The sequence below is a fragment of the Camellia sinensis genome, chromosome 13 (assembly GCF_055761805.1).
Source record: "Camellia sinensis isolate YWXY chromosome 13, ASM5576180v1, whole genome shotgun sequence".
NCBI classification, from domain to species: Eukaryota; Viridiplantae; Streptophyta; class Magnoliopsida; order Ericales; family Theaceae; genus Camellia; species Camellia sinensis.
The window spans coordinates 74,791,405-74,863,493 of record NC_138973.1 but is presented as its reverse complement, the minus strand read 5'-3'; the positions used below and the strand labels follow the sequence as shown (position 1 = coordinate 74,863,493).

General features: G+C 35.8%; 2 protein-coding genes and 1 pseudogene across 3 annotated transcripts; 1 reads left to right on the top strand and 2 right to left on the bottom strand.

The window, feature by feature from the left end:
- Window positions 1-17,962: 17,962 nt before the first annotated feature.
- LOC114281802 (homeobox protein BEL1 homolog) lies at window positions 17,963-22,212 on the bottom strand. Of its 2 annotated transcripts, none has more exons than XM_028224383.2 (5): window positions 21,786-22,212; window positions 20,539-21,643; window positions 19,788-20,170; window positions 19,163-19,223; window positions 17,963-18,991 (listed from the first exon to the last, which is right to left on the bottom strand). In XM_028224383.2, exons 2-5 carry the CDS (start codon window positions 21,538-21,540, stop codon window positions 18,317-18,319), a joined length of 2,121 nt encoding a protein of 706 aa, XP_028080184.1. In that variant the 5' UTR covers window positions 21,541-21,643; window positions 21,786-22,212; the 3' UTR covers window positions 17,963-18,316. The 2 variants fall into 2 exon arrangements, with proteins under 2 accessions (XP_028080184.1, XP_082758666.1); XM_082902540.1 differs by having other exon boundaries at window positions 22,071-22,184.
- Window positions 22,213-30,341: 8,129 nt separating this feature from the next.
- On the top strand, window positions 30,342-53,304 carry LOC114281788 (COP9 signalosome complex subunit 6a-like; annotated as a pseudogene).
- Window positions 53,305-69,991: 16,687 nt separating this feature from the next.
- LOC145805493 (uncharacterized) lies at window positions 69,992-70,498 on the bottom strand. The gene has a single exon (XM_082900636.1). It carries the CDS (start codon window positions 70,496-70,498, stop codon window positions 69,992-69,994), a length of 507 nt encoding a protein of 168 aa, XP_082756762.1.
- Between the last annotated feature and the right edge of the window lie 1,591 nt (window positions 70,499-72,089).

Genomic DNA, 72,089 nt, shown 5'->3' with positions numbered 1-72,089 from the left:
AATTTGTTCTGTTCAAATTCAAATCCACCCGAACAGATTTTAGATCTGTTTAATTTTCAAATTCAAACAGATTCGGTTATCTGTCCAAACAATGCCAACAGATTTTGTATCTGTTTAATTTAAATTGAACAGGTATTGTACCTGTTTAATTCAAAACTAACAGCCACCAAGCCACCACTTCACCTATATAAATAGGCAATCCCTCATTTAGTTTTTTACAACAATTTTCGTATTTCTCATCTGCTAAAATTCTTTGCATTTTGCTGCATATAATTTCTGTGAGAAAGAGTGTAAACACTTAGTGTGTTCGTTGGGCAAACAATTTGTAGTGCTGCTATTATTTGTTGTTGATCATTTCATCATGGGAGATAGACATCCACATTCTGAAAGCATTGTGGAGATGACGAATCTGTCTTAAGGACGTAGTGTCGAACACTAGACTTGATCAAATTATTATTCAAGAATTAATCAAGTAAGCTGTTTATTCATTTTCTGTTTTATTATTATTTAAATCAGATTTTGATTTTGTTTTTTGTAACAAAATAAAATTTGTTTTTATTTATTTATTTTTAGTTTTGGTTTAATTTTTGTAATCAAACATTCACTCTCCTTTCCTATTTTTCTTTTATATTATGTTTGTCGTTTAGTACCCAAACAAAATTAATTAATTTAAATACAATGAAGATTGCCCAACAATCTTAAGACAGATTCTTTTTTTGGTGTCTTTATTGTATTTAATTTTCTGTGTTTTCAAAGTGATATTCTGGTTGGAAAATACAAATCGTATTTATAAACTATTTGGCAGATAGTAGTAATATACTGTCTATTTTCTTTGACAACTAGTAGTAATATACTGGTGTCATTAATTATTGCAGAATATTATTTGGTGTTACAGAAAATTATTGTGGTATTTTATTTTTCTGGTTTTAGTAACAAGAAAAATAAAATTATTTTGTGTTATAATTTATTTTCTGGTTTTAGTAACTAGAAAATTAATTTGTGATTTGTTTTTTCTGATTTTTGTAATCAGATATTATGACTACTACAACTGAATCAGTAACTGGTATTGGTACTTCAACTGTTACACCAATGCCGATCCCTATCCAGAACCATGTTCAAGTACCAATAAATCATGGAGAAAAATCAAAAAAATTTAACGGTACTGAGTTTAAGAGATGGCAACAAAAGATGCTGTTCTATCTTACAACTTTAAATTTGGTATAGTTTCTCCGTGAAGAGGCTCTAGCACTTAAAGAGGGTGAAATTGATTGGCAAGTTGTTGCCGCTGTAGATGTTTAGAAACATTTAGATTTCCTATGCAGAAACTACATCCTCAATGGCCTTGACAACATGCTGTATAATGTTTACAGTCCTCTGAAGTTAGCAAAAGAATTATGGGATTCTTTGGAAAAGAAATACAAGACAGAGGATGCCGGCACGAAGAAATTTGTTGTCGGTAAATTTCTGAACTTTGTTATGGTAGACTCCCAAACGGTAATTTCTCAAGTTCAAAATTTTCAAATAATTTTGCATGATATTCATTCAGAAGATATGTCTCTTAGCGAGTCTTTCCAAGTCGCTGCTTTAGTGGAAAAGTTACCACCAGCTTGGAAAGATTTTAAAAATTATTTAAAACATAAACGCAAGGAGATAACTATGGATGAGTTGATTGTAAGATTGAGAATTGAGGAAGATAACCGAAAGGCTGAAAAGAGGAATGGGAAAAATCCCATTGAGTCCAAGGCTAATGTGGTTGAACAAGTTCACAAACCACATAACAAAAAGAGGAAGTATACTGGAGATGGTCCTAAACAAGGCAACAACAATGGCAACAGGAAGTTCAAAAGAAAATGCTATAATTGTGGCAAGATTGGACATCGAGCTTCTGACTGCCGCTGCCTTTAGAAGGAACGCGGAAGTACAAGCAAGAAGACTACCAATCAGGCTAATATAACTGAGCTAGATTACATCTCTGACGGAGTAAATGACATCAACCTCTCTACTGTGGTGTCTGAGGCTAATTTGGTTGGAAATCCCAAGGAATGATGGGTTGACACTGGGGCAACTCGTCATATTTGTGCGGATAAGAAGGTGTTCACTACTTACAATGAGGCTGCAAATGGTGAACAACTTTTCATGGGAAATTCTTCTACTTCTACTGTGGCTGGACAAGGAAAGGTGATCTTGAAGATGACATCAGGGAAGGAACTGACCCTTAACAACGTACTGCATGTACCTGACATCCGGAAGAATTTAGTTTCTGGCTCTTTGTTAAGTAAAAATAGTTTTAGGCTTGTATTTTGAGGCTGATAAATTTGTATTATCAAAGAGTGGTATGCATGTTGGTAAGGGATACATGAGTGATGGTCTCTTCAAATTAAATGTAATGACAGTTGTACCAAAAGTTGCTATGAATAAGAATAACATATCTTTTGCTTATATTCTTGAGTCGAATTTATGACATGGTAGATTAGGACATGTAAATTTTGATGCTTTGCGCAGATTGATTGATTTAGATTATATATCAAAGTTTGAAATTAATCATAATCATAAATGTGAAATTTGTGTAAAAGCAAAACTAACTAAGGCTTCATTTAAATCGGTTGAAAGGAAAACCGAACCTCTAGAATTAATTCATACAAACGTATGTGATCTTAAATTTGTTCAAACTAGAGGAGACAAAAAGTATTTCATAACATTTATCGATGATTGCACAAAATATTGTTATGTTTATTTACTCAGAAGTAAAGATGAAACCTTAGAAATGTTTAAACTCTACAAAACACAAGTTGAAAATCAACTTGGTAAAACCATTAAAATGGTTAGAAGTGATAGGGGTGGTGAATATGATGCACCATTAAATGAATTTTGTGCACAACATGACATTATTCACCAAACTACAACAACCTATTCTCCTCAGCAAAATGAAATTGTTGAAAGGAAGAATAGAACCCTTAAAGAAATGATGAATGTTATGTTACTAAGTTCAGGCTTACCACAGAACTTGTGGGGGGAAGCAATATTGTCTGCTAATTATGTTCTTAACAGAATACTCCACAAGAAAACCAATAGTACTCCTTATGAATTGTGGAAAGGTCGACCGCCTTCCTATAAATACTTAAAGCTGTGGGGGTGTTTGGCGAAAGTTGAAGTTCCTGTTCCTAAAAAGACTAAGATTGGACCAAAAACAGTAGATTGTGTGTTTATTGGTTATGCTCAGAATAGTAGTGTATATCGGTTTTTGACTTATAAATCAGAAATACCTGATATAAATGTGAACACTATTATAGAATCAAGGAATGCTGTGTTTTTTGAACAAGTTTTTCCTTACAAGAAAGGACAGGAATTAAGGTCACAAAAAAGCACTTATGATTGTACACAAAGTCAAGAGACTAATGACAATCAAACACAAGAGACTAGTAATGGTCTCGACTAACAGGATTTAACTGATGATGAACCAAGACGAAATAAGAGAGCGAGAACATCAAAATTCTTTGGTCCAGATTTTCTAACATACCTGTTAGAAAATAAATCTCAAAGCTTTAAGGAAGCAATAACAGGTCTTGAAGCACCTTTGTGGAAAGAGGTTGTTAATAATAAAATTGAATCCATTATGCAAAATCATACTTGGGAATTAGTGAATCTTCCACCTGGTTCTAAACCTCTTGGATATAAGTGGTTGCATTTCCGTTGTCATCAAATTCTATTCATGTGGGGGATTGTTAGAAATGGTTGGGAAAAATTCTAGAAAATAGAATTTTTTCCTAACTTTGGTCAATTATTTAGGTGGGACCCGTACGCCAAAGTTGGTGGGTCTAAGTGGTAATGCATTCTATGCCGCGTTGTGATTCACGTGGTATATTTGGTTGCTCAAAACTATTATCGAGTGAATGGGAAATTGAAGCCAAAGTGTGCTCCATGGAAATGGAGTTTTGGTGAAAAATCCTTAAATGTTTGAAAAATAGCTTGTCCTACATTGATTTGGTGGGGAGTTTTGAATGGGTTTATAAGGCATAGGATTGGAACTTGGGGTGTGCCCCAAGGGCTACCCAAGTCTTGTAGAAAGAGAGGTTATGGGCAAAATGGGCTAGACCCATTGGACCCAAAAATCCCCACCCGCACGCGCCGCCGCCGCCGCCCGTCTGTCCGGTCGGTCGGGCAAGGCTGGACCTAGGCTTGGGCACGGGTGCGTGATGTGAGGTGTGGGTTGGGCTTGTCCAGCCCAATACTAATCTTTTTGGACTAAAAACATTTGAATTTAGATTTTATTTTTTGAAATAATTTGTCCAAAAATTCATTCCGAATTTCTGTCTAGATTAATTTCAAATTTTTGAATTCAAAATTTTATTTGCACATCTTCAGAAATTTTGTACAGTTTCGGATCTGTCCAAAACCAAATTTGTTCTGTTCAAATTCAAATCCACCCGAACAAATTTCAGATCTGTTTAATTTTCAAATTCAAACAGATTCAGTTATCTGTCCAAACAGTGCCAACAGATTTTATATCTGTTTAATTTAAATTGAACAGGTATTGTACCTGTTTAATTCAAAACTAGCAGCCACTAAGCCACCACTTCATCTATATAAATAGGCAGTTCCCCATTTAGTTTTTTACAACAATTTTCGTATTTCTCATATGCTAAAATTCTCTGCATTTTGCTGCATATAATTTCTGTGAGAAAGAGTGTAAACACTTAGTGTGTTCGTTGGGCAAACAATTTGTAGTGCTGCTATTGTTTGCTGTTGATCATTTCATCATGGGAGATAGACATCCACATTCTGAAAGCACCATGGAGAAGACGAATCTGTCTTAAGGACTGTGAAGCCCCTGAAATATGTATTCACTTTAAAGACCTTAATGTTTGAATTATTTTCTTAAAGCTCCTCGGTTACTTGAATTATTTCAGATCTTGTCGGTTAGCATTTTTTTTTTTTTTAGCAAAACAAGAATTTTTCTAGCCAGATTAGGTTCCCTAACCTAATTTAATTTAATTCTACATGATTAAGGTTCCAACACATGTATTTAACTCCAAGCCCTCACTCTTTATTTAAATTCAAAACTTACCCCAAAAAACTAGTACATTTACCCTTGTACCATATGTATCATCAATCAAGTGAGATATATATATATATATATATATACACCTTGAGGAGTGTGCCCTAGAACCTAAATTAATTAAAAAACAGCCCCTTCACCCTTCCCTAGGGCCGGCCATTCTAGGAGGAAGTGAGGATACAATTTTCTAAGTCTATCATCATGAAAACCTAGAAACTCACAAACCTAGTACCCTAGACTTAGGATGCTAATTCCAAAACTAGTTTCATTACAACCAAATGTTGCCTAAACCTAAGAGTAAGCCTCCCAAATCATCCCTATTCCTTTAAAACTTCAAACAAATCCTAACCTTTCCATCCATTTCCAACAAATGGGCTTCTAGGACATTTTACATCAAAATTGTCTATATATACCAACACCCCCCTAGCTTGACAAGCACAAATAACACACTCACACACACTTTCGGCTAGAGAGAGGGAGGAGAGCAAGAGTGAGAAGTCTAGAGAAGAAAAGGGAGGAAGAAGAGAGCCTTCTTGTGCAAAGCTTAGTAGGTAAGCCACAAACATTTTTTTTTTGTGCAAAGCTAAGGGTTCTAAATAATATTTTCAGATCTTTTATTAATGAGTTCTTATGTTAAAAATGCTAAGGGTTGAGTATTGATTCTATCTCTCTTGTATTTTCCCCATTTTGGCACAAAACCATCTTTTTTATACCAATCTCTCACTTTCCAAGGGCACTCTTTCAAGTAAATTTTCTGAGTTAAATATATGTTAGTTAGCATGTTTTCTTCACATAAGAAACAAAAACTTTCCCTTGGTGGAACCCTTTTCTCATAAAACTTCTTGTTTTGGGCATGGCACCTTAGAATCTGTTTTTGTAGCCCACTTCCAAAAATTCTAGAAAAATGTATAAAATTATTCTAGACCTCTATTTTATGTCAAAACCTTCCTTAAGGTGTTAGTTTTCAACTAGAATTGGTTTCATCGAAAAACATTAAGCGGTTTGCAAAAAAATCAAATTTTCGTAATGGTCGACGGATCTGGACAGAATCTGGACAGCGCTGGAAAGTTTTCTAAATAACTTAAAATCTGGAAAAGCAATCCCATTTCTGAAAAATGTTCTAGAAACTAGATCAAATTCTCTACAAACCATATGAAGGCCGAGTCCGGTGAAGGATCTAAAATAGTCCTTTCTTTTTAATCTTTATGTGATATTAAATCTGGAAATTTTGTTACGAATGGATGTTTTATGCCCCTATATTCATGAAAATGTTTATTAGCTTATGATCATATCCTGGCATGATATTGTATGTGTTATGTTATGTTCTTCATCTTTTTCATCTTATTGAGGCATGCTTGTGTGGATATTATTATATTGTTAAGCTGTCTAACCTTGATGTAAAACATTTAACTCAACGGGAAACCTAATAGGGAGGGTATTGGGTTTTTGAGCACTTGAATAATGAAAAGATGAGAATATGTGATATATGGATTGTTGGGATGCGTTCCCTATTTGAAAGTTAAAGTCTTGCGCAAGTGGTTTTCGGAACCCTTGAACGGAGCGGTTGTATTCGAACCCTAGGTGGTTTGGTGTGAGGAGGATTTGGGCAAGGCCCCATTTTACCGTCTCTTTTGAGGTCCTGCAGTTGGCGCTATGTGGTATATAACCGTTGGTAGGCATCAGAGGTTAGTTCTGCAACAAAGCAGCAAAAGAGGGGGCATACTGAATAATCCGCGTCCGATTCTTGTGGTTGGGAGGACGAAATCTGTTTGGAGGATTTCTAGTTTACTGACATCTAACTCAACCCTTTATTTATTTATTTGAGTATCATGCTTTACTACTTGATGTTATATTGGTGTTTGTGTATTGGACTGGGAAAAAGAGATGGGGTGTGTGTGTGTTTACTGGGCATTCAAAGCTCACGGCGTATCATGCCAGGTGACGAAGAAGAACTCATAGCTACCTGAAACTTTCGAAGACTTTTGGCTATCCTAGAAAAATTAGAAGTTTCTTTTTGGATATTTTGTAAGACTCATGTAAAGATTTAAGCTTCTTTTGGGATGTAATGTAATGGAACCATCTTTTGAATTAAGTATATTTGTGGTTGTTATGTATTTATATTCTATATATGAACCTTATCGTTGCTTATGAGACCTTGTGTCAATACCTTTTAAGATCTGTCAAAAGGGCAGTGCGTTGCCTAAGAAAGCTGGACTTAGAAGGGAGGCTAATTTGACTCTTCCGGCGATCTGGGATCTTACTTGGTTATTGACCTTAGGACTCATTAGTGACTCTCCCTTGACTGCAACCAATAGTGTAGAATCGGGGCGTCACAAGGACACAGTGTCGAATATTGGATTTGATTAAATTATTATTCAAGAATTAATCAAGTAAGTTGTTTATTAATTTTCTATTTATTATTATTTAAATCAGATTTTTATTTTATTTTTTGTAACAAAATAAAATCTGTTTTTATTTATTTATTTTTATTTCTAGTTTGATTTTTGTAATCAAACATTCACTCTCCTTTCCTATTTTTCTTTTATATTCTGTTTGTCGTTTAGTACTCAAACAGAATTAATTAATTTAAATACAGTGAAGAGCTTCAAAAATGTGAGAGAGAGAGAGAGAGAGAGCAACAAGATTTGAGAAATATTGGAGAGAGAATAAAAAAAAAAGATATTTAATCAAGGTAATATGGGCAGTTGAGAAATTATTGGTACATTTGAAAGGTCAACAGGACTTAAGCCTTGTTTGTCATCTACTATATAATCCATCTTTTTATCTTTTTTCCATCACATCACCTCTCTACTTTTCTGCACATCTTTTCGTAAAAAGACAAAAAGTGCACTTTTTTAGTACACCCCAAACCAACCCTTAATAATAATTAAGTCCACTTTATGAGACTAGCCCATAATAAACCCTATGGGTGTGTTTGATTGGACGGACTGAAAAATGGGGGATTAGAATCCATCGGACTTGAGTCCTGGGATTGTGAATCCTCCGGACTATTTGGTCGGATTGGATATGTATCCTATGTTTGTTTTTTCATGGGATTAGATGTCTGGATAGGACTATTTTCAGTGAATCCAATGTTTGGTTGGACGGACTGGATAGGATAAATGAACAAAAGACTATTTTACCCTTTTTCAATTGTTTACTAAGTAATAGCAATATTAAACATATCTTTAATATTTTAATTATTTTTAATTAAATAAATTCATTTTTTTTAAATTAAATAAATAAATAAATAAAATATCAATAAAATTTGTTTTAAATCATTACTGTATAACAAATCATTATTTTTTTACATGCAAAACTTTACTGTGTTTGTTTATTTACACAATTAAATAAATTTATTTTTTTACACAATTAAATAAATAAATAACCACTAAATTTGATTTAATAAAATACTGTATAACCTGTATAAAAAATTTATATTATTTTTTTAATTAAAATTTTAAATAAAACACATATTAAAATTTAAATAATGAAATTAAATAAATTATAAACAAAATTTTAAAATAAAACATCAATAAAATATCTATAAAAAATTATTTTAAAAATTTAAATAAATAAAACATCAATAAAAAGTTAAATAAAATTATTTTATTTTTAAATTGAGACATTTAAATTTTATTGAATTTTATTAAATATAATATATAATTAAATAGTAGAGGGTCAAAATGGTCATTTTCGCATCTAATCCCAACAGTGAATAGTCCCCCACATTCTATCCCACCCCCTCCCTAGGACACAATAGTCCCCCATATGGGGGACATGGAGTCCGGCCGGACTCCATGTCCGGCGGACTAAAAAAAAATCAAATGGCCGATAAGGAACACTATTTGGATTGTAATTCAAATAGTGGATAGTCTCCCCCTCCAATCTCCCCAATCAAACACGCCCTATATTTCTTAATATATAGTGCAAGCCCGTTCTAGCCCAAGGTTTGTTCACCTCTATCTTTAAGGCAGATGTTAAAACAAAAGAAACCTAATTAGAGTTGTAGGACTAAAAGATTTCAAATTGAGTGCACCAAAATGTCAAAATAAAAAAAAAAAAAAAATTGTGTCCTAAATTAATGACACTTCACAGATTGTAAAACACATAAATTTCTATGTTTTCATTTGGAGAACCAATCTAACCAATTTTGAGTTCGTTTGGGAAGTTAGCTATTTTAGGAGTTTTTTGACTTTTTAAAACTATTTTAGCCTAGTTAGAAAAATTGTGTTTGGAAAGATAGTTGATTTTTTTTTATTTTTTTATATAGTTGATTTGATGGTTATGAAAAATTATAATAAAATTATTATGGTTTGAATGTGACATTTTATATTATTGGTTATTTTAACTTATTTTGTCTTTATTAACTATTTTAGACCAAAACATTCTTCCCAAATAGAGCTAAACTAATAGATTTTTTTTTTTTTTGGTTGATTATACAAAGATTGACTATGAGATGAATAGTTCTCATCATGCTTTCATTTTGTTATATTTACGTTACACATTTTGTGAGAATTCAATTTTTTGAATTTTTATTGGAGTTCTCCAAAGAGAACTAATGAGAACTATCTATTTTGTAGCTCTACAATACCGTTTGAGAACTTTAGGAGGAGCTTTTATTAGTCCTAAAAAGCAAAGAGAGGCAGCTAGATTTAATTTGATTGGGTGTAATAAGTTCACAAAATGGAATAGACTACTTTTTTTTTTTTTTTTTTTTTAAAGGGACACTTTTCGGGCCAATTCTATTTATCAGACTTATTTACTTATAAGTCTTATTTTATTTTTTACTTATCAATATCTCTAAAATGCCCTCTCCTTACCTTTTTCATCCCCATTATTTAGATTGCCATGACTGCACCTTCTCCTACTGGATATCACCTTCGGCCATCGTTTCAGACCACCGACAGCCACCTCCGACGATATATTTTTTGTAGTCATTTTTGACCATTTTTTTGGCCATTTATTAAGAAAAATCAACATTCATCTCCACTACGCCACCCTCTCACACCTCATCAGATTTTGTGATAACAAGAGAAATAAAAAAGAAGTAAAAGTATTTATACGGTGATATTTATCACTGTATCAATATTTATTAAGCCAGTTAATCACTTACTTTCTTTTACTATCACACTTACACTTACATACATACACCATTCCTCTCTTATTCATTCAAAGATACACATTTACACACTTCCATATAAAAAATGAGTAAGACTAATAAATTTATCACTGTAATAGTTTTATCTAGATTTATCACTGACACAAATTTCTTCAAACATTAGTTTATATGCAATTGATAGAGAGAAAAAGAGAGAGAGGTGTGATCTGAAAAATCTTTAAATCCAAAACAAAACCCCCCCCCCCCAAAAAAAATGCTAAAAACCAAACCCAAACAAAACCAAATTAAAAAGTAAAAACATCTCTAATCGAGAAGATTTTTCATATTCCGACATGATTGTTGAAGTTTTTCCGGAGGGTCTTTGATGATAAAGTATAAATTGGTGACGATGAAGTGTAGACCGGAGAAGATAAAGTGTAGATCGGAAATATAAAGCGTAGTCAGAGAAGATAGAGTGTAGATCGATGATGATAATGGTAGATCGACGATGGTGGTGGTAGATCAACAATGATAGAGTGTAGATCAGAGATAGTAAAGTGTAGATCTACGATAGTGAAGGCGGTTGGTGACCGGTGGTAGTGGTGGCTGGCCGTGGTAACGGCAACGGCGGTGGAGGGTGGCGGTAGGTGTAGTGGTGATGGCGGTGTGCGTTGGTAGTGTGAGCTTCAAAAATGGTTCAGAGATGGGAGATGAGAGAGAGAGAGCAAAAAAATTTGAGAAAAATTAGATTTTGGGTGGCTATTGTGCAGCCAAATAGGCTCATTTCGATAATCCGAACCGTTCACATTTTAGATTACATTGAGTAAAACATACCTGCAAAAAATAAGTTAATCGGATATTGTTAACCGTTTCATCCACTTATATTTGTATTTATTTTCATATTTTAAATCACAATTGTCTTTTTTATAGATACAAATGTGAGTAGATGAAAGGGTTAACGATATCTGACTAATTTGATTTTTTACAAGTATATTTTACTCGATGTACTCTAAAATGTGAACGATTTGGATAATTAAAATGGACCCATTTGACTGCATAACAATGGCTACTGTACTCCCAACAAAGCAGCTCCAAATCCAAAAATATTAAAGGGAGAAAAGAAGAGAAGATAAAATATTTAATGAGATTAATTTATGCATTTAAAAGGTCAACAAGATTTAATGACAATTAAGGGGTTGTTTGGGGTGTCCTAAATAAGTGCACTTTTTGTCTTTTTGAACTAAAAAATTGAGGAAGAAAATATAGATGCTTGGGTTAACTTTTTAACTTTTTATGAAAAAATGTGTAATAAAAAATTATAAAAATTGATTTGTAAGAGAAAATTAGAATTGGGAGTTGTGCAGCCGTAATTGTTGACTTTTGGTGAATAGTGTTAACTTTTTAACTTTTTGAATAACTTTTTGACTTTTTGACTTATTCTAGACTTGCCAAACTTGGCCTAAGTTTACTTTACGGAACTGACTTGTAAATTTATTTATTTTTTTTAATTAGATTGGTGGAATAGATTACATGGATTTTGAAACCATGAGGATAAACATTGCACCACACTAAACTGTTTTTGACAGGTTCGTTCGATTTGGAGGCCTCTAGATTTGGCCCTATTTTTCAACAACAAAATAAAACTTTGTGCTTAAATTTTAAAATGGATCAAATCTAAAAATAGCTTTGGAGCCTAAACTCAACAATGTAATAAAGCCCATAAATCTATAACAAGCCCATTCAGCAAAATATCAAGCCAATAAAAACAATAATTCACAGCCACCACTTGAGTTTTGAAAAATATAAATTGCAGAACATAAACAAAAGTATAGTGAATATAATCCACCAACACTACCAGTCTTGGAAGAAGACTCAGTTTGGGAATTGCTTTTTTCTGTAAATTTTTGGCTAAAATATGAGGTGAATAAAATTAATATGATTGGAAATGATTTTTTGACTTTCTATAAAAAAAACAGACAAAAAATTAAAAAAATAGAAAATTTTTTTGATTTTTTATTTATTTTATATTATGAGTTCGACTTTTTAACTTTTTGGTTAAAACACTGCAACACATAAGAGTTTTAGAAATCTAGTTTTTTTTTTTTTTTTTTGTCTCTAAAAGTATAAATTTTATTACAAAAAATATTTAGGGACTAATTTCAATTGTTGAGAGGATAGCCGTCCAAAAAGTCAAAAAATGAACTTGTAGGGACAAAATTTTGATAATGTCACTAATAAATGCACTTTTAGGAACAACATAACTTGATCCCAAAAAGGTTTATTTGTTTAGACAAAACTTTTGATCCCAGGTTAGTAAGTTATCACTAAATGTCTAATTTTATAGCTAAAATTAAAATAATAATACTTTTAAGGACAAAAAATTTTATCTGTAAAAAGTAATTTTATCATTAATTTTTTTATTTCTAAAACCTTAATTTCCTATAATAAAATAATCAACATCCAGCACAAAAAAAAAAAAAAAAAACAACAACAACAAAAGTCCAATTAAAAACTGCAGCACCAAAAGCAAATCAACAAACCAATTAAAAACTGCAAATCCAATTAAAAACTGGCATATTTGCTAACCAAACCAGTTGGACCATCCCAATTAATTAAGCATATATATACACTCTCATCATGCATTAATACATGCAGTAGCTAGCTAACACGTAGGAGACAAAAATTCATATCATTGAAACTCAGTACCAAAAAAAAAAAAAAATTGAATGATTTACTAGTTTGTATAATATTTTCCACATTGATAATATATATATTATTCTTCTTGCAATGTGAAGCATATAAGATCAACTGATGCTGAAAACTTCAATGCTTTTTAAGGACATTTCACTTATTTTCGTTAAGCATAACAAGTTTGTTATTATTCATTAATTAAAATTTCCATTACCTGGTTTTGATTATTTACATATACTAGCCCCCACATACATCATACATTAATTATCAAAATAGAATTCTCAAACTTATTTTGTTTATTGCATAATATATATTTTTGATAACTCAATATAATATAACAATACTATGTAATTGAATGTTATTGAGAATTGAGATTCATGTCTGACTCATCAATTTAACGAATCCAAATTCTCTAAAATTAGATTGAACCAACTAATTATAAATTACTATTTTCATTGCTCCATGATTGAATCTACATGATTCATTGATACATTTCCATACTCGACCTTCCTTTCATTTTCTTTGCTTCATTTTTATTTTATTTTATTTTATTTGCCTTCGTTTCTCATTAGCAATTGATCTGCATAATATTTTTTTTTTTTCGAGAGCACACATACACAGACAAAAGAAGAGTGCCACCTTCATCTTCTCACCATTTTTTAATTTAATTTTATTTTATTTTTAAATTTTAAATCAAACACTATAAGCTGAGCATAAAAGTAACTTAAGAAAAGGAAATAAAAAATAAAAAATGGATGAGAGTTCCACATATTAGCAATGCTACGAACCACAAATTTTACTTCTTCTTCTTCTTCTTTTTTTTTTTTTTTTTTTTAATCAGTCCACTAGCTGGTTGATCCTAAGCTTTTCCAGTCGTTCAATGATACATTTGAGATGTTTTCAAGATACACTAGCATTTTTGGGGCCATTTGGGAATATCATAAAAAGTCAAAAGTTAGCTTTTAATTCATTTTAGGTCATATTATCTCTCACATAAAAAAGTTAAAAAAGTAAAACAATTAACTTTTAACCATCTTCCTAAAACATCTCGATTCATATATTTTGGTGTAACCCAACAAAGCTAGCTTGACATACAAGGAACTTATCTTCAAATATAAACTTAAGAAGTATGAACAACATCTATAACATTAATCAATAAGTCACAAAATTGTATATTCCTCAATATATTGTAGGCCACCCATGTTGAAAAATAAAATCATTATATAACAATTAATTGCATAGCTTAATGTTAGAGAATCTAGACACTCAATGGTAGGACACATAGACTTTCTGGAAAAAAAAAAATGGTGAGTATAGATAAGCGCCGACACTTCATAAGAATAAATACAGTGTTGTAAGCATTACATTTTGTACATTTTTTTGTAAAAGATTCCATGTTTGAAGTATTACTCATACCATTGCGTAGTTGACAGATTAAAAAGCGAGCGATCGATTCTTTCAAGCACAAAATATCAACTAGTGGAGGATTAGGGACCACAACTATGAAATGATCACTGATATTTTGTAATTTGTGAATGAACAGTCTTAATCTACAAAAATGAGGACCCTAACAGAATATGCAGCTTAATTTAATTGTCTTGAGAAAAAAACAAGAAAGAAAAAAAAAAAAAAAAAAAAAAAGGCAAACTTCACTTTAATCCCTTATGGTTTAGGCCATGTGTGGATTACCTCTGACTTTCAAATATCACCACATAATCCCTTTATAGTTGATGGACTAAAACGCACACTAACTTCCGTTAACAAAAGTTGTAAATTGACAATTATACCATCATCTTCATTTTGTTCTTCTCTCTCTCCAAACCCAGTTCTCTCTCTCTCCATCTTCATCTTCTTCTTTTCTCTCTCTCCATTTCAAACTTTATACAAGCTCATCTCATCTTCATATTTTAGCCATTATACAAATATATATATATATATATATATATGTATATGTATGAGAGGAATTTTAATTCTCTTCAATCAATTTTTTTTTTTTTTTTAAATGGGTTTGGATTTGTATATGTATACAAATATATATATATATATATGTATGTATATGTATGGGAGGAATTTCAATTCTCTTCAATCAAAAAAAAAAAAATTATTAAAATGGGTTTGGATTTGTATATGTATATGTACATGATCAAGAAAAATATATATATGTATATATATGTATATATATATGTACACATGATGGAGTTCTGGTCCAGATTGTCTTCGCAGAGAAGGCCGGTGTTGAGGTCGATTGTGTGTGGATTGATGCTATTTGCGTTGGGTTTGATTTCGTTGTTCACTGGTCCAGATTGATGCTATTTGCATTGGGGTTGATTTCATCGTCCTTTTTATTTGATTTAGTTGTTCAAAGGCAAAAAGGAGATATATTGCTGTAAATAAAAAGGAAATATATTGGATCTCAAATAAAAAGAAGATAACACAAAAAAATAAAAAAAAAGATATATTGCTAGATCCAAATTTGAATTTGCAAATTTTTGTTCTGAATTGGAGCTGTGAGAGAGGAGGAGAAGGAAGAATGGCAAGTCTTTGTAAATGTAAAGATGTGTAGGGGGTATTTTGATCATAAAACATAACCTACTCTCTTCATGGGCGTGTGAATCTCACCGCCTGTTAATTTGGATGGAAAAGTTAACTGTGCGTTTTAGTCCATCAATTACAAGGAATTATGTTAATTGGGATGGAAAAGCTAACGGTGCGTTTTAGTCCATCAACAACAAGGATTATGTGATAATATTTAAAAGTCAGATGAAAATAATCCACACATGACCTAAACCATAGGAGATAAAGTGAATTTGGCTCAAAAAAAAAATCTCCCTGTGCCCCATGAAAATTGGAACTATGATTTTAAACTAGAGCCACAAATGATCCTATCAGTTAGCTTATGCTACCAAAAGGTTTATCGCTTTCACAAATAAACAAACAGTCTTCCCTAAAGAATTGAGAGGCTTCTCTCTAGCTTTCAAAGGAGACTAGATCGTGTAGTCTTGATATGTGGGTTCATTATTGGTTTAATGCATTGATTCATTTGTTTTTTAAAATTTTGGATAGAATAATCAAATCAATTTAATAATTATAAGAATAATACTTGGGACTCCTTTTTGGGGGTCACCCCTCACCCCCCTTTGTCACGTGGCAGGAGGTGATTGGTGGAGCAGAAAAAAAAAAAAAGAAAAAAAAAAGGTAACCAATGAGAGAGAAGGGGTGAAAGGGATGGGGAAAAAGGGATGAATCGTTACTCTAATTATAATCATATAATTTTTATTAAATTACTTTAAACAAATAGACAGTTGTCATAGTGAACCCGTAGACTCATAGTCTCGAATTAGACTAGGCCAAACTACACGGTGACCTAGAAATAACCCCAACTCAACTCCCCAAATAACTACTATCATAATATATATATATATATATATATATAATTATTACCTTTTAAATTCCAAACCTAGCCAAAAGAGGAAACAAATATTTGCATATATTGGAGTAAATATTAAGATACTATTTCGTATTTTTTATATTAACATATTTTTTTTATCTGTTTATTTTTTTAAGCCATATTATCTTTTTATTATTTTTATATATATTTTCATAAAAAATTTAAAAATATATTTATTTAGATTATTCTAAACACCTTCTACATGCAATAGTGCTACTATTCTGCATGGTGTGATTGACCAAATCCTTCAATCGGCTTTGATAGTACCCCATGAGTTATCATACAATCTCATTTAACAACTATTTAAGGAAATTTGGCTATAAACCCCCCTTATCTTTCTTTTATTATTAAAAAGACTAAGAAAAAAATTATACTTTTAAAACTCCTCATAATTATAAAGTCTTATATAAAGGACAAAATTTATTATTTAAATATTTTATCAGACTATTATACCCTCAATTAAATCTTTCCTAATCACAATCTCAATCTCTCAAGCTTCGTCTGATACAACTATTGCATATACATAGATGATGACTCCATGACTAGGGTTTCAAAGGAGATCTGGTCAGAGTGACCAGATCTGGTAACAAATGCCTCCATAGAAACAATAAGAAGATCAAAATAGCAAAAGTTCATCCTCAATCAATGGCTTTGTTGTTTGCACCTAAGGAATAAGCTCTTTGTCTCAAGATTTGAATAAGCTCTTTGGAGATTTGAAAGCTAGGGTTTCGGAGCAGATGGGGAAGATTCAGAGTGTGGTGGAGATGGCTCAATTGGAAACGGAGAAGAAACATGATGAGGTTGTTGATGAGATGCTTGCGATGTTGAATGCGAAGGCTGAAGCTTCGAGATTGAAAGAAGTTGAACAGGAGGTTGGGAATGATGTGGATGAGGAACAGTAGAATATATGTATATATATATATATATATATATTTATGTGTATGAGTGTTGTTGAACACATGTATTATTTCCATTGAGATTTGTGATTGTTGATGGAGTTTTAGAAATGTTTCTTCTCAATTAGATATGTTGATTTGTTGATTAATTTATTTTGTTTTTGTTTGTTTTTTTTTTTTATTTATTTTTGTTGTTTTTGATCTAATTTCATTTTGCTCTGTTTTTTTCATTTGATAGAACCAGAGTAAAATTTTACTATGAAAGTAAAATTTTACTCTGTATGAAAGTAAAATTTTACACTCTGAAACTAAAGTAAAATTTTACTCTGTATGAAAGTAAAATTTTACACTCTAAAACTAAAGTAAAATTTTACTCTGTATGAAAGTAAAATTTTACTCTGAAACTAAAGTAAAATTTTACTCTGTATCAAAGTAAAATTTTACTCTGAAATACATAATGAAGATGACTTAATAGAAGAGCTGATAGATATGAGGGTAATATAGTAAAATAAACAAGTTTTAAAATATCAGAAAGTTTTGAAAGTACTTATATAATTCTTGTCCTTTTGAAAGACAAATTAGATAGTGAGGGGGCTATCACTAAATCCCCCAACTATTTACCAATAAGTGATAATACTATATATAATAATGTAAAATAATATCGCTGTTATGTTATATCCCATATCAACTCTCTATAATCCTGCATCAATAACCGGCAAATCAATTTCAACCTAAAGGTAATCAAAATATTCTTCCAATCAACAAAAGCATGGGAAACTAGCAACTTTCATTGTATGTATATATCTTAATAATTACTTACTATAGATCTATATGTATGTATCAAGTTTTCTATCCATACCCAATTTGATTATCTACCATCACCAATTCACCATCCTTCGCCTAGAACTCCAGCAGCCATCACTGATACTCTCGGTCCATAAACAGTAATGCCAAAAAACCAAGAATTTAAACATAGAAATTGCTACAAAATAAAAAAAAAAAAAAAATTAATATGCTGTCTGAACTGCGTATTAATTTTTTTTGGTTCTTTTCTGTGACTGAGTTCTTGGTTTCTAGTATTACTGATCGATAAATCATTTCATGAATCCCAAATAATTTTCTGTCTATCCAGCCAAGTCATGAAGCAATTGTGCACCCATCAAGTTCCTATAAGGCAAATTCTGTCCTTCACCATCCAATAGCGAGTACTGAACCGGCTGACAATCTTCAATATGATCTCTTGCATAGAAGAGAGTACTCTGTGATGCCGGGGAGAATGCTAAGCTCACCCCACTCCCACCATGCTGTTGTAATCCCAGTGTCAAAGACACACCACCACCACCGCCGCTATTGCCACCACCAAAACTCTGGTGGGCATTCTCATTCGCATAAGAAACACCACCAACCGCATGATGATTGTATGTCGAAAAGTCCAATTCCACCGCCCCAAACGTCTCCGCCACTCTACCAAAGCTATGCTGCTCCTGATGCTGGTGGTGGTGGTGGTGGTGGTGGAGCAAATTGTGGGGTGGTTGGTGATTTTGAGGGCTTTTAGTGCCATGTTTGGGGTCATTTTTTTCTGGGTTGTTGTTGATGATGGAAGAGAGACACTCTGAATCGATCCTCACGAGTTGGTCTTGTGTTGGCTTCTGATCTTCGGGGCGTGCCTGAGGGTTTTGATCATCTGAGGTGGAAGCCATAACCATGTGGTTATCTTGTTCCTTTGTTTCTTCTACGTACATCTCTTCAACCATTGGCTTCCATAGCCTTACTCTTGCATTGATGAACCAATTTGATACCTGAACAATATAAACAAACATAAAACCAATGCATTAACAAATTACATATAGATAATATATTACATGAATAAATATAAATTATATGTTATTTTAAATTTTAAGATATGGGTCAATTAAATTAATGGAATAATAATAGGGGGGAGAGAGAGAGAGAGAGAGATGTGGACATGCCTGGCTTCTTGAGAGACCTGTTTGGCGGGCTAAGATGTGCTTATCTACATCAGTTGGGTACCTGAGCAGAGTTTCATGAAAAAAACAGTACAGTTTTTACAAGTTCAACATTTGTTGTACTTTTAGTAGTAGTTAGAACATTGAAAAACTTGAGTGGATGAGAGACAAAAGAGATGGGTCCTATATATGTAAGTTGCCACAGAATCCAATCCAAGCCACACAAATGAAAACACAATGGCCTAAACAAAAATTCACAAAGCAAAATATATGTATATACATATATGATTGAAAACAATATGTCAAGTGCCAATATTGGAATCTTATGGGAAACTACCCAAATATTGGGTTGTTCTTTGCAACCTCAGTACTACTAGAACTACAAGTGGAGTTATTTTTTTGTTCTCTTTATAAATCTAGACTGTGGCTCTTATATATATATATATATACAGACTGTTTTAAATACTGTCTAATATATATTGAGATTTTGAATTTTTGATATTAATATTCAGTGATTATTTGATATGACTAAATATATGCCTTTTTCACTATACCCGTTATTTAAAACTTATATGCTATGATTTGATGAGTGTATAATATATGACAAAGAAGGGTAAGAGAAATTTACGGGTGTAGGAAATGCTCGAATAGCCAAGCTCGAAGCACCGACACAGATCGCTCGGGTAGGCCACGTTGGGGTCGCCACGGATGACTCTCCATCATGTTCATCTGTTGAAAGGCCCTTTGTTGCCTCAGAGTTTGATCAAGAAGCCTAAGTCTTGGCGTCTCTCCCCGTGTTGTACCCGGTGCAGCTGTATCCTTCTCTCCCATGGCTTTCTTGGTATCATTAATCTGATCCACAATCCCATCTCTTAGGCATCTAAAATGCCTGGACATAGCCTTCGAAGCCAACGCCGAGTAAACAGTTGCCGCTCCATTCCCTGCCACTGCTTCAAACGATGAAACCACGGCTTTCATTTGATCACAGTAGCGCCTGTATCTTCTATCCACCTACTCCCACACAAACAAAGATAAAGACAAAGAGAAAAGAAAATTAGTCCTGCTATGAACACAGAAAGTGTAGAAACAAAACAAATTAAAAGAGTTAATAAAAATGAATATTGAAAGAAACCCACAAGAAAAATGAAGAGGAATAGAGGTTTCTGAAATTAAAATGGAACTGCCATGAATTGTCACCATGTGGGCATTAATGGAAAGGCCCTCTCAGCCGCTTAATTAGTTCAAGATATCATCTTCCCAAATATTGATTGTTGAGCAATAAAAGATTGGGGTGGAAAGTGGGGAAAAAAAATTAAAAATTAAAAAAAGATTTTGAAATCAAATTAAAAAATCAGAGACTATGTATAGTAGTAGTATACCTCTTCAAGCATTGAAAGCAGTTTTGTTTTTCGTTTCTGCAACTCCAGGAGTTCAAGGTTGTACAAAGATTGCTTTTTTGAAGAATTGTTTGTTGTATTCTCATCCTGCCACTGACTGTTCTTGCTGTTGTGGGGCTGCTTTAACTTTGTTTTTGGGTCAGTTTGCTTTGTTCCAAGGTTACAGAACTCATTCAGAAGCTCCTGAGCAGGTCCCAGATACTTTGAGTTCCTGATCTGAAGAAACTGTCCATGGCGATTATGATGTTGAGTATGATTTGCAGCTTTTCCCAAAAACACATCTTGAATCATATGTTGCTGAACATTATTCATTGATTTTCCAAAGAACCCATCTGATCTAGAACTTGAGGAAACAAATCTAATATCATCTTCTTGTTGTTGTTGTTGTTGCCTGAGCTCAAAGGACTGTAACCCAATAGTAGAAGGGTTGCTTGAGCTGAGTGAGAGTGAGAGTCCTTGACTTGGCCTTTCATTTCCTTCACAAGGAAACACACACCTCAGAGATGAATCATCAACCATCAATCTGTTCTGATCATGCCAACCACTTGTTGAGTCTGGTGGTTGCGGTGGTGCAACCATCAGGGTTTCACTTGTTTCACTTGTTGCAAGGGCTATGAATTCAGAAGCCTTGTTGTTGAACTGTTCTTGCTGATAAAACTCACTCGCTGCAGACTCATTCATCGTCTTCGAAGACGAAGCACCGCCACTTCCACCACCGCCGCCACCACCAGTTTTGCCGGCGAAGAAGCCTTTCCAGATAGCAGAGTTGGTGTCAGCGTCACTCTTTGGTGGAAACCCTATCATCTCCATGCCTGTGGTCAAGTTGTAGATCTCTGGGTTGGACTCAAAGCTTTGTAACTGATGATTCACCAGATCATGAGATTGGATGTTTGGGTTTCCAGATGAGACATCAGAGTAGCAATAGCCTGTTGATGAGGCCATGTTGTTGTTGTGTTTCTCTTCTTCACCACCTTGATGAGCCATACATGGCAGAGCACGAAATCTTATTCTTCACTTGTGCTGTGTTGTTTTTCTTCTATTTTTCCCCGCCTCTAGATTCTTGTATTATTTGAAGATTTTCAGGACCCTGCAAGAACAAATCCATCAAGATCCAAATACACTAAAGAACCCAAGAAAACAAAAAAACCCAACATTACTAAGCAAGTAAAGGAAGACCCATAAAAACAAAAAGATCAAAAATCTAAACTTTGCATAACCCAATTAATTACCTTTTTGTCAAAAAGCTCTTTTTTTCCCACACACAAACTAGAGAGAGAGAGAGAGAGGGGTTGCTGATATGTGAAGGTGGTGGGTGTTTGGTGGTGACAGCGGTGGCGGTGGCGGGGGCGGTGGTGGTGGTGGTGGAGGTGGAGGTGGTGGAGGAGGAGGGAGGAGGAGAGAATGAGGCTTACTGTTTTTTTTTTTTTTTTTTTCTCTGAAGATTCGTCCTCTTTCTTAATAACCAAACAAGGCCATGAAAGCCAAACCTAGGAAGGAAGATCGGATATATCTACCTCAGAAATAGAAGATCATCAGATAGCTAGGGGTCTTAATGTCCTCCATGCCATGATCATCATTTTGATGTATCATATATGCTCTTTCCCTCCCCTTCCTTTCTCCCTCTTGGCAAATTATTCAATATTCGCGGAGTATCACGTGTTTATATTTCTTAACCAATCATTATTCAATATGTTCACTTATATTTTTCAATTACCTAATACAATACTCTACGTGTATACTTTTTTTATCAATTATAATATTATAAAATATAACGCATCTATATTATGAAATTATTAAATATTTACCCCCTCTCTCTCATATCAAGTGGGGGTCAATGCACCATGATATAAATACATCCAAAATAGACTTCCTAGAAATCAAACCTTCCCTCAATTATTCCATGCCCTCCATCAATTAAAAAAACCAACAATTGTAAATTATTCCTTAAAAAATACTTTAAATTTCAAACACAATAATATATATTTATGTATATTATATTAATATTAATATAATATTTGAAATGAAACTCTGTGCTTTGCTCTACGAAGTACTACTCATACAGTCTCCCAAAAGAAAAAAAAAGAAAAAAAAAATTATAATCCCATATAGGTGTCGTTTGGGAAGAGCTCATTTGGGCTCTTTTGGCTCTTTGAGTCACAAAAGACAGAATAGGCTATTTGAGCCACAACAGACAAAACATCACATCCAACCCATAATCATTATACTCTTCTCTCACAAAAAAAAGTCAAAAAGCCAAAATGTCCTTCTCAAACCAAGCTTTTGAGCCTAGGCTCAAATAGCCAAAAAAGTCAAAAAGCCAACCCACTTCTCAAACGGAGGCATAGTATTAGAAAAATAATTACAGAATCATTAAAAAATTTATAATTTTAATTATTAATGTTGATAAATTTTTTTATTGATTTATAATTATTTTTACAAAAATACACTGATATATAATATCCAAGAAAAAAAGAAATTACTAGCCATATACAGGACTATGAAAGTGATCCTGGCCCTTTGCCTTGGTACATAGACGGCAATAGCCGCCACATGATATGACTTGTGCACATAAATTCTAAGACCTACAATGGTTAAACCATTACCACATATTGATACATGTTTTCCATACAAAATTTTTAAATTCAAACAATCTTAATTATAATATTTTTAGGGTAAATTAGATTTTTCTCACTATGTACCTTAAAAGAAATCTTCCAGTCTCCTAAATTGTATAACTTTTTGCATTTTTGAGGGACAATTTTGGCAATTCAAAAGAAAAGTTTTGATGCAAAATCCAAACTCAAATACAACCTGATTTGGCTCAATCCTTACCTGAATGGACCTCCTTTGTCACGATCCTATTCCGCCCCTAGTAGAATGGTGCTATGGTGGCCAGTAATCCGAGATTACCAAAAGCCAACTTACAAGGATTCACACAGTCAGAGTATACATATGAGACTTATATGTGCGGAAGCAATAAATTTAAATTTAATTAATCCATGAGAGCAATGCATAGATCAAATAAAATAGCATACATCTTATCATGATTTTACAACTTGGATACAAAATAAAACGCATCTTGATCAAAAGGCTTCTCAAGCCGACATACAAAAGAAATGAGCTACAAAACTAAGAAGCATAATCTTCAAGATGATACAAAACATGAATCCAAAACATCTTTCAAACAAGGCTTAGGCAGCAGCGCCCTCTTGCTCATCACCTACATATATAAGGAGATGGTGAGTTTGGATACTCAGTAAATGATATTAGTAATAAAGGTTTAAATGAATGATATCCGAGATCTTTATCAAAACAATACATATCATAGCTTGTACAAAATTAAGGGATGAACCAAGTTCATCTATCAAATCTTTCAAAGTTTCAAGGGATGCTTACTAGCATCAATATAATACAAGGGATGACATTTCTAACAAAACAAGTGAATAATCGACCCGGAATCGATTAAACAAACCCACCTGTACAAGACCATCGGTGGCAAGGGAGATATCTCAAACAAGGGTACTAGTTGCATTATAGTCCCATAGCACTAAGGACTTTCCAAGAATGTCATCAAAACAAGATAATACTTAATACAAAACTAGAGATAATCATTCATACTTAAACAAATACTTTTCCAAAACGAAACAAAGCAAAGCTTTTATCAAACACTATAACATAGCTTTATTAAAAATACCACTCACATAGCTTTTCGGGTGTAGGGCTTAAGGGAAGAATCCAAGACCTACAAATACATGGCAAAGTCCACTGAATGTATTTCAAGAAGACAAGAAGTAATGCTCAAAGATGGTTGTGCAATGCATCCTTAAGACAAGCTCTACATGAACGTAAATGATCCCGGTATTTTTTTTCTAAAAATCAAGTCAAGACAAGGTAAAACATGTGCTGGGAGTTAAAACACTGTTTTTTTATCTCGGGAAAAACATGCTGGGTACCAACCAAGTCTTGGCCGAAGTCCCACACCCCTTGGACGAGGTGTGGTCCCGGTGCCCACATTCGGGGAAATGAAGTCTGGAAAATCTGGGTTTCCTTTTGAAGAATATGAACATGAAGAACATGAATGCTAAAATCATAACTTCTTTATTCAAAATCTGAGATTTCATGATATGAGTTCAAAAACATGGACCTGGGTACCATACTTGAAGATTCCATAAAAACAAACACAAAAACATAGATCTTGATACAAACTTTCGGATCAAAACGTGGGTTTTTCTTTAAGAACACAAGAACATCATTTTCTCTTTCTAAAACCAAACTTCAAATCAATGCATGGCTCGTGAATCATGCTAGATCATGCAATGTGATCAGATCAATATAAAGAACAACAAGAGTATATCAAGACTCTAACCTCAAAACACGAATCCAACGGTTCAAACTCTAAGAATCAAGCTTGGAAATCTATTCTCACTCTAAGAACTCCTTCTTTCTCTCTTTCTAGAGCTTCTTTCTCTTCTAAGACAAAGATATAGCAAATGATATGTTTTCTCTACTGCCGGCTGACTTAACCCTCTGCTGGAACACGTGGCACTACCGGATTGGATTTTCTCAAAAAGGTGCCTGAGTGAAAAAACAAGGATATGACAAAGTGTGTATGACAAGTAAGGTGACAAGGTCATTCTGGCAAGGCAAGGATCTCGATCAAGACATAGGCTTCGGCAAGTAAGGTCTCAATGATCTCGGCTAGGAAGGATAACACTTGACCTAGCTATGCCACACCTCGGCCTAGATGTGCCACACCTCGGTCTAGGTCATACCAGTCTAGGAATAAGATCACTAGGTGCAAGGATCAAAGATATAGGACGTCTAGATGATAACACCTCGGCCCAGATGATACACATCTTGGCCTAGGTGATGCACACCTCGGCCTAGATGATGACATCTCGGCCAATGTGCCAGGGTAAAGGTGGAGGTCAACCAAAGTGGATTCTAAGATGGTCCTAAGTGTAAGAGGTTCAAGGATGTGACCTAGGCTTAACGCACCAAGCAAGGAACAAAGCATATAAGCAATACATAAGTAAGTCACACAAACACAAAATAAGACAGAGACCTTTACTTAGGCAAAACAATTCAAAATCTACAAATGCAAGCTCATCAAGACAAAATCATGCAGATGTACATGAACGTGACCAAGACAAGAATGAGGGTCATTACATCCTTCACCCGTCATACGAATGAATTTCCCCTTTCTCACTCTCATCTAAGGTTCTTGTTTTCTCTTCTATCCTTATTCCTACAAAACCCTATCCAATGCCACCATTTGCCACCACTTGACCTCCTAGCCATCCTTTATACCACCACTAAAATCCCATCCTCAACCCAATCCCTACCCCTTCCTTCACCCCAAGTGACGCTAAATCCACCACCTTCACTTTTTTCTACGTCATTGACCATATTTCTGTTTAGAGAGAGTAATTGTGATTTTTTGAAGATATGTCATACTTTATATTGAAGATACTGCTTCAATGGATTCTGGTACAACTACTGCTGCAACAGATTCTGGTACAACTACTGCTGCAAGAAATAACTGCTCTAACTAATTCTGTTATTCCAGCTGTGGAAAGAAGCTTCTCGAAGTTACTTCCACCTCATCCATATAGTTGTAACTATCACTCCATTGTAACAAACTAGTGCTTACTTACAAGTTTATAAATACAGCATTGTAATTCATTCTCTGTATTCTTCTGAAAAATTAATAAAGAAGTTCTTAGTTTCTTCACTTTACAACGATGATGATAAATCCAGGCCTTAGGGCAAGAATGATGGCAATTACAGTTTTGTGGCTCTTAGAGTTGGTAGATTGGATCATGGTGAATGTAATTTTGTATTTTAATAAATAAATTTATTTTTATTTTTCATTATTCAATATTCAATTATAATTATTTTAATGACACCTTTAGTTATATGTGCAATAATTTATTATAGTCAGTTTATGCAGATTTTTGTCTAGGTTTCAATTGAGATCTTTGTAAGTTGCCAATAGAATTGATTTTCTAAATTAATCGGTTTAATAAGCTAAATTTTGAATTATAAAAACACAAAATATAAGAAAAAATCAACATAAATGCATATTCCATCTATTTTAAAATATTAGTCTTTTATTTTATTTTTTATTATCCTAAAATATTAGTCTATTTTAAAAAATTGAGGATTAAAATAATATGAATTTTTTTATTTTACCCTTCTTTTAAATTCATTAATAATACAAAAAGTACAATTATGACAATTGATATTTCTAAAAAAAAAATGTAATATCAAAAAATAATTTGAAAAAATTAAGGTAGTGTTTGGTAGAGTTTTAGAATTATGATTTGAGAATAGAATTATATTTTGAGTTTTTGAGTTTTGAAATTTTGATTTGAAAAGAAGAAATTCGTTTTGTTATGGGTTTTGAAAAGAGTTTTGAATTGAATTTTAAATTTTTGATATGACATATGAAATGAAAAAACTTGTTTGGTCATGAGTTTTGAAAAGAATTTTCGAAACTTAATTGAAAAACTTATAACTCATAACTAAACACATAATTCAAAACTCTATTGAAAATTCTATTCAAATTTCATAACCAAACTCTTTTTAAAATTCAATTCAAAAAAATAATTAGTCATTTTGGTTTAAAAAAATAATTTCTATATTTAAAAAATGGAAAATTTACCCATAAGTCCTAGTTTTTGAAACGTTGAACCATTTAGTCCTAAAAGTTTTCTTATGCTCCATTTAGTCCCATTTTTACATCAACATGATGTGAATGATGTAAATGATCTGATGTTTCATTCTATAATTTCAAAATTTATTGAAATCTGATGAATATTAGATGTTTTTCATCCTATATTTTCAAACATTATTGAAATTTGATGAACATTAGATGTTTGAAATCCAATGTTTGTAACATGACTCTGATGTTATTAACATTGTATCTGATGTTATTAACATTGTAATGGGACCTTTCAGTCTATAAGAAAACTTTTAGGACTAAACAGTGCATAAGTTATTAATTTGGGATTTATTGGTGCATCCCCCTTAAAAAATATCAAAAGAAAAATATAATTTTTTTTTTCAAATAACAGGTGACGATTGCTAATTGTAAAAAAAAAAAAAAAGTATTGCTGCGGTAAACTGCCTGATACGACCAAATAGACTAAAAATTTAAAAATTATCTGCTTTATCAAATATGTTTTCAAATGTATACTGAAATTATTTGCAATTATAATGTAAAAACTCAAACCAAAATACTCCATTCGTTCTAAAATATTAGTCCCTTATTCTATTTTTTATTGTCCCAAAATATTAGTCCATCTTCAAAAATCAAGTACAAAAATAATATAAATTTCTTATTTTGTCCTTTTTTAAATTAATAAATAATATAAAAAGTACAATTATGACATTGATATTTTCAAAAAATATACTATCAAAAGGATAATTTTGAAAAATCAACATTTTTCAAATGCAATAATTGTATTATGAAAAAAAGTTGAATTCTCTAAAAGGGACCATTATTTTGGGACGAAAGGAGTAACATTTGAATGTAAAAGTATAATTAATTTTTAAAAACTTTACCAAACATAAATCTTTTTTAAAAATTTTACCAAACATAAATCGTTTTTAATGAGATGAATCATTATTGACGAATTAAATTGTTCAAAACGAACTACTATTTTGAGATAGGAGGGGTATACGTATACGTTTCATTAAGACAGGCATGTATGTGTGTGTAGATCATAAGACTCGAATCCCTATAACTGAAGAAGAGAGCCTAAGGCAGAGAGTTGGTCCCAGGCTTTTTCAGTACTAGTATGAAGAGAGGAGAAGGGGGGTACTGATATATATATAGTTTGTAGTCGTACGGGTTTCTGAAATTCTGATTCAAAATTCAATACAACTCACAGTCCTGTCTGTTCTCTCTGTCTATGTGTGTGTATGTATGTGTGAAAAACAAAATGAAAAAGTTCAAATAAAAATGAGAATAGATGCCCAGACCCTAGGTATGCAGTGTAAAATTGTTCCCAAAATAAGACCCCTGAAAAGGTCATGAGATGAGGTGGTCCATTTTTCCAACTAATTCCAATTAAAACACCCCCCTCTCCCCATTAAAGCATCCCCACCATCTCTCTCCTCTTTCTTTTTCTCCCTGTCTCTCTCTCTCTCTCTCTCTAAACACGGGACCGCATCTTCCCTCTTTTTTTCTTTTGTTTCTGGAAATAGTGCCAAACTCCAAAAAACCCACCACCACCACTTCCATAAAGTCTGTGTGGTACACCTTTTTAGCTATAATAGTGTGGAGTAAAAATTTTAGTGTAACGATAATATTCTTAATATAAGGAGTTGGCTTTTTTTTTAAGAAAAATGTATGGGAGAATTAATTAGTACTCCCACTAATTAGGTGGTAGTGGGTCTCGCCATTAATGATGTGATATTTTGGTCTTGGAGTTTTTTTTTTTTTTTTTTTAACTTTTTTAATGCATTAGTGTTATTAGTGGTGATGTTTTTAGTGGGATGAATCATTGCTGTTTTTTTTTAAGTTATTGGAGTGGAGAGTTTGGTATTAGTAGATTTTAATTTAGATTTATGTCGATAATTTAAGTTGTTTAATATATAGAATTTGTTAAATGTTATAAAAAAATATATTAATGAGATATTAATAATTACGTGATTAGATCGTATTTATGTCGTAATTTATTTCAAAAATTATATTTGAAATTTAGTTTGAAAATGTGATCTAATTAAGTAATTATCGATATTCAATCAACGTGATTTTTTACAGAAATAATATACGCAATAAATTTTTTATATTGAATGATTTAAATTACCGACATGTACCTAGATAAAAAGTATCAATGCCGAATTCTCCTTTCTAGTGGAGAGAAGCCAAGCACGTAATATAATATTACAAATACACAATAAAATCATATCATGTGAAAGGTAAATTACAATTTTTAAGTACAACAATCATAGAAATCACTAATTTTGAAACTCTAAAAACAACACTAATGACATGATATTCAATAAAAAAAGAAAAAAAATACAATACCAAAGTCAAAATATCAAATCATTCCTGGTGAGGTTCGCTACCACATCATTAGTGATAGCACTAATTAGTGCTCCCACTCATTTTCTTTTTAAGTATCTATATATACTGAGAATAAAAAATAAAAGATTATTAAACGATGATGTCATTGATATGGTTTCAAGTCCTTTCTTTTTTTATTTTCAGAGTGTGGGCGTGTATTTCACGAAGCTAGGGAGAACGTGGGGGTTTAGACAAAGGTCACATTATAACTTTATTTTTTGTCTGTTAAAACAAAATGAAAAAAGGTGGTAGGTGGTCCTATAAACCATGCTTTCTCCGCCGCTTGACACACTCTCTCTCCCCGTGTCTTGTATATGCATCACCTACAAATGCTTTATATTTAAAAATAATAATAATAATTCGAAAAATATTTAGAATTCAAATAATGTATTGCTGTAAATTAAAATTTGAGATAGTATATAAGAAATATTTAATCCTTACCTTTTAAATTTTGAATCCTTTTTAATATTTTTTTTAAGAAAAATTAGTCTAAGGTTCTTCTCTCATTTTTAGTAATGGAAGAAATCCACAATATTATTTTTTGATATCTAAGGTCCCTCAACTCACACCCATCTATTATAGAGAAATTTGATATTAAGAAAGTATTTTTCAATTTCTATATATTGGGAATCAATCAACCATAAAAAAGCAGAGTGAAGTCAGTCGGTCTGATCTGATCTGATCATCGGAGGTAGGAGAGAGAAGAATGACATCATCATCGAGCAATGAACTAACATTCCAGCTCCGCCCACTCGTAATCCTCAACATCTCCGATCACTACACTCGTCTTAAGTCCCAATCACAACCACTTCACGTCGCCGTCAACGAAGCAACCACTTCGCCTTTCCCGCCGTGGGTCTTTGGCTACGTCATTGGCGTCCAGAGGGGACGCACGGTCGAGATCTTCAACAGCTTCGAGCTCTTCTCCGATCCATTCACTCCTTCTCTCGATCAACCCTTCCTTGAGAAAAAGCAAGGACTTTATAAGAAAGTATTTCCCAATTTCTATATATTGGGATGGTATTCAATTAAAAGTGAAGCCCTAGAAGCAAATATGCAGATACACAAAGCTTTGATGGATATTAATAAAAGCCGCATGTATGTTCTTCTCAACCCTTCAATCAATCATACATAGAAGGTGTTACGACCCAAACCCGTTCCTATGGGTTTAGCACCGTAACCGGCCAGTAATCAGTGATTATTGAAGGCTTGCTTAACAGTAAAGATAGCAATTCAGAGTACAGGGGCTGGCGGAAGCCAAAACAGTAATAAAAGATGTCCAATGAGCTGTGACAGTTTATATGCAAAAAGACTTTTCCGAACATAATCACATTCGCAACCAAAACACATTTACATATCAGATATACGTACGTACAAGTTAGGGATTCAATCCCTGTGCCATAACTGTACAGTAGAAGTCTATAACATCTATTACAAAACAAAGACATTAAGGGTGAGTCTGGAACACACCCAAAACAACCATGGCTTGGATAGACATGGAACCTCACAGCGAGGCACAACGGTTGGCTTGACAAAACGAGAGCTAACCCGACGCTCCTAGCATTGATCCGGTGCCTGGACACCTACATATAAATATAAACAGTGAGCTAAAGCCTAGTGAATAACAACTGTGTAAAGAGGTTAAGAATGAATGTCCTTTCAGTCATTAAACAGTCATATCAGTCATTTAGAAATCATGGTAGTTATATGTGGTACATCCAATAGCAAAACAGTGCAGTAGGTTTTAACAGACCGAACAGTCAGTTGATGGCCATCACAACAGTAAACAGTAATGGCTCCAAACATGGGAACCGACAGAGATCTCTGTAACAGTAGCAGTAATAGTACAGTAACAGTAGATTGCTATGGATGCCACGAATTCAGTGCACAAATAGGACAAACATTCATTCAGTAAGAAATATCATTTCAGAAAGCAGTACAATAGATCATTCAGAAAATATTCATGATTGAACATATCTTTACAACATTGTTACTCACAGAGCACTGGGCTATAGGCAGCTAATGAGCGTCCTCGGATGCCAACCCTACACAGTTACAGAATGAACACACACTAAGTTACACACTTGGGTTTAATAATTTAACCCCTATCTTGTCTTGGTGTGGTTCTACATCAATATCCTCATTAAGATGCCTTAAACTAGGTCTAGGAATGCCTATGATGGAATGAGGATGCAAAGATGCACTTTAAAACACTTTTCAGAATTTTTCAAAAAACAGGGGTCTCCTTGAGCGTGGCTTTCTACGCTCGAGCGGACATGCAGACAAAGGAGCTCCGCTCGAGCGTGACTTTTCCCGCTCGAGCGGACTACAAACTCTAACAAAAACACTGGATGCACAAAAATCACGCTCGATGGGCGCTCGATCCACGCTCGAGCGTGAGACTCAGGTCCTCGTTCGAGCGTGAACTCTCTCGCTCGAGCGGACTGCAAAACAAATGAACTTCTAGGTACACGCATTTCATGCTCGAGCGTGACTTTCTACGCTCGAGCGGAAGTGCAAGACTCAGAGTGTACGCTCGAGTGTAAAGTCCTACGCTCGAGCGTGGGTCCAAAATCTGGAATTTCCAGATTGAACCTCCAAGCACAAACTCCACTTTTCAAACATCAAATCCGATCCTTTTGGGCTAATTTTCTGGAAAACACTTTAAAACCCATAATATGACATGTTTCAAAGATCAATTTTGGAAAATCAAGCCCAAAGGTAAGTCAATTAAACACAAACTTCAACTCAAAATTCAAGAACATGAAGAACAATGCAAAACTCATACATGCATGAGTTTCCATGAACTCTTATGCTCTAAGACATGATAAAATGCAAGTTTGACCTCAAGAATATGATTAATTTATGGATCAAAACCAAAATAGAAACATGCATGTGGGAATTTCATGAAAATGACTTTAAAATGCTATGGTATAGACATGCATGCATGAATTCACTCTCAAATTCAACTCTTTAAACCAATTCTTGAATCTAAACACTAATTTACCATGGACCATGCAAGATACAACTAGAATTCACAATCAAGAAGATGATTTCCTACCTTAGGTCTTGAATATCAAGATATGGAAGCTCAATATGCAATTATCCTCCAAATCTTCTAAGTCTCCAAGTCAAGTTCTTGATAAACTAAATTTCCTCTTACTCTCCCTCTTTTGCTCACGATTTTGGCCTCAAGAAGATGAACAAATTGACATATAATCAAGTCTCAAGATGGTTTATGAAAGTGGCCCACTAATGGCATTTTGGTAATTAACTTGAACTAATGTGATTTACATTATTTAATCCAATTTAATCATTCCCAATCAAATTTAAATTAAACCTACCATAAAATCACATAAATTCTAACTAACATATAATACAAATCAATTTCAGATTGGATCGCCGATAAGGCCTTCAATTTGCAGTTCGAACTTAAAACATGAACAGATCAATTAATAGTCAAACAGATAGAAAATGCAATCAAGTAACATACTCATGTGTTTAGTTCAGAATTTCAGTCTGTTCAATTACTTATCATGCTTAATCATGGACTAGCACTAAGTAGAGGTGAGGGTTGTCACAGAAAGATTTTCCAGTGATTATATATGAAAGTGAGCTGCACGTCATAGATGGGATTCCGCAGCTTATTTTTGTCCTTTGAAGCTACACTATTGAGACAGTGGAAGCAGAACGAATCTCAGTTGACTATGTTGCCTACCTTAAACCAAATTTCTCTGATTTGGAGAGAATTTCAATGTGAAGTCCAGTGAAAATTTGACCAGAGAAATTCTCTGTGAACCAAAGTTTATTTGATCCAGAATTTCTCCGTGAAGTCTAAAGAAAATTCGACCAGAGAAATTCTTTGTGAACCCGAATTTCTCTATGAGTGATGTTCGATTGCTTGGATTGATGTTCATGGTAAGTAATTTTCCCCAAGACCTTTGTTAATGGAAGTGGAGTATTTGCAAACATTTTCAGAGATCCGAAGATTGAAGTCAAGAATGAGTCTTCTTTGAATCTGAATATTGAAATTTCAAATGTCATTGAGGACTTGGCCTAACAAACTTTCTGGCTCTGAAGCTTATGGAATTGGTAACTATTTGTCTCTATTTTTAGTGTTTGAGTAATTCAATTTTCTCTGGTTGTTCAATTTTCTTTAGATTGAACTTTTCTCTGGTTGTTCAATTTTCGCTGGATTAAACTTTTCTCTGGTTGTTCAATTTTCTCTGAATTGAAATGTTCAATCCATGTTTATGCGCGCCAAGTGTTTAACTATTTCTCTTCAATCCCTCTCTCCTCATCTCCACCAAATTTTTTTGGTTTAAACCAGAGAAATTCTCTGGTATAGATTGAATTTCTTTGGTTTGTGTTTGAGAGATGTGTTTTAGAGATAAAAAGTACGAAAAGTTGTTTGGTTTGATTTTTTTCAAAAGATGTTTTGGAAAATTATTTTGAGAGAGAGTTTTGGAAAAAGTGATTGATTTGATGTGTGTGAGAGAGAGATTTGTTTGGAAAACTTGTTTGGTTTACAAGTTTTGAGAAATTTTTTTAGGAAAATTTGTTTGGTTTGATTACTTTAAAAACTTATTTGTAGAGAAAATTTCCCAAAATTTTTTCAGAAATACAAACCAAACGAACCCTATAATTTGCTTATGTATATTTCTTGGTTTCAATGCTCACCAACCATGATGCGCAATGGTTTGGTTTTGAATAAATTTTAAGATCATCATGAGATTACAAATGTTTGGGGTTTGAAGGATTCTGACTTGTTTGCAATATATGTTAAAAGAGTTTGAATCCAGTGAAATTTCAATTTTTTCTGCCCTGTTTGGAATTTTCTCTGTGATATGTCCAGAGAAATTTAAAATTTTCTCTGTGATATGTTTAGAGAAATTTTGAATTTTCTCTGCAATGTGTCCAGAGAAATTTTCTGGATTGATGTTGAGGGACCTTAGACATTATGAAAATAATGAGTGTCATTTATGTTATAAAATCTTAATATTAGGGACCTAAAAAAAAATCCCCTTTTTTTTTAAGGAATATAACATTCCAATAGGTGAGAAGTATTAAACATTATCTATTTTGATGTTCTAATCCTTGATTTTCTAGTTTTTTATATATAAGATAGTAGAAAAAAAATTAGATTGATTCAATAAATATAATTATATAATTTTATTGCATTTGTTTTTAATAAAGTGTAGAGTATCTTTTAAAATCATTAAAAAAAACTCTTAAAATCATATTTATTGTTCATTTTTTAAAAATAAATTACAATTATCTGATTGATCTAATTTTTTCTGTTGACAATTTACATATAACTAAAAAATGATCAAATTGGATCATCAAAGCGACAATAAATCACCATCCAATACTTCTCTCTTGGTTCCTATCTATATATCATGTAAGTATTTAATAATTTTAGATTATCATTTGACAATACTTTTAGTGTTTCAAACTAATCATATGGTAAAAAATTTTACAAGGTACATTGACTTAGGATTGTTAAGTAATTAGTGAGTAATTAAAGGATGACCAGTTAATGTTTGTTACTACTTATCACTAGTCAAAATTACCACGTGAATAATACCACTGGATAATCCATTAATAATTTTTCTTACCTATCTCATGTATCGCTGATGTCAGCCTCCCATATTTTTGGCTTTCATTGGTTGGTGTTTCATGAGGAACAATGTGCACCACTGCTCAACTTTTTTGTATTGGTCATTTTTGGGCGGCAAATGAATTAAGTTGAGCTAAATTTTGCTGAATTCGAATTCAGTTCGTTTATTTATTGAATTTGTTTATTGAATTTGAATTTGGCTCGATATGAAATTTAGCTTGAGCTCTGCTCGGCTCATTAACATTAATAAAATTTGAATTCGGCTCGACCCAACCCGACTCAAAAAAAATAAATTATTATTTATATATTATTTAATATATAAATAATATATTTATTATATAATTTAAATAAAGAACTTATGTGAACCCAAGTTCGGCTCATTTACTAAATCAGCCTAATATTCGAGCTCGAACTTGCCTCGTTTATTAAACAAACCAAGCCGAACCGAGCTTATTCATGAACAGTTCTATTTATTTGCCGCCATAATCGTACTGATGGAATCCTACACCTTGCTAAATTATATTCCAATTTCTAATACAATTATTTTATACTACAAATTATATTAGAAATATTTTTTCATGGGAAATGATATTTTCTTTTACTTAAATTTTATTTTCGTGAATACTTTATTTTTTAAGTAAAAAATTATAATTAATTATATTATTTATATATATATATATATATATATGTAAGATTTATACAAGGTTGCTGCAACAAATATATGGAGTAGAAAAAAAAATTGCAATACAAATAATTTTTTTTTTTTTTTGTACAACTTTGATACACTTGAAGAATTTCACCAAGCACATTATTAAATTTATACCATGCACGAAAGTATAATTTTTTTTCTCACTACTCTACTGAAATGCAACTGTGAGTGTTGATTTCTGATCTCACAACCAAAAAAGGAATTTAGCTGGAGAGTACGCGGTAGAATAGATTAAACCAAACACCTGCCAACAAGAAGATAAGTATATCACGGTGGCTCGTCTACCTTGGGTCACTCCGATGATCAAGTTAGTCAATTTATCTCTCAAAGATATCAAACAAGTAACACAACTCTCAATTAAAGCGTACCTTAGACCAATGGAGGTGTCTTACTTTTATAGCTAACAGTGTCCTCGTCTCCTAGAAGTCTCACTTTATAGGACTCAAGCTCAACACTTATCTCGAACTCTTAGTAAGATATGGATGAACTCCTCAAGAGCCTCATCCTTATCCGAACTAAGCGCATCACTTATCTAGGACTCTTGTCCTCTATCCAAATATCTCAGATTTCAATATTATCACACCATATCTCGGCAATACCACAATCAACTCGGCAATCTAGCTTGTCCACGTGGCCCCTCGCCCAACACCTCGGCCACATGGCACGACTCTAAAAGTACATCCCCACAACTGTCCCTAGGTTCTATTATCTCGGCAACTTGAGGTGATGGAACCTAAATCGTTTGATCTTCTAACATGTCAGTTAAACAACGTACTAGAGATACTCCTCTAACCGATATCATGACTCATCGGCGTCAAGAAACAAAGACTCAAATGTCCACTCATCAAAAATCAAGGACAACCGCGTTCTTTTATCCAAGACCAACATCTTAATCGAGATCATACTACTAGTTGAGATCATGACTCACTAATTCAAGAATATCAACAATCCCAACTACTTATGAGCTGTCTTACATAATTATCTCAACTGTTTCAACCACGTGTCATTACCAGATTGGAGCGTACTTGTCACGTGTCAGACGCGCGCTTCGTCCCTGAACCACACCGCCTAATGTCAATATGGACATATCTCCCTAGGCTTTTGAAATGATTCATTGCCACCTTTTTATTTTTCATCAAAACTGTCTCCCTCTTTTTCTATCTTTTTACTTTTGCATTCATCATTCTTTCTCTAAACTTCCATTACCAAACCTTGAAACTTCTTTGCAACCACCACTGTTCATCTTTTTCGGTGACCAAATCATCATTCCGTTCCGGTCAAACGCAACATCTGACTCTAGCGAACACAGTTTCGATGTCCCTTCCTCCAATTACACTTTGTAAGTTTTCCATTCTTCTTAATTTCAGTTCCATTACGTTTTCGAATTTCTTCATGTTCTTGAACATGCCTTCATGTTTTCTATGTCTATATAATGCCTTTTGCGCATCATTTTTTTATGGTTTTTGCACACTGGCACCAGATTATCCTAAATCATCCTCTTCTAGTTCTTACACTTGAATCTATTGATGTCTTGAATATGTCCTTTCTTTTTCTATGTTCTTGTATTTTAGTCTCTGTTTCAGATTTTGAATCCATTTTTCCTATTCCTTTTTTTGTTTCCAGATTCCTCTATCCGATTCTTGCTCATTTTTTTTGTTCTTGCATAAACATAGACTTGGATTGGGTTTTGCTAGAACATCATACACTAGGGAAATTAAAACAAATTGTGCCCCAAAATCCTCCCTAGATTTCTAGAATATTCACCCCAGTACTTATTGGGGTTTCGCTGAGGTTCGTAGAACATTCCTTAATATAAATCAATACCAAAACCATTAAGTCGAGGTCATAGATATGCATAGGTGAAGGGTAGACAACACTGGTAAGATAAAGAACTTTCACCGAGAATACAATATCCCAGCTAATGTCCATATCAGACTCACTGGTGAAAATGAATCCATCATGCTGGGTGATACCTACATACCCTTCCCCGTAGTGTCAATCCTAGAGGGCGGAATTAGATTCCCTCTTAACATCCTATTTAGGAAAATGCTCCACTTTTACAAATTGAACCCCATTCAATTAGCCATCAACACCTTTCATGTAATCAATGGTATAGCCGAACTCAATCGCCAACATAGAGCCCAGCTAAACATTCAGGATGTCTAATACTGTTACACAATGTGCACCCTTCAATCCAAAAATAGCATAACCTACTACCTGAAACCGAGGTACATAGCCTACAAGATGATCGCCGACCTCTTTGATTCTAACAAGGGTGCGAGAGATGATTATCTTACTGTCTCGGACAACTGGGAGTTTGCTCAAGACGATGATTTCCATCTCTTTCCACTTTCCAGAAGCATCTTAGGAGACCATAAAAGTAAGTCATCCTTGGAACACACACCTGTTGTCCATTATCTGCTTAAGTATTTTACTTCATCATGTTGCTGACCAGTTAACATCTTTTTTGTTTAGGTCTCCCTAAGCCCGACAAGCCCCCTTTCTCCTGGACTACACTGCAACATATAGATTCCCACTTTTCGACATCTCATAGAAAAGCAAGACCTCACCTTCCGCATCAACGCCAATTGCCTCTTCAAGAACATATCAAGGTTTAAACTCATACCCAGCCGACAAGCCGTCAACTTTGACTTTATCCCAACACGTTCCACCAGCTTAACGTCGGCGTCACCGCTGATCTACCAACGCTCCTACTGGGAGGACGTGTAGTAAGAAGCGCCAAGGTGTCGACACTCCAGCATACGATCCTGCCAACCCACCTCCTACTCTTTCTCACGACCCAACCCCGGGTGCCTAGGGCTAGAATCGCAACTTACAAATAAATTCTCATTTTAACAAACTAAGTGGCGCAGGTGGAGGCGAAATGAAAGTAAGGAAATAATTAAACTAATAATTAACTTCATTAATTATCTCACTACTTTAATAAAAAGAAATATAACCATTGGGCTTTTATGAATTTATTATTCGGTGACAGAAAATTATTATATATATAAATAAAAAAAATGTTGGCATCAAGTTTTGTGTTGGTTCCACTACATGGGGTTACAATCCTTCCTTACATTTTCTCACCTAAAAGGGGTAACAGCTATAAGCACATAGCAGAGTGAAAGATATTATACCAAGAGCATAGGGGGCACAAAATAATCATGGATAATTATTTAAACTAAAACATTAAACAAATCTTAATTTGAATAAACAAATGATTTAAGTGACAATCAGAACAAAGGTCAACAGATCCATGACAAATAGGGCCACAAAGTAACCAATCAAAAGCCAACGGTTTATTTAAATCCCCCAAGACATGGGACCCCCGTGGTGGTACTCACAAAATACATATTTACATAATCATTGTCAAATCATATCCGTGAGTTTTAATTAAAGCAAAATGGGTTCATAAAATAATTAACATAATTGAAACATTAGTATATTTTATAAATATGAGTTACATAAAATAAACAATGGTTACTCAAAATATATGTAAAGCAATTTAGGATAACCCAAGCTATAATATAACTCACTTTTATATTAATTCCTTACTTTTACTTCTCCATTCACCGAAGCACCCTCTTTACTGACTGACTACCTTTTATGTTTGGTTTCTCCTCCTTGCCTACGCCCTATTTATAGGGGGGCTGGTGCAACACCCTTAGGCCAAGCTGACCACGTAGTGAAACCACGTGGCAATTTTTTTAATCCAAGCTTATCAGCTTATCATTTTTTTTTAGCTTATCCACATTGAGCTTATCTACAACAAACTATTTGCTTAATTCTACATTGACCTTGGTTAATAGAATTATTGCACAATAATTCCTAATTTTAAATTAAAATACATTTTATCATATACCTCTATAAAATTAAAGATTTTCGTTTACTTATCATTCTATTAATTCAACAGTTGAAGTGTCACATTTCTCTCCTCCTAAATAGAAGCGATGTGGGTATTTGGCCCGCATTTGATTTTCAGTTTCCCATGTTGCTTCTTCGACGCGATGACTTCTCTACAAGGCTTTCATAAGAAAGATCGAAAATCTGCACTGGTTGTTCTTCACAAGAAAGATCTCCTTGAACTTTCAGGTTCTCATAATTGATAACATGCTCTGAATCTTGAAGATACCATCGAAGTATCGAAACGTGAAACACATTGCGGACATTGGATAGTTCAGGTGGTAGTGTAAGGCGATATGCCACAGGGCCAATCCTTTCTAGTATTTCGAATGGTCCGATATAACGTGGGTTTAATTTTTCTCACTTTCCAAATCGGATGACCCCTCTTGTTGGTGAGATCTTTAGGAAAACATGATCTCCTTTTTGGAATTCCAAACCTCGTCTTTGTGTGTCTACATAACTTTTCTGGCAGCTCTGAGCCATGCAAATTTGCTATTAGATAAGTTGAATTTTATCACTTGTTATTTGCATGATTTCAGGGCCCAATAACTTTCTGTCTCCAACTTCCATCCAGCACAAGGGTGAGTGACACGTCCTTCCATATAGTGCTTCGTATGGGGCCATTCCAATGCTTGCTTGGTAACTGTTGTTATAGGCAAATTCTACTAAAGGTAAGTGCTTATCCCAATTACCTTTGAGGTCTAGCACACAGACACGTAACATATCTTCCAAAGTCTGGATTGTTCTTTCAGATTGTCCATCAATTTACAGGTGATAAGTAGTGCTAAACTTCAGTGTTGTTCCCAAAGCTTCTTACAATTTGTTCAAGAAGTAAGATACGAAGGGTGGATCTCAGTTAGACACGATTGAAACTGGTGTACCATGCAATCGAATGATTTTCTTGATGTATAAAGTGGCAAACTTATTAAGGGAGTACGTGATATTGATTGGTAGGAAATGCGCTGACTTCGTCAATCAGTCTACTATAACCCATATTGCATCATTCTTCAAGATGGACTATGGTGACCACGAAGTCTAAAGTAATGTGCTCCCATTTCTATTCAGGAATATGGAGTGGTTGCAACATTCCTGTAGGTCTCTGATGTTTTGCTTTAACACGTTGAGAATGCAGGCATTTGGAGACGTGGGTTGTTATGTCTCTTTTCATTTCTATCCACCAGTAGTGTTCCCTCAGATCGTGATACATCTTTGTATTGCCAGGGTGGACTGCAAACCTCAAGTTATGAGCTTCTACCAATATTTTCTTTTTAAGCGCTGGAATATCGGGTACGCAAATTCGATTTCAAAATTTTAGCATCCCATTGCTTATAGTGAAGTCAGGATCGGGCGTACTTCTCTGCTCCTCGTACTTTTTCTTCAAAAGTTTATCTTTACATTGGTGTGCTATAATTTCTTCAGTCAACGTGGGTTCCACGATTATGTTGGCGAGCAGTCCATTAATCTCTCAATGGACGAGGGTACATGCCAAAACTTCTGTTAGTCTTTCGATTCAATGTGTATGCTACCACATAAGCTTTTCTTGTATGGTGATGGATCTCTACATCGTAGTCCTTCATAAATTCTAGCCATCGTTGTTGCCTCATATTCAGTTTTTTCTGTGTAAACAAATATTTAAGACTCTTGTGATAGTGTAAATTTCACTGGTTAGTCCGTGATATAATGACGCCAGATCTTGAGAGCAAAGATCACCGTAGCTAATTCTAGATCGTAGGCTGGGCAGTTCGTCTCGTGAGTTTTTAGTTGACGTGAGGCATATGCAAAGACTTTTCCATTTTGCATAAAAACGCAACCCAAACCATTGTATAAGGCATCTCTACAAGTCTGCTTTTTAACTCTTGAAAGCAACGTTTCTGTTTGTCAGTCCATTCAAAGGGTGTGTTCTTTTGAGTTAGCTGGGCCAAGGGTGATACTATTTTCAAGAAATCTTGAATGAAGCATCGGTAATAGCTGGCTAGACCAAAAAAGCTTCGAATTTCAGACACTTTAGTAGGTCGTGACCAATCCACGATTGCTGCAACTTTTTGGGGGTCAATCGAGATGCCATTTTTGTTAATGACGTGATCGAGGAAGTGTACACTAGTGATCCAAAATTTATATTTCTTCAACTTGGCATAAAGTTTGTAACCACATAGTGTTTGTAAAACTCTTCACAAGTGGTGTTCATGATCTTCTGGTGATTTGGAGTATATGAGAATGCCGTCAATGTTGACAATGATGAACTCGTCAAGATAGGGTTTGAACACCCAATTCATGAGGTCCATAAAGACTGCTGGAGCATTTGTGATGCCCAATGACATGACAAGGATAGTGTAGTGCTCGTAACGTGTTCTGAAGGCATTTTTCTCGATGCTTTCCGGTTTAACTTTTAGTTGATGATAGTTGGAACGCAAATCGATTTTCGAGAATGCTTAGGGGCCTTGAAGTTGATCGAACAAGTCATCGATTCATGGCAGGGGGTACCGATTCTTGATGGTAACCTTGTTCAATTCTCGATAATCGATACACAATCTCATAGTACTATCTTTTTTCTTTACGAACAGTACTAAAGCTCCCCAGGGCAAGGTACTTGGTCGAATGAAGCCTTTGTGCAGTAGTTCCTGGACTTGGGCCTTCAGTTCTTTCAATTCTGTCATTCAAATACGGTAAGGAGTTTTTGATATTAGTTGTGTATCAGCTTGATTTTCAATGGTGAACCCGATTTCTCGGTCAACCGGGATACCAGGTAGGTCTTCAGAATAAATATCTGGGAATTTTCGAACCACAGGGATTGCATCAAGTGTGGGGGCCTCTTGTTAAGTATTGATCACATAACAGATATAACTACAATAACCCTTCCTTAGAAGTCATTGGGCTGTTATAGAGGATATAACACATGGAGGGGTGGAAACTCTAGTTCTATCAAAAACAAGCTCGAGTTGGTTTGGTAACCGAAGGGAGACCTTTTTGGCTTTGCAATCGATAAAGGCATGAATGGCAGCCAACCAATCCATTCCTAAGATCACATTAAAGTTACCAATACGAAGGGAAATCAAGTCTATATATAAGGTTTCGCCCTTTAATGATATTGCACATTGTACACCTTAGTACCAAAAGCAGAATTATAATAAAGGAAAGACACAGACGGTATATATTCTAAGGGTTCGGGTGTCGATGCTAACTTGGAAGAAAAGTGTGGTGCAACAAAAGAATTAGTTAAACCAGAGTCAATGAGAATGTGAGTTAAATGACCATAGACAGAAAGTATACTTGACACAACGTTCTCGGTAACCTCTGAGTTTCCAGGCGCTAAGACAAAAGCACTTCCTTGACATTTTTGGTTCTTTCTCACTCCTTTAGGTACTATGGGTTTTGGGGTTGGTTCATAGGGGTCTGCTATAGGATTGGTAAACTTTGGACAATCTCGCAGCAAGTGGCCAACTAGACTGCATCTAAAGCATGCTCCCGTGCTTCGATGGTATCGTCCCCAATGAGCCTTCCCACAAGTAAGGCAATTTGGAATGGTGCCATATCTGGGGTTAGTAGGACCTTGATTGCCTGGACTAGTTAATAGGGATGACAATATGAACTCGGCCAAATGGGGACTCGGACCACCCCGTCCCGATAAATAGGGTTTTTCCCAAAAATTATTCCCCACAGGGCCGGGGCTGGTATTGAAAAATACATCCTTGATGATTTCAAGCCGGGGACGGTGATAGGTTCTCTCGGCCCCAGCCCCATCCTGGCTCGCCCCGAAATTTCCCCGAACCATCCCTGCCTATCTATATATGTAGTTAGTTGTATTATATATATATATATATATATATCACTCTCTCACTCTGTGACTCTCTCAACTCTTGAAATTTTTTTAAAACCCAATTCGAATTTTTTTTAAAAGAAACACTCACTTTACTTTTTCAAGATTGAGAAAAGAAACAGAATTGGATATGGTTAACTAGTTTGAAGAATGAGATTTTACTGTTGGAGAGGAATGCAATCAAAGATTGAAAATGGAACAAAAAACCCATTTTGGGATTTACTTAAAGGAACACACACTTTACTTTTCATGATTGAAAAATGAGTTGTTTTAGATTGGTAAAGTTTGGAGAATCCAAAAAGAGATCTAAAAAATGGAATTAGGAAACTGAAAGGATTATGGTGTGAGATTTAGAGCATCTCACAAAAAGGGCATTTTAAGAGTGAAACCAAACAATTAAACACAAGAGAGAGAGAGAGAGAGAGAGAGAGAGAGAGAGATGGAAATGGGAAGATGAAGAAAACACAGATGTTAAGCCTTGAACAAGTGGAAAATGAGAAAAAAGATAGAGGAAAGAGGCTAGAGATGATAATAACTGTATTTTGGCGATGATAGAAACCCACTTTAGATATGCAAAAATGGGATTGTTTGCTGAGAGAGAGAGAGAGTGTTTGGTCATCGGCGAGATCTCTCACACTCTGACTCTCTCAACTCTCTCATTCTCTCGTTCTTCTCTCTCTCAACTCTCTCACTCTCTAACTCTCTCAACTCTTTCACTCTCACAATCACCGACATTGCGACACCACCACCTCTCTCTGTCTCTCACACTTCATTTGCTCTCTTATCTCTCATCTTCAGTCGCTGAATACACACCATAGTCACCGACAGCACCACCACCGCTAGTCCAGACTACGATCTACAGATGACAACATCGACTCAAATGGACAAAAACCTTGCATCTCATTTTTTCTATCGTCGATCTAAGTCTCTATATCACTGATCTCATTTTCTCAGTCCATAATTCCAGGTTTGTTGTTTGAATCTGTTATGTTGTTGATGATGATGATGATGATGCTGATGATAGACAGATCTGTTAATGATGATATTGATAATGCCAGGGAATTTTCAGGGTCGGGGAAACCCGATCCCTGTTAGACGGTAGGGGCACGGATAGTGATAGGTTTATCGTTGGGGAATGGGGCCAGGGAAATTTTCACCATCGGGGATCGAGGATGGGAAGTGTGATCCCCGGCCCCACCCCGGCCCATTGCCATCCCTACTAGTTAAGCACGTATTTACCTTTTTGGAAGGCGCAATACTAAATCTTCTGTTGCCTTTTTCCCAAAATCGTTTCTTTTGACTTGCTTCTCTGGAGCACGAGGCTTTAATTCCTTTTTCGACGATGTATCCTTGATCCACCACTTCTGCATATGTGTAGACACCCTATTTTTGACTACCCTTAAGACTTGAGCGTCGCACTTTGAACACTTAATGATGAATTAATACGCTATACAAACCATTCAATTTCTTCAGCAAGAAGCTTCGGTTTTGAGTTTTAAAGCCTAAAACCTTACACCCCCTTTGGACTAAAAACTAATTTTTTTTCCAGCCTGACCACTCAGAGGCTTGTTGGCCAATAAGTGGCCGGCAGGCCAATTTTTAGTGGTCGCCGTCCCTCTACATGGCCGACCAGCCATGTTTCTTGGCTGGTAGATCTTTTGTTGCCAGTTGTCCCCCCACGTGCATGCACTGCATCAACTGGCCCAATATATATATTTCTGACAGAGGCACCTGTTTTTCTATATATATAAGCCCACCCTTCTTGATTTGAGGTTAGAAAAATTTTCAAAGAGCCCAAATCTTGCTAAGCACTCTCTCTCTTTATCTTGCAATATATATACACTTCCTAAACCAATATTTTAAGGCTTCTTGCTGAGGTTGTTGAGCTGAAATTTCAATCCTTAAGAGTGAACATCTTGTGGTTTGTAAACAAAAAAGTGTTTTCTCTTCAAAGGTATAACTCTTGCCACCTTTTGCCTACTCTTCTCTTACCTTTTTCTTGTTGTTTTTACTCTGTTTTGGACTGTTTTTGGTGGGCTGAAACTTGTGATTTAAAGCTGTCAAAGATGGAAGGGTTAACCACCTCTTCTTTGAACCTTATTCCATAAGCTTTTATCCTTATGTTTCTCACTTGTTTCCTAACTTTTAGCTACCGATTTTCAAAGGTTTCAGAGGCTAGAACATATGATTTTAAGGTCCAAAAAGTGGAGGGATTAGCCACCCGTCCTTTGGATTGCTTACTAGTTTTGTTTTCCTCTTCTTTTGCTTACTTTTTCTAGCTTTTCAAACTAATTTTCCAGCACTATTTTGTGAGTTTTGGGACTATTTTGATGTGTTTATTTAGTTTGTTCTTTGAATATCATACTTGTATTGTTATAAGTCCTCATAAATTTGGTGGTTTAGGCTTTAGACACCAATCTATTTGAGTTAATAGCTTTTATTTTATAGTTTTCATATATATATATATATACTCACACTTGTAATAATCATCTGTGCAACGTCCACCTTTCTTGTTTTTTTTTTAATTTCAAACAATTGATTGTTGTTTAAGGCATGAGAAAGAGACCTACCATGCTTAATAGTTTAATCTCTTTAGAGGTTCATTACCAAGGTATTACATCTCTCTCATGCTAAAGATAATTTCTTGTTTGACACTTCTCTTCATTTGGTGGACATAACTCTCACTTTCGGACAAAATGAATCAGGTAATGGAAAGGTAATGTTAAAAGAGGCTTATAAAATTGGTAAAAGAGGTAAAACAAGATAATAAAATCAAGTCGGGTCCAATCGGACGTTAATTGAACCTATTGAGTCTTGAATCATTACATACTTTTAGTGATGTTAATGATTCAAGGAGCAATGTCCACCCATTTCCTTGAGGTGACTCCATGATAGGAAAGAGGTGTTGTTGGTCTTTCATTTCATTTCATGGATCTTTTTGACCTATTGGTTCATATATCATCATGCAATAACCTTACAATGAATGATGGTTTGTGGACCAATTCTACTTCTCCCTTGATCAGTTCCATGATAGGGAGAGGTAGAGGGGACAAACATCCTTTGAAAACACTTTGTTTTTGCTCTGTTTCCATTCTGTTACAGTAGGGCAGAGCCCAAAAATAGTGGCCAACCGGCCACCCTTCCATCCAGTCGACCACTTTTCAAGGCTGGCCGGCCATTCTTTTGGCACAACTAGTGTCATTTTCATGACCGAACAGAGCCGAAGTTGAGGCAAAAGCATAATTATTTTCTAGCTGCAAACAGAACAAAATCTGGCAACAAAACAGAGGAGTTTTCGAGAGGATGTTCTCAGTTGCACGTGTGGTTCTTCGACTCCCATTCGAACTCATTAGCTTGTAGCTCTTAGATTAATTAGTGTAATGTAAATAGTTAATTCAATTTATTCGAATTTGTAATAGCTAGTTAATTTAGCTTATTTATTCATTTGGTGTTTGTAATATTTAGCTAATTAGGACATTTATTCGGACCGTCTTGCATGAGGGCAAATTTTTAATATTGTATATATCTTCTAACCCCATGTCTTTCTCCTTTTTATTTACTCGCTTAAGATGGTTGAATCCATATTTTGGTTTCATATCATTCCCATGTGTAAATACCCATTTTTGCATGCATTAGGTTCGGTTCATCATTCTAACCATATTGTCATTTCTTACTTACCCTGCCATGTTAATAAACCGAGCCTATTAGTTACATTTTGTATGTGTTGCATTAGTCATTTACATATTGGAGTATATATTTTTCTAACTATTTCTTCTATTTTGGCTTGCCTCAATTGAGTACTAGGTGAGCGTTTCTTACTTTAACATATTGCACGTGTGTTGGTGTTTCCATATCAAACATTTTTACCATGAGGCTAAATGCTTAGTTGATATACATCTTGAATGCTGATGGAAGAATGCTTTTTCAATTAAGTTGGGATGATTTGATTAATGTACATATGAGATCACTTTTTCAAGTGAGACATATTCATAACACTTTTCAAAACAAACATGAAATCAAAACGTTCCAAATTGGGTGAACTACTCTATACTTGTGTGTATCACATAGTAAAGATATCATAATAATCGGAACAAGAGCATATACTGTACATAAGAATCATATCATGATTAGTAGAGACCGATCTTTGATCGGGTGAGTGGAGTGCTCAATTCATGACCTTCCCCTCTCATACCTAAGTTCCCGAGCTCAGACACTTTGGTTATGACGGACAAGTGGCCTTTGGCATGAATCATGGGTTTCCTAAATTTTTCAAAAATATTTAGGTTGCGACTCTAAAATCTGGCAATGCGGTCCATTTTTGACATTTTTAATTAAAAATTAATTTTTCAAAGATTTGCCGAATTTGGACTCTTGTGTTTTTCTGTTTCACATTGCACTTGTAAAACCAGATTCAAAACCACGAGAGTACGAACTGTAAGGCTATCATATCTGAGGAGACTAAACCCCTCCGAAGAGCAACGAAAAGCCAGCTACAATATGTTGGCATCTTCAGAACTTCAATCTTGTTTCTGATGTCATCATCTAAGCTGGCTTTGAACTTCCTAGCTTTTTGGGCTTCGGTAGGAATGGCATATGTTGCGAATTGGGCTAGTTAAGTGTCACGACCCAAACCTGCTCCTAAAAGTTTGGACATGACCGGCCTAACCTTAGCCTCAATTTTATTTCCTTAAAGTTCACTCAATATCGGGGCCTGAACAGAAGCAAAATAATAGAAAAATAAAACATTCATCGAGCTGTGTCTAAATGCCAGGATCACATTGCAGTACCACCCATATATAACATTCCATGCACCATTCACATTACTGAATGTAAAAGGGAAACAACCCAAAAACTAAGCGTTAATAACATATATATACATATCTATTTCCCCAGAATTATGACAAAACACGTTATCATAAGGACTTCCCATAATAAAACAAAAGAGTCACTTCAGGTGACTCAACAAAACAGGTTCAGCAAAGGGCTTCTGGGCTGACCTAAGGTTGTCCCGCCAATTGATTACCTACAAAACATCCATAAAAATAGAGTGGGCAAGTCTCAGTGAATGATAGTCATACAAATAGATTAAGAATGTAACATAAGTAAACAACGCTTATTCAAAGATGACAGGTTGGCCTTAGCCTTGTTTCCTTTTCTGAATGGCCTCGGGCCCACTTAGAGCAGAACGGCCTTAGGCCCAATGTAACACAAAATGGCATTAAGCCCACTCTAATAACAAAACGGCCTCAGGCCAAACAGAATACAAAATGGTCTTGGGCCCAATGAAATACAAAACGGCCTTAGGCCCATAGTTCATAAGTTAATGTTTAGTCATTTTAAATGCTCCATTAAACACAACGCATATACATAAATTATTCACAAGAGGTGGATTAAATACGAAATAATATATTTGAATACCATACGTGAATAAAGGATGTTGTTATACTACTATCACTCACAGTGGTACGGATGAGCATTGGTTCCCTCCTGCACGTGCCCTACACAAGCATATAACTTGTAAGTACCTCAAGTATATTATCTTTCCTTAATTTCTTTTGATTCCCCAAACGTTCAGTTCGTTATGTTCTATGTAATTAAATGCATTATTGAAACATCAAATGGACATTTTAACACATTCCGAGGGTCGAATGGGACAAAAGAAGGTTAGAGAATTTTTCAACTTGGGTCGCACGTGCGGAAGTCCCCACCGCACGTGCGGGTCGCACGTGCCTTTTTAGCAGTGTAGTCCTACTCTTCACCCCTGTTTTCTGCATGTGCGGCTGTGAGTCCCGTACGTGCAGTCGTGTCTCCCACACGTGCGGCCAGGGGCCCTGCACGTGCGGTCGTTTACCTTGTTTTTCTGTCCGAAACTTCAAAAATCCTAAGTTCACAAGGGGTAGCCACATAGCCAAAATCAAGGTAGATTTACACTAAAAACATAGCATATAAACATATAAACATGTAATTCTAGCTCCTTGGCCCTTACACCTCAAAATTTCCATGATTCCCCCACTCTCACTATGTAGATATACATGTACAAATGCCTCACTATTCATTTATATGAATTCAAACATACAAAAGAGTGAGATTAGGCAAAACATAGAGAGATCAAGTGATTAAGTTTCCCATTATACACATTCAAGAGGTACATGGTCATTTATGAGATTCAATTATTCACAATCATAACCCTAGCTGTCATGGAGGGAGGATACTTCAATTCAAAGCTTAATTCAAACCAATTGAAGGGGAATTGAGAGTTTACTAATGACCTATACTCACTTTAAGTTGGATTCTTCAATTTCTCCTAACAAGTTCTTTAATCTCCAAATTTGTTGCCTTCCCTCTTCTTCCTTTCTTTTTCTCTTCTTTCTCTCCCTCTTAGGTGCTTTCTAGAATTTTCACTCAATATATATAAAGAGATGAGTGTTTTTAACTTCTAGACTTGCCAAACGAGCCTTAGCGAATCAGACAAAGTAAATTTTTAATTAAATTTCCCAAATGGCTATGAAAATTCCCACTACCATGTTCACATACTCAATTTCAGTTTATCGCACTTCTACGGCTTTAAATTTCCAAGTTAACATCTTAATTTTGACAGATGTGTTCCAATAATCAACAGATAGAAAAACATGATCAAATAATTCACACATGTAAGCATAACTCTACATGGAATTTCACATTGAATAAGTAAGTATTCAGGTAACTAAAAACAATGTAACGCATATAAGAGGGCCGGGTTATGACATTAATTGAATGTGCTTTCATATTTGGCCACCGACATCGTTCCTTACTTTAGATGTGCAAATTCCGACGCCTTTTGTTCTCGCAATGAATCAAGAAAGTATTTTTCATAAAATACTTCCAAGAATCTTGCCCAAGTCATGATTTCCTCTTTATCTAGGGTAAGAAGCCACCATTCTTGCATATCATCTTTGAAGTGAAAGTGGCAAACGTTACCTTTTTCCTTTTTGTGCAAGGCAGCGCGTGAAAAATCTTCTCCATGTCCCTGAGCTAGGCTTCTACTATCAGTGGATTTGAGCTATCGGTCAATGTGGTGGGCTTTAGATCCTGGAATTGTTTTATCGTAACTGGCTTTTCTCGTCATCTTGGCATTCTATTGTTTATGTTGGTTTGCAAGGTCTACAAAAAGCTGGTCACTGTTTTTTCCATAATTCTTTCCATTGACTCTATTCAACTGATTAATGACCCAGTTTTGTTACCATCATTGACCATTACTACAAAGTAAGATTTTTAGTAATTTAAGAAGCATGGCATCCCATAAAACATCATATATATATATAAACACCACTTCTAATATTTTTACACATATGGCGTTAGTACTACATCTTTATTCTGCATAAGAAGCTTGAATTCCCATCTTAGCTACATCACTCTGAAACAAACTTATGTTGTCTGAACTATATAAACGGGGACAGACTGTAGGTATTCCAAAAATGCTCAGTCGACGATCCACCCAGGTGTCTCGACATATGTTAATTCATTACTAAAATCAACATTCTAGACATTAATTATGTCCACGGAGTTGGGGACGATGGTGAGTATGTAGTTACCAGGGAAAACATTTCCCCTTTTTTCCACATAACTTGGAGGCAAAGGGCCAACTATGTAGTGAGGGCAGTCTAGTCCTAGAGCAAGGCCGACCATGTAGGTAAGTCCAAGATACTATCCTCGAGTACAGGTACGGCTCTGTCTCCATGATAGGTGTGTCAAATCATTAGGATCGGCCTGCAGATATACTTGTCGACCCATCAGCTAGTTGAGGCCCAGGTGTAGTTGTCTAACTATGTTCTCATAGTGTCCCAATCCCTCTAGCGAGGCGGGGGTATAGTGTGCTCCTAAGATTCCCTCCAAACTCCGGGTCTCGAGCTCATTCCAAAATGTCTCACAGAGAATTGGCTCGCACATCCCTACATCACATAACAATTAACTATGGTGCATAGAAAAAGGTCTCTAATGTCAACATATTCTAGAAATATTAATGTCTAGATATATAATTTTTCTCTGATACCACCTTTGTCACGACCCAACCCCATGTGCTTAAGGCTAGAATCACAACTTACAAATAAATTCTCATTTTAACAAATTAAGTGGCGCAGGTGGAGGCAAAATGAAAGTAAGAAAATAATTAACTTTATTAATTATCCCACTACTTTAATAAAAGGAAATACAACCATCGGGCTCTTATAATTTTATTATTCAGTGACAGACAATTATTATATATAAATAAATAAAATGTCGGCATCAAGTTTCGTGCTGGTTCCACTACATGGGGTTACAATCATTTCTTACATTTCATCACATGAAATGGCTAACAGCTATAAACACATAGTAGAGTGAGAGATATTATGCCAAGAGCATAGGGGTTACAAAATAGTCATGGATAGTTATTTAAACTAAAACATTAAACATAACTTAATTTGAATAAACAAATTATTTAAGTGGCGAAAACTAAAATCCAAAAATTATGTTGCTAAATAACCATAACCACGGTACAGAACAGAACAGAGGTCACTGGAGTGACAATCAGAACAAAGGTCAACGGATCCATGACAAATAGGGCCACAGAGTGACCAATCAGAAGCCAACGGTTTATTTAAGTCTCCCAAGGCATAAGACCCCCGTGGTGGTACTCATAATATAAATATTTACATAATCATTGTCAAATCATATCCGTTAGTTTTAATTTAAGCAAATGGGGTTCATAAAATTATTAACATAACTAAAACATTAGCATAGTTTATAAATATTGCATAAAATATACCATGGTAACTCAAAATATATGTAAAACATTTTATGATAATCCAATGTATAATATAACTCACATTTATATTAATTCCTTATTTTTATTTCTCCGTTCACCGAAACACCCTCCTTTACTAACTAACTACCTTTTTTGTTTGGTCCCTCCTCTTTACCCAAACCCTACTTATAGAGGGCTGGTGTATCACCCTTGGACCAAACTGACCACGTGGTGATACCACGTGGCAGTTTCTTCAATCCAAGCTTATTAGCTTATCTTCTATCTTTTTTTTTTTTTTTTTTTTTTTGGAGCTTATCCACATTGAGCTTATTTACAACAAACTATTTGCTTAATTCTACATTGACCCTAGTTAATAGAATAATTGCACAATAATTCCTAATTTTAAATTAAAATACATTTTATCATATACCTCTATAAAATTAAATATTTTCGTTTACTTATCATTCTATTAATTCAACAGCTAAGTTGTCACACTCTTTCTGCATTCAAACTTGTCACCAGAGTGACCATCGCTGCCACTTTAGAGAAGATGGGTCATAAACTAGCAGTCACCGAGGACTTCCCCGCCAAATTGCTTGATGTTGTCACAGTCCAATCTACTCATTCCTCTCAGTCTGTTCAAAAACCAAAGAAGGTGAAGAAGGCCAAGACAAAGGCTAAAGTCACAGCCATCTCTTTTAATGAAGAAAAGGATCTTAAAGACTTTGTGCCGATCTCCAAGCTGGCCGAGACCGAGAAAAGGCCTACCTCAAATGAATCCAATGATACCTCACTTACAAAGAAGCCAAGGTCTGTCGGCCTTAGGAAAAAGAGAGACTTCCTTCTTGAGGAAGAATAGCTCCCCAAGATCTGAGTGGGTAAAAGAATTTTGAAAGTCGGCAATAGCGCCATCAAAGACGTTGAAGTCGGAGCTGCACTGTCACGACCCAAACCCGCCCCTATGGGTTTAGCACCGTAACCAGCCAGTAATTTATGATTACCGAAGGCCTACTTAACAATATTACAAAGTAAAGGGGCTGGCGGAAGCCAAAACAGTAAATAAAAGATGTCCAATGAGCTGTGACAGTCTGAATACAAAAAGACTTTATGCATAAGTCACGTTGATAAACAAAATATATATACATGCGACATATCCACAAACATCTATGTCATGGACCAAATCCCAAACTATAACTGTACAGTTAAGTCTTAAACATTTATTACATATCAGAAACAAAAGGGTGAAACTGAGACACCCCAAAATAGTCTTAGCTTAAACAGACTCGGAACCTCGAGGTGAGGCACGGTGATTGGCTTGACAAAACAGGAGCTTAACTTGACGCTCCTAGCATCGGTCCGGTGCCTGGACACCTACATATAAATATAAACAGTGAGCTAAAACCCAGTGAATAACGAATGCGTAAAGGGGTTAAGAATGAATGTCCTTTCATTAATTAAAACAGTCATTTAGAATTCATAACAGTTATACGTGACACGTCCAATAGCAAAACAGTACAGTAGGTCTTAACAAACCAAACAGTCAGTTGATGGCCATCATAACGGTAAATAGTAGTAGTTCTAACATGGGAACTGACAGAGATCTCTGTAACAATAGCAGTAACAGTAACGGTAACAGTAGGTTGCTGTGGATGCTACGAGTACAGTTTACAAATAGGACAAACATTCATTCATTAAACAATAGCATTTCAATAAGCACTACAGTTGATCATTCAGAAAATAATCATAATTGAACATGTCTTTACAACATTGTTACTCACAGAGTACTGGGCTACAAACAGCTTATGAGCGTCCTCGAATGCCAACCCTACAGTTGCAGAATGAACACACACTTGGGATTAATGACTTAGCTCCTAATCTTGACTCGGTGTGGTTCTATAACATTATCCTCATTAAGATGTCTTAAACTTGGCCTAGGAATGCCTATGATAGAATGAAGATGCAAAAGTTACACTTTAAAACACTTTTCAAAATTTGCTGAAACAGGGGTCTCGCTCGAGCGTGGCTTTCTATGCTCGAGCGGACATACAGACAAAGGAGCTCCGCTCGAGCGTGACTTCCCTCGCTCGAGTGGACTGTAAACTCATGAAAAAAGTACTGGATGCACGATTTTCACGCTCGACGGACGCTCGACCTTCGCTCGAGCGTAAGACTCAGATCCTCGCTCGAGCGTGAATTCTCTTGCTCGAGCAGACTGCAAAACATATGAACTTCTGGGCATATGCATTTCACGCTCGAGGGTGATTTTCTACGCTCGAGCGGAAGTGCATGTACTCAGAGTGTACGCTCGAGTGTGGATCCAAAATCTGGAATTTCCAGATTGATCCTCAAGCACGAAGTTCAACTTCTAAAGCTTCAAACTTGATTCTTTTGGGCTAAATTCCTAGAAAACACTTGAAGACTCATAGTACAACATGTTTCAAAGATCAATTTATGAGATCAAGCCCAAAAGTGAGCCAATTGAACACAAAGTTAAGTGTAAATACGAATAATAGTGCAAAATCATACATGCATGAGTTTTCAAGAGCTCTAGTGTTCCAAAACAAGATTGAATGCAATGTTGAGCTCAAAATCATGGTGAATTCATGGACCTCTACCAAAATATGAACATGCATGAGGAAATTCTCGTAAAACAACCTCAAAATTCAAGAATATGTACATGTATGCATGAATTAGCTCACAATTCAACTTCTTCAAATTAATTCTTGACTTTAAACTCCAAATCTCCATGAACCATGCAAGAAACAACTTAATTTCATAATGAAGAAGGTGAATTCCTACCTTAGGTCTTGAATTCTAGATGTGGAAGCCTAATCTTCAAGTTTCCTTCAATTTTTTCTAAGCTTCAAACTAAACTTTGTTGAACTAATTCTTCTCTTCCAATTCTCTCACTCTCACACATTTTGCTTCAGAAAATGGGTGAAGAAATGATGTCTCAAATGTATAAATTAAGTCGTCAAACAATGACCTAAGGTGGCCCACTCAATGGCATAATGGTATTAAATGCAAACTAATGTAATTTAACTTTATTTAATCTAATTTAATCATTCCAAATTGAATTTTAATTAAACCTACCATAAAATCACATAAATTTTAATTAGCATAAAACACTAATCAATTTCTGGTTCGGTCACCGATAACACCTTCAATCCGCAGTTCAAAGTTAAAACATGAACAGATTCATTCAGAAATCAAACAGATAGAAATACATTCAAAACAATACACTCATACAATCAGTTCAGAATTTCGTTTTTATCATGCTAAATCATAGAAGCACTAATTAGAGGTGAGGGTTATCACATGCACTAACCATGAGCCTCCTCCTCCCCACCAACATGGAGCATATCAACGACTGTAACCAGTACGAGAATTTTTCCTTAATGATGAGGCACTCTATTTTGGTAACTTTCCCGACTTTTCCCTTTAAATTTGGTCTTCCATACTTAGTAAAATATTATTAATTCGTTTCTTTCCTTGCAGGCCATTCAACACGCCCACTCCCATATAGTCAAGGCCAAGTTGATAAAGAATAACTTGACTAGAAAGATGCAAGAGGTTGCGAACTTCTTCTTTTCACTCAACAAGGTCGAAGCCAGGATCAAAAGTCTGACGGATAAGGTCAGTGCAACCAAGACTGCCTAACACAAAGTCGAGGTCGCTGCCAAAGGCGCTGAGGTTGTTACCAAGGCCACTGAAGAGAGGGCTACCGAAGCCAAGAGAAAACTGATGGAGGTTCTCAACACAAAAGAGATCGAGATCAAGGCCGCCGACGAAAAGAGGTAAGAAAAGGGGTAGACTGACGTGCGAGATCAATACATGAAGCAAGTCAACCTAGCCTACAACAAAGGTTACTACCTTGGCTGGGTTACTGTCCTAAATAAACTTTCTGTCCCCGAGGACTCACCCTATCGGCACATCAGCCAACTTAACGTGCCCTTCCCCTATTTCCTGACCAATCCGAGGAGGAGGAACATGAGCAAGGGAAATAAGAAGAGGCCGATGCTGAAGAAGACGTTGCTGTTGCTGGGTCTAAATCCTCAACTCTGAATGATCAAGTCCTAGATCTGGGTAGCGAGGACGAAACTGAAGTCTCCAAGAGCACTAATCTGAAGAAGGCCACCGATTCTGAAGCTGAGGTCGTTGTTGCTAGGAAAAGCCTGAAAAACACTCTAAAAAATATTGAAGATGAAATAACAGCTGACGCCAAGGTTGAGAAGGCTGTTGCTCTGTCCATCCTGGCCAACACACTGTCAAATGTAGAGGTGGAACATACCGAGAACACTGCCCCCAACAACTTAGGATTTTTCTTTTCTTTTTTTAGTTGTAATTTTTCTTTCTGATGTACTGAAACAAGTTCTTCCTTTGAATGCGTGTCAGTTTTTGACTAAATGTTGAATGCTTGTTGCTTTTCATATTGTTTTGTCTTTATGCTCTACCTCTTCTCAAAATCTTCTAAACATAACATCTTGGATGGTTATCTCAGATTGAAACATCTCAGATAGAGCTGTTATCAAACATCTCGGATAACATTGACTTATAACAATTTTTTTTGAATATTTTAACAAGTGTCACCTTCGCTTGGCTTATTTATGCTCTCTGTCCCCTAATTTGAATCTAAGTATCACTTAGGTTCACATTAAAGATACATCATCTGAATCTTGCCTAAGTCTGACTTAGACGTTTATGACCGAAGTCATCGTGTTTAGCTCGCCTAAACAAAACACTTTAGGCTTAACCTTAGTGCACCAAGAGTACTATATACCTCGACTTTTCGTACAAACTAGCCAGATCATAACTGGTTTCACCTTGTGTCTCTGTGAAACATCTCTTTAACTTAGTTCAACTCTGTCATCCTAGCAAGTATAAGTTACTTGTCTTGTTCATTTTTGGAACATCGGCTTAAGACTTTCTGTCTTATCTAGTAGTTATGAATTTCAACAACATTTAATCAATACTTCGACGAAACATCGTCTAGATTACATATCAAAACTTGAAAAAATTAATGATAAAAGAACTTAGATTGTTAGTATTCCATGGTCTTGGCAGTTCCTTGACATCACTGTTTTCTAGCCGATACGCCATTGCTGGCAACCGAGATGATTTTGTACGATCCTTTCCAGTTTGGGCCAAGCTTACCCTTTGTGGGTTCTTTTTTGTTGCTGACAACCTTCCTTAGGACGAGGTCCCCAATTTGAAACTCCATGGGGTTTACTTTTTTGTTGTATGTTCTGGCAAGTCTCTGCTAGTATGGCCCCAACCGAATTGTTACTCTCTTTCTCATTTCTTCAATCAAGTCCAAATCTCAGGCTAAGAATGCCTCATTCATTCCGTTCTCTACTCCTTGAAGTTTAACTCTAGGAATACCGATCTCAAGTGGTATAACAGCCTCAGGGCCATAGGCCATGGAAAAGAGTGATTCCCTAGTAGATCTTCTCGGCGTAGTGCGATATGCCCATACAATATTAGGCAGCTCCTTCACCTACTTTCCTTTGGCAGGTTCCAATCTATTCTTTATTCCATCCAAGATGGTCTTATTAGACGCCTCGGCTTGGCCATTGCTTTGTGGAAAGTTGGAAGTTGAGTAGTAATTCTTGATCTTGTACTTCGTGCAGACGTTCTCGATCACCTTGTTGTCAAATTGGATGCCATTGTCTGCCACAATGGCTCTTAGGATCCCAAATCTAGTAATGATGTTCTTCTAGATGAAATTCTTCACGTCCATATCTCAAATTTTAGCCAGAGGTTTAGCTTTCACCCACTTCGTAAAGTAGTCCGTGACTACTAACAGGTATTTTGTCTATTCAGTTGCCTTGGGCAATTGCCCAATAAGATCCATGCCCCACTGGGAAAACGGCTAAAGACTGGATACTAGATTTAGATCTCCAGCAGGTTGGTGTATCTATGCCCCACTAGACATAGGCTTCTACATCTTTTTGCATATAGGGCCACCAGTACCCTTGTGAAATGGCCCTGTGGGTAAGAGATCTGCCCCTTACATAGCTTTCACATACTTCTTTGTGGATCTCGTACAAGAAGTTTTCTACTTGGGAATGGTGCACACATCGCAATAGAGGTCCAGTAAAGGACCTTCTATATAGGTGGCCTTCTGACAATAAGCAGAATCTGGCCAAATTTACCTTGATCTTGTGTGCCTTCTTTTTGTCTTCTGACAGCTAGCCATCTCTAATGAACTTAACCAAGGTATCTATCCAACTTAGGCCCACCTTTACGCACATTACCTCGTATGCTGTTATCAAGGGTTCCACGCTTGGGCTCGATAAGTAGTCTACCATAATTGTTCTCGGCGTATCCGAATTTATTGCACTAGCAAGATTGGCCAACGCGTCCGCATGGATGTTGTCTTCTCAATAAACTTGTTGTAGCTCACAACTCTATAATTGTACTAATAACTTGATGACCTCTTTTACATAGGTCACCATCCTCTCATCTCGGGCTGCATATTCTCTAGTCGCTTGGTTCACGATGAGTTGGGAGTCACAATAGACTACCACCTCATTGACGTTGACTGCTGTTGCTAGCTTTAATCCAGCCATCAATGCCTCGTACTCTACTTCATTATTTAAGGCCTTGAACCCCAATCAGATTGATTGTTCTACCATTTGGCCATCTGGTAAACTTAGCACCACTCCTGCTCCCGTTCCCCATGGTTTGAGTTACTATTAACAAAAAGGCAAAAGGACTCGCCGATATAAATATCACAAGGCTTCAGTTTCTCTTGCTTCTACTTCTGTTCTATTGGCTTGGGGTTCTCTGTTTCCAGTTGTGTTTCTTCTAGCCCTTCTGCGCACCCTAGACCAAGGTTCGGGCTTACGCTTGGTGTAAACTCAGTAACAAAATCGACCAAAACCTAACATTTGATAGCTTTCCTTGATCTGTATTCTATGTCGTATAGACCTAGAACTATAACCCGTCGTGCTATTCTACTTGATAAGTCTCCATATTGCAGTAGAGACTTTAGTGGATGCTCCATGAGTACCATAATTTTGTGAACTTAGAAATAATGGTTTAGTTTCTTTGATGCCATTACCATTGCAGGTGTCTGTTTTTCCGGAGATAGGTACCTCGTCTCTGCGTTTGTTAGGGTTTTTCTCACATAATACACTGCCTTTTGTTCCCCTTTTTCTTCTTGGACAACCACGGCACTAACAGCGTGGTCCAAGACTACCAAATACAAAAATAGTTCCTTTTCTAGAACTAGATTTGACAACACTGGTAGGGTTGTTAGATACCTCTTCAAGTAGGCCAGGGCCAACATCGTATGCATCCGTCTATAGAAAATCTGTGGCCTTTTTCAACAGTTAGAAGAATGGTCTACACTTGTCTGAACTCCAGTTGATGAATTTGTTTAGCACGGCTGCCTTATCGGTCAAAACTTGGACTTTATTTGCCATTTCAGATCAAGGATGGCCTTAATTTGATCAGCGCTTCAATTCCTCTCCTGGTCACCAGATACCCCGAGAACTTTTTGTCATAACCCAAACCCGCCCCTATGGGTTTAGCACCGTAACCGGCCAGTAATCCATGGATTACCAAAGGCTTCTGAATAGATTAACAAATAATAAGGGGCTACTGAAGTAATAATACAAAATAGACATGGTCCAATGAGCTGTGATGACGTATATGGGACAGAACATTTCAAAACTTACTTATGGATATATAAACATGCCAGTCCAGATACACAATATTTACAGAAGTGAACTTTCCAAGATCTGACTTTACAAACAGTTATAGAGACTAGCATGAAAATAAAAACAGCCTTGGCATTAAACTTCGATCGGAACCTCCTCGGGAGGCACAAAGGTTGGCTGACAAAACAGTACAAGAGGCGGTCAACTCTGGCCCTGGTCGTGTGCCAACTTACCTACATACATAATATAAACTGTGAGCGAAAGCCCAGTGAATAATAACAGAGTAAAGGGGTTATATGAATGATGTCTATCACAAGTTAGAATCCAGTATTTAAATCAGAACATAATCAGACTTCAAAACAGAAACAAATTCATATACATTTTCATATTTAGATTTTTCATAAGGTCATACGCGGTACACCCATTAGCTATCAGAATACATTGGTCCAAAGACCCACATACATAGTTGGTACCAACGACCACAAAGGTCCATAACTTGCGCACAAGTAGCCATGGTATTGTTACCCCCAGGCAAGGGCCACGTGCAGATTGGCCGCGGTATTGTTACCCCCGGGCGAGGGCCACATGCAGATTGGCTGCGGTATTGTTACCCTCGGGCGAGGGCCACGTGAACTAAGGGTGCCACAAATACTTTTCAAAAAATTGGACATTCATTCATCATTCGTAAGCTAGCATTTCAGAAAACAGATTATACCGTACCAGTCAGAAAATATATAGGTTAAACATAACTTTACAGAGTTATTACTCACAGTGGGCCTTGAGTCAGACAGACGGCGTAAACTTGGTTAAACAGTACATGGCACGTGACCTACACAACACATAACAGATGCACACTTGAAACACACGTTCTAATTGTACAAAACTTATTTCATTGGCTCTTAGTGTGTTTATAATCTCTTACCCTCACTGTAGAGTCTTAAACATGGCCTAGGGATGCCTAGAATGGAATGAGGATGCAAAGATGCACTATAAGACACTTTTCAAAATTTTGCTGAAATAGGGGTCCCGTTCGAGCGTGGCCTTCTACGCTCGAGCGGATATGCAGACAAAAGGAATCCACTCGAGCGTGGATTACTCCGCTCGAGCCGACTGCAAGCTACAGTAAAAGTACTGGATGCATGAAATTCACGCTCAATGGGCGCTCGATACCCGCTCGAGCGTGAGACACAAGTCCTCGCTCGAGCGTGCATTACCCCGCTCGAGCGGACTGTAAACACAGGCAAAGTACTGGATACACAAAATTCCCACTCGAGCGTTATTTTACCAGCTCGAGCGTACTGCATGAACTCAGTATATACGCTCGAGTGTGGAGTTTCCCGCTTGAGAGTGAATCCAAAATCTGGAATTTTCATATTTGAACCTCAAGCTCAAAACTCAACTACAATGCATCAAATTCGATCCTTTTGGGCTAATTTTCTGGAAAACTTTTGTAAACTCATAATATGACATGTTTTGAAGATGAATTTTGTAAAATCAAGCCCAAAGGTAAGTCAATTGAACACAATCTCAACAATACTTTCAAGAACATGATGTACATGCAACAAGCATGAGCTTAAATGAATTTAAAGCTCCAAACACAAGATCAAATGGGCCAATCCTTTCAAAAACATGAGGAAATCATGAACTAGAACCATAATATGAACATGCATGTGGAAGTTTTCATGAAAACAACTCAAAACTCAACAATGTACACATGCATGCAAGAATTCCTACTCTACTCAATATTTAGAACCAAAACTTGACTCTAAACTCTAGTTCACCATGAACCATGCAAGAAGTAACTCAAAATCACAATGGAGTAGATGAATTCTCTACCTTATGTCTTCAATTTCAAGTGTGAGAGCTTAAACATGCAATCCTCCTTCAATTCTCCTAAGTTCTCCAAGCTAATCTCTAGATGAATTCAATTCCTCCCTCACTTCCTCTCTCTCACGGTTTTGTCTTCAAAGTGGCTGAGGAAATGTTGTATGATCAAGTGTAATAAGGCTTCAGCATAGTCTTAGGTAGTGGCCCACACAAGGGCAATTTCATAAATAATTGGACTAATGTAGTTTAACGTTATTTATCTAATTTCATCGCTCCGAACCGAATTTTAATTAAACCTACCAGAAAATTCTATAAATCCTAACTAGCACATAAATCAAGTCAATTTCTGATTCGGATACCGATAAGGCTTTCAATTCGCAATTTAAAGTCAAAGACATAAACAGATCATTTTATGGCAAACAGATAGAAACACATAAATAATGCAATACACATGCAAATAAATCCCAAATCCTTCCTAAATTACTATTAAGCATAATTAATCATGAATTAGCATTAATCGAAGGTCGGGGTCATTACACTTTTCTGACCCTACTCTGAAAGCACACTTGGAGGCATTCAGACAAAGTCGAGATGCCTTCAAGATATTAAAAAACCTTTTTTAGATCAGCTAGATGATCTAAGGGTTTTTTACTCTTCACGACCATGTCGTCGATGTAAACTTCCACGATCTTTCCAATCAAATGCTTGAACATCTTAATCACTAGCCTCTGATATGTTGCCCATACATTCTTCAATCTGAAGGGCATCACTCTATAGCAATAAAGTGCCTTTAGAATGATGAATGACGTCTTCTCTTCATCTGGTGCATACATGGCCATCTGTTAATATCCTTTGTATGTATTAAGGAAGCTTATCCTCCTATGTCTCGACATGGCATCCACAAGCTGGTCTATCTTTGGCAAAGGGAAACAATCTTTCAGATAAGCCTTATTTAGGCTTGGGAAGTCCACGCAAACCCTCCACTTGTCATTCTTTTTCTTAACTACCACCGTGTTGGATAGCCAAGTGGGGTAGTTCACTTCTCGGATTGCCTGTGTCACTCGCAGCTTCTCTATTTCTTCTTTAACTAGTTGTACATGGACCAAGGTTGGTCGCTTAGCTCTCTGGATCACTAATTTGGCCGACATGTCCATATTAAGCTTGTGGTAGGTGATCTCGGGGCTGATCCCCGGTATCTTGTATGGCGTCCAAGCGAACATCTCTATGTTTTCTCTCAAGAATGCTTCTAATTTTCTTTTTTCTTCCTCACCTAAGCCCAAGCCGAGAAGGAAGAATCATTCTTTGTCCCCTAATTGTACCAAAACCTTTTCAAAGGCTTCTAGCCCTTGTCGGCGGGTTCTTCGCTGACATCATCTAAGATCTTTTGGCCATCGTCTTTTACGTTTGTCATCTCCGCTTATCTAACACTGTAAGTGTACTTCATTATTGCCATAGAGCAATTTTTTGCCTGCACTTGGTCTCTTCTCAGCTCTTCAATCCAAAACTTAGTTAGGAATCGTAACAGCTGGTACAAGGTTGAGGGAGTAACCCTCATAGCATGCAACCAAGGCCTTCCTCAGATGATGTTGTATAGAGAAGGGGTGTCTATCACGGTGAACTCCATAGGTATTGTCTTTGTTCATGCCTAAATCTCTAGGTTCGTGGTTCACAGCGGCCACATCGGGGTCCCATTACATCCAACCATGGGGCTGTTGGATTGCTCTAAGTCGTCCAGGTGCTACTTTGATCAATTAATATACACTTTACCTGGCAATCTCTAATCTTCAGCGTTACCACTAGTGTATCATTTTGCAAATGCAGCACCATGTCTAGGTTCTCGTTTGTAAAAGATATCATCGGCCCCTGATGTGTCAGGACCCAAACCCGCCCCTATAGGTTTGGCATCATGATCGGCCAGTAATCATAGATTACCTACAGCCTCTTGAACAAATAAACCTCTTAATATAAAGTACGGGGCTTAGCATAAATTTGAAACAATGTAGAAATTATCCATTTGGCTGTGCAAGCTTGAGGAGAACTAATATAATAAGCAAAGTTTTAATTTAAAAGTACATTTATCACAATCGTTCAAAATTCATATCTTGCAAATATACAAACCCAACTATAAACAGATACAAAACCATTGAAATACACAAAGGGGGTTCAACTAACATGGCTCCTCCTGAGCCTGATCACTTCACTTAGAAGCTCCTCAAAAGGGCTGACCCAGGTAGACTCGAGACTTTCTAACTTTGATCTTCAGCTTACCCACCTACATATATATAAATAAATAGTGAGCTAGAGCCCAGTGAGTAATAACAGAATAAAGAGGTTACGTAAATGAAGTTCGATAACATGCTCGTCAAAATTCTTGTTTCAAATCATTATATCTAATAAATTTCATAATCGACATCATTCAATATCAAATATGTGGTACACCCATGAACAATAACATTCCAATCATAGTGGAGCCAAACCAATGGACCACAAAGGGTCAAGCCAATGGACCACGAAGGGTCAAACCAATAGACCACGAATGGCCAACACTAGAAATCTCTATGTAATCCAATAGCCTTAGCATTGTTACCCCCAGGCAAGGGCCTACAGCCAATAGTTATGGTATTGTTACCCCCATGCAAAGGCCTATGTCCTATGGATACCACAAATACATTTCGAAAATGAACTTCATTCATTATTACAAAATAACTTTTTGATAAACCATTCAATCAGTCACATATTGATTCCATAGCAAGCAATTTTGAAAATAATATTACTTGAACATATCTTTATAAAGTCAGTACTCACAGTGGTTTGAGTTGTTACTAAGCCTCGGACATCCACCTAAACAAAACACGTAACAAAATCACAGTTGAAATACCAATTCATTTTAATTCAATTATACTCATGTGCTTCTAACTCATTCCATGATTATATGAGTCCAAATGATGCCTAAGAATACTTGGAGTGGCATGAGGATGAAAATATGCACTTAAAAGAGTTTCTCAAAATTTGCTGAAAACAGAGTCTCCGTTCAAGCGCCACTTCCTACGCTCAAGCAGGGGCTCAAAAACAAAAGTCGTCGCTCGAGCAGTCTGCAAAAGTACTAGTTACATGAAATGTCCACTCGATGGACGCTCGAGCGAAAAACTGAGTAAAAAGGGTCCTCGCCCGATTTTCACGCTCGAGCGAGGATTTTCCTGCTCGAGCGAACAACAGGAATTTTGGAATTTCCAGATCTGTGTATGATCTTTAAGATTGATATTCAAAGCCTCAAAACTTGTGTTTTTGGTACAAAAACTTGGGAAATTATTATATGACATGAAAATACTTCCAATTTGAGCCCATTTATTCAAAATCATATTCCAATTGTCCAAATTCAAGCTTAGATTTTCAAGTTAAAACCATGCATGTTATGGATTGAGCCTCTTTCATGTTAAAACAGTAGTAGGTGATATGAAATGCATGAGTTCATGGATGATCTTCAAGCTCATGCCTCCTAAGCTTCATGCATGTATGAATTTCAAGAAATCTTATCTCAAAAATGAAGAATTAAGCATGCATGTGTATAATTCAACTCAAATTCATCTCAAATTCATCATATACATGGCAATTCATGCTCAACCTATTCAAATTCAAACAAATGTTCCTATAACTCCATGAACTTGGTTTCTACATGATTCAATCCTAAGAATTTGGGTTAAATTTCATACCTATTGCGTAAATTCAAGTGTTATATGGATCAATTCACCAAGAACTCTAGCAATTCACTTCAATCTCCTCTTTCTCTCTCTAATTGTTAAACTCCCTTCCCTTCTCTCTCAATTCTCAGCCAAGAGTTATAAAAATGAGCCTATAAGCTTAATTAGAGTCTTATATAGGGTGTAATTAAGTTAGCCTAATCAAATATGATTAAGGTTAATTAACTAAACTTAATTCTAATTAATTCAATCAGTTTATTCTAATTATTTTGATCCAAATCAATTTTCAATTAAAGTAACTATAAAATTCTAAATATTCTAATTAGCCTATTGGACTAGTCAATTTCAGTTTCTGAAGTCATTTAAGCTCTAAATTTCTATATCTAAGTTGTCAATTTGAATAGATATTCCATGTAATGACAGATAATTACAAAATTAAGCATGTATTTGCATAAATAAACACACAATCATGCAATTAGACTTAGTAAAATATCATTATACACTAGTTCGGAGGTCGGGGTCATCACAATCACTCCCCCTTAGAAAGTTTGGTCCTCCAAACTTAAGTTTCCTTCGGATGGAAACAAATGTGGATATCGCTGCCGCATCTCTTCTTCTTTTTGCCAAGTAGCCTCTTTCCCATAATGTTCTTTCCATTCGACTTTCACCATAAGGATTGTTTTATTCCTCAATTGCTTCACTTGTCGATCAATGATTTGCACGGGCCATTCTTCATACATCATATTATCATCTAAGGCAATCCAATGGTGATCAATCACATGGAACGGATCTCTAAGATACCCACGAAGCATAGATACATGGAAAACATTATGCACTTGTTCCATTCCCGGTGGCAAAGCAATACGGTAAGTAACAGGACCCAACCTTTTGAGTATCTAAAATGGTCCAATATAGCGAGGATTCAATTTTCCCTTTTTGCCAAATCTCATATGCCCCATCATTGGTGTCACCTTAATGAATACACAATCTCTTGTTTCGTATTCTAAGTCCCTTCTTCGCTGATTCGCATAACTTTTCTGTTAGTTCTGTGCAGTTTTAAGCCTTTGCTGAATGATTTTAATCTTTTTGGTCGTCTCTTGCACAAGTTCAGTTCCATAACTACCCTATCACCAATCTCTATCCAACAAACTGACGATCTACACTTCCTGCCATATAGTGCCTCATATGGCGCCATGGCAATGCTACTGTGGTAACTATTATTATAAGCAAACTCAGCTAATGGCCAATACGTTTCCCAGCTGCTCTAAAAATCCAAAACACACATACGAAGCATGTCTTCTAAGGTCTGAATAGTCCTGTCGGTTTGCCCATCAGTTTGTCCATCGGTTTGTGGATGAAATGTCGTACTAAATCTCAATTCTGTTCACATTGCATCCTGCAGACTATGCCAAAATCTAGAGACAAATTTAGATCCCTATCTGATACAATAGACACTGGAACTCCATACAGTCAAATAATCTCATCAATATAGATAGTAGCAAGTCTATATGTAGTAAATGAAGTCTTTATAGCAAGAAAGTGAGCAGATTTAGTCAATCTATTAACTATAACCCAAACAGAGTCCATACCTCTAGGTGTCCGAGGTAGGCCAACAACAAAGTCCATGGTGATATGTTTTCATTTCCATTCCGGAATAGGAAGAGACTGAAGTAAACCTGCTGGCTTCTAATGCTCCGCTTTTACCTGCTAGTAGTGTAAGCATTTAGAGTTGAAGTCGGCAATTTTCCTTTTCATATTGGGCCACCAATACACTAACTTCAAGTCTTGGTACATTTTGGTGTTTCCTGGATGCATAACAAACATTGACTTGTGAGCTTCTTCCAAAATTTTCCTTTCTAAATCCGTATCATTCGGAACACACAATCTCCCTTGATATTTCAACACGGAGTCTTCAATTATGAACCCCGGTTTAGGCTTGGTGTCAAGTTCATCACAAATCTTCCTCAAAAACTCATCATTCGTTTGTTTCTGCTTAATTTCCTCGATAATAGCAGGCTGGGCAGACGTTGCGGCTATCAAGTTGTCTTGTTCAAAAGGCACCACTTCAATTTCGAGTTTTTCAAATTCCAGTAACAGTTCTCTCTGATCTGTGAGTAAACATGCAAGATTCCCCACACTCTTTCTACAAAGTGCATCTGCTACAATATTGGCTTTACCCAGATGATACTGAATTTGCAAGTCATAGTCTTTGATTAGTTCAAGACATCGTCTTTGACGCATGTTCAACTCTTTCTATGTGAAGAAGTATTTCAAGCTCTTATGATCCGTGTGCACTTCACATTTGGTCCCATACAAATAGTGACGCCATATCTTTAATGCAAACACAACTGCAGCAAGTTCTAGGTCATGTGTAGGGGTAGTTCTTTTCATATGGCCTTAATTGTCGAGAGGCATATGCAATCACCCTGCCATTCTGCATTAAAACATAACCCAAGCCCTTATAAGATGCATCACTAAAAATCACAAAACCTGTGGTACCTAAAGGAATAGTAAGAGTTGGAGCTGTAGTCAGTATTGTCTTCAACTCTTGAAAGGCTATTCTCTCTGATCCGTCCATTCAAATGGTTCCCCCTTTCCAGTCAAATGAGTTAATGGCATAGCAATTTTTGAAAAGTCTTTAACAAATCTTCAATAATACCCTGCCAATCCCATAAAACTACGAACTTTTGATACATTAGTTTTAGTTGGGGTAGGCCAATTAATAATAGCTTCAATTTTATGAGGATCCACAGATATACCATCCTTATTAATGATGTGCCCCAAAAATGCAATTTTATCAAGCCAAAATTCACAATTTTTGAATTTCCCATACAACTATTTTTCTCTAAGTGTTTGAAGAGTCAGTTTCGAATGTCGTTCATGCTCATCTTTACTTTTCGAATAAATCAAGATGTCATCAATGAATACAACAACAAAGTCATCTAGCAAAGGTTTGAAAATTCTGTTCATTAAATCTATAAATGTTGCAGGCACATTTGTAACTCCAAAAGGCATGACTAAAAACTCATAATGCCCATACCTGGTCCGGAATGCGGTCTTTTCAATGTCCTCAGCCTTAACCTTCAGTTGATGATATCCTGATCTCAAGTCAATTTTCGAAAATATCTGTGCTCTCTGTAACTGGTCAAACAGGTCATCATAACGCGGCAAAAGGGTATTTATTTTTCACTATCACCTTATTGCGTTCTCGGTAATCAATGCATAATCGGAGAGTGCCATCTTTCTTTTTAACAAAAAGTACCAGTGTGTCCCATGGTGATGTACTCGGTCTGATAAACCCTTTATCAAGCAATTCCTACAACTGAATTTTCAGTTCTTTCATTTTAGTGGTAGACATCCGGTAGGGAGTTTTAGAAATTTGTTGAGTTCCCAGTATTACATCAATTGTGAATTCAATCTCTCTATCAACAAGTTGGCCGGATAATTCATCCGGAAACACATCAGGAAAATCTCTCACCACTGGTGTATTGTCTAGGGTAATGTCTGCAATTGGTTCAGTTATTACATTACACAAATACCTTTTACAACCCTTATTTATTAGTTTTCGAGCTTGCATGGCAGATATGAGGTATGGTGGAGAAACTACCCCTTTTTCCCTCAAAATAAAATTCATCCTATTCGGGAGGTCGAAATATTACTCGTTTCAAAGCACAATCAATAGTTGCAAAGTATTTAGCTAGCCAATCCATACCCAACACCACATCAAAATGTCTCATGTCTAGAGGTATTAAATTGGCATACAAAACAACATTCCTGAGAAATAATTCACATGCAACAAATACAATTGAACATAGTATGGATCCTCCCGTAGGTGATGCAACACATAGCATACAGTTCAATGTTTCCATAGGTCTATTCAAAGTTACAGCAAAAATCATAGAAATAAGCGAATATGTAGACCCGGAATCAATTAAAGAATAAGCAGGTTTACCACAAATAGAGATTGTACCTGACACTACTACCTCACCATTTTGAGTATCCCCCGGAGTCAGTGAAAAAACCCATCCTTGTCTTTGTTCATTTCTTGTTGGAATGGGTGTTGCGTTTGTTCCCGCATTTGTTCCTATTGTTGGAGTAGATCTAGTTGAACTTGCAGTACCACGATTCCCACTTCGACGTGGTTGCATACAATCCTTTGCAATATGTCACGTCTTCCCACAGTAATAACAAGCCCTGGATGTACGATAGTAAACACCTCAATGTTTCTTTCCACAAGTAGCACAAGTTGGTGTCGAATTGCCACCTTGGCTTGAATCGGTATTACTGGAACTCCTAGATTTAACGTCTTATTCATTGATGTTGCTCCCTTACTAAAATTTTGTCTTCTGCCTTTCTATTCGAAGTTTTGTTTACGGTTAACCATATTTCTCTTCGCTATTAGTGCCCTATCAAGTACATCCACATATGTCGGCAATTTGAGCACATTGATTTTATCTAAAATTGGGTCACGCAAACCTTCTTCAAACTGTTTGGTTTTTTTATAATCTGTATCTACCATGTGGGGTGCAAAGCGAGCTAATTCTGTAAATTGAGCCTCATATTTAGCAATTGATTTATTTCCTTGCTTGAGTTCCATGAATTCAGCTGCATTTTTGTCCCGCACACATTGTGGAAAGTATTTCTCATAAAAGATTTCTAGGAAACGGGCCCAAGTAACGTCTCGGTTCTCATCTCGAACCAGCATCCACCAACGTCTTGCATCATCTTCTAATGTGAATGCAGCTAGTTGTACCTTCTGAGCTTCGATACATGGAAATACTTCAAACAATTTTTCAATTCCTAAGACCCATGCTTCGGCCTTCAACGGTTCAATTCTGCCATGAAACAGTGGTGGCCTCATCTTTTTAAATTCTCTGGTCAAAGCAATAGTACAATTCTCCGGCTGGCACCCTAGGGCTGGAGGTGGCACAGGCATTGGAGGTGGGGGTGGTGGTTATTGTTGCCACCGCTGTTATTGCCTTATGGTTTCAGCCATATCTTGCATCATTCGTTCCATTCTATCCAATCTTGAGGAGGTTGCCTCCTCTAGCTCATCACCCCTTGTCCTCACCATTTTCTATATGAAACTTGTATTATGATAAACACAACAAATAAAATATGTCCACATGTACAAATTCAAAACATGTAATCACACAATTTATCTCACTCTAATATTTAATTACGCATGAATGCATTCTTGATGTCTCTTCTAGACTCTCTATAGCTCAATGGACAAGTGAGTGAGATATAACTCATACTCTGATACCACTCTGTTAAGACCCAAACCCGCTTCTATAGGTTTAGTGTCATGATCGGCCAGTAATCATAGATTACCTACAGCCTTTTGAACAAACGAACCTCTTAATATAAAGTATGGGGCTTAGCGGAAATTTGAAACAACGTAGAAATTATCCATTGAGCTGTGCAAGCATGAGGAGAACTAATGTAATAAGAAAAGTTTTAATTTAAAAGTACATTTATCATAATCATTCAAAATTCATATCTTGCAAATATACAGCCCCAACTATAAACAGATACAAAACCATTGAAATACACAAAAGGGGTTCAACTAGCATGGCTCCTCCTGAGCCTGATCACTTCACTTAGAAGCTCCTCAAAAGGGTTGACCCGAGTAGATTCGAGGCTTTCTAACTTTGATGTTAGCTTGCCCACCTACATATATATAAATAAATAGTGAACTAGAGCCCAGCGAGTAATAACAGAATAAAGAGGTTACGTGAATGAAGTTCGATAACATGCTTGTCAAAATTATTGTTTCAAATCTTTATATCCAATAAATTTCATAATAAATATCATTCAATATCAAATATGTGGTACACCCATGAACAATAACATTCCAATCACAGTGGAGCAAAACCAATGGACCACGAAGGGTCAAACCAATGGACCACGAAAGGTCAAACCAATGGACCACGAAAGGCCAACACTAGAGATCTCTGTGTAATCCAATAGCCTTGGTATTGTTACCCCCAGGCAAGGGCCTACATCCAATAGCCGTGATATTGTTACCCCTAGGCAAGAGCCTATGTCCTATGGATGCCACAAATACATTTCGAAAATGGACTTCATTCATCATTACAAAATAACTTTTCGATAAACTATTCAATCAGCCACATATTGATTCCATAGCAAACAATTTCAAAAATAGTATTACTTGAACATGTCTTTACAAAGTTACTACTCACAGTTGTTTGAGTTGTTACTAAGCCTCGGACAGCCACCTAAACAAAACACATAACAGAAGCACAGTTGAAACACCAATTCATTTTAATTCAATTCTACTCATGTGCTTCTAACACATTCCATGATTATATGAGTCCAAATGGTGCCTAAGAATACTTGGAGTGGCATGAGTATGCAAATATGCACTTAAAAGAGTTTCTCAAAATTTGCTAAAAACGAGTCTTCGCTCAAGTGCCACTTCCTACGCT

What these genes read in the sequence shown, in the direction of transcription:
- LOC114281802 (XM_028224383.2), bottom strand. Translation starts at nt 21,540, where the DNA reads ATGGCTCATCAAGGTGGTGAAGAAGAGAAACACAACAACAACATGGCC. An exon ending in TGCTTTCAATGCTTGAAGAG is followed by an intron (nt 20,171 to 20,538) that starts GTATACTACTAC and finishes GTGTGGGAGTAG; the next exon opens with GTGGATAGAAGATACAGGCG. An exon ending in TTCGAGCATTTCCTACACCC is followed by an intron (nt 19,224 to 19,787) that starts GTAAATTTCTCT and finishes AACTCTGCTCAG; the next exon opens with GTACCCAACTGATGTAGATA.
- LOC145805493 (XM_082900636.1), bottom strand. Translation starts at nt 70,498, where the DNA reads ATGAGGCCACCACTGTTTCATGGCAGAATTGAACCGTTGAAGGCCGAA.